General features: G+C 32.7%; 6 protein-coding genes and 1 non-coding gene across 16 annotated transcripts in view; 3 read left to right on the top strand and 4 right to left on the bottom strand.

The window, feature by feature from the left end:
• Positions 1-221: 221 nt before the first annotated feature.
• Positions 222-5670, bottom strand: LOC125874289 (uncharacterized). 5 transcript variants are annotated; one of them, XM_049555143.1, is made up of 6 exons: positions 5321-5670; positions 4195-4335; positions 3641-3711; positions 1733-3535; positions 1168-1330; positions 222-1064 (listed from the first exon to the last, which is right to left on the bottom strand). In XM_049555143.1, the coding sequence occupies exons 2-6, from the start codon at positions 4325-4327 to the stop codon at positions 337-339; spliced, it is 2898 nt and encodes a 965-aa protein (XP_049411100.1). In that variant the 5' UTR covers positions 4328-4335; positions 5321-5670; the 3' UTR covers positions 222-336. The 5 variants fall into 5 exon arrangements, with proteins under 5 accessions (XP_049411100.1, XP_049411102.1, XP_049411103.1 ...); XM_049555145.1 differs by having other exon boundaries at positions 222-1067; positions 1177-1330; XM_049555146.1 differs by having other exon boundaries at positions 1177-1330.
• A 5125-nt stretch (positions 5671-10795) lies between these two features.
• LOC125874293 (uncharacterized) lies at positions 10796-18340 on the bottom strand. Of its 3 annotated transcripts, XR_007447253.1 has the most exons (10): positions 18206-18340; positions 16039-16149; positions 15774-15905; positions 15517-15639; positions 15308-15415; positions 14457-14559; positions 14326-14383; positions 12998-14243; positions 12720-12798; positions 10796-11257 (listed from the first exon to the last, which is right to left on the bottom strand). XR_007447253.1 is itself a non-coding variant. In XM_049555154.1 (8 exons), the coding sequence occupies exons 1-8, from the start codon at positions 18309-18311 to the stop codon at positions 13071-13073; spliced, it is 1914 nt and encodes a 637-aa protein (XP_049411111.1). In that variant the 5' UTR covers positions 18312-18340; the 3' UTR covers positions 12841-13070. The 3 variants fall into 3 exon arrangements, 1 of the variants encoding a protein (XP_049411111.1); XR_007447252.1 differs by lacking the exon at positions 10796-11257 and having other exon boundaries at positions 12035-12798; XM_049555154.1 differs by lacking the exons at positions 10796-11257; positions 12720-12798 and having other exon boundaries at positions 12841-14243.
• Positions 18341-25968: 7628 nt separating this feature from the next.
• LOC125874328 (photosystem I reaction center subunit IV A, chloroplastic) lies at positions 25969-27072 on the top strand. Its single transcript, XM_049555201.1, has 3 exons — positions 25969-26332; positions 26689-26754; positions 26848-27072. The coding sequence occupies exons 1-3, from the start codon at positions 26081-26083 to the stop codon at positions 26947-26949; spliced, it is 420 nt and encodes a 139-aa protein (XP_049411158.1). The 5' UTR covers positions 25969-26080; the 3' UTR covers positions 26950-27072.
• A 2251-nt stretch (positions 27073-29323) lies between these two features.
• On the bottom strand, positions 29324-34081 carry LOC125874326 (monothiol glutaredoxin-S10). Of its 2 annotated transcripts, XM_049555198.1 has the most exons (6): positions 33702-34081; positions 33527-33600; positions 30652-30726; positions 30043-30069; positions 29481-29605; positions 29324-29383 (listed from the first exon to the last, which is right to left on the bottom strand). In XM_049555198.1, exons 1-5 carry the CDS (start codon positions 33998-34000, stop codon positions 29529-29531), a joined length of 552 nt encoding a protein of 183 aa, XP_049411155.1. In that variant the 5' UTR covers positions 34001-34081; the 3' UTR covers positions 29324-29383; positions 29481-29528. The 2 variants fall into 2 exon arrangements, with proteins under 2 accessions (XP_049411155.1, XP_049411154.1); XM_049555197.1 differs by having other exon boundaries at positions 29324-29605.
• A 1936-nt stretch (positions 34082-36017) lies between these two features.
• Positions 36018-36091, top strand: TRNAV-AAC (transfer RNA valine (anticodon AAC)). Its single transcript has one exon. It is a non-coding gene; the product is annotated as a tRNA-Val (tRNA).
• Positions 36092-37925: 1834 nt separating this feature from the next.
• On the bottom strand, positions 37926-40006 carry LOC125874305 (probable indole-3-pyruvate monooxygenase YUCCA5). The gene is made up of 3 exons (XM_049555166.1): positions 39305-40006; positions 38706-39077; positions 37926-38421 (listed from the first exon to the last, which is right to left on the bottom strand). Exons 1-3 carry the CDS (start codon positions 39956-39958, stop codon positions 38197-38199), a joined length of 1251 nt encoding a protein of 416 aa, XP_049411123.1. The 5' UTR covers positions 39959-40006; the 3' UTR covers positions 37926-38196.
• An 18394-nt stretch (positions 40007-58400) lies between these two features.
• The window catches only part of LOC125874290 (uncharacterized), a 15546-nt gene continuing 2729 nt past the window's right edge, over positions 58401-71217 (top strand). The window contains exons 1-16 of one of the 3 annotated variants that reach the window (XM_049555149.1): positions 58401-58595; positions 59164-59518; positions 60312-60512; positions 61601-61684; positions 62205-62264; positions 62389-62433; positions 63538-63737; positions 63839-64336; positions 64765-64861; positions 64961-65155; positions 65231-65320; positions 66741-66803; positions 66922-66996; positions 68976-69026; positions 70247-70324; positions 70715-70849. In XM_049555149.1, coding sequence (XP_049411106.1) covers positions 59168-59518; positions 60312-60512; positions 61601-61684; positions 62205-62264; positions 62389-62433; positions 63538-63737; positions 63839-64336; positions 64765-64861; positions 64961-65155; positions 65231-65320; positions 66741-66803; positions 66922-66996; positions 68976-69026; positions 70247-70324; positions 70715-70849 — 2223 coding nt within the window. In that variant the 5' untranslated portion in view covers positions 58401-58595; positions 59164-59167. Of the gene's footprint in view, positions 58596-58913; positions 59519-60311; positions 60513-61600; positions 61685-62204; positions 62265-62388; positions 62434-63537; positions 63738-63838; positions 64337-64764; positions 64862-64960; positions 65156-65230; positions 65321-66096; positions 66377-66740; positions 66804-66921; positions 66997-68975; positions 69027-70246; positions 70325-70714; positions 70850-71217 lie in introns of those variants that run through there. The other 2 variants (XM_049555148.1, XM_049555150.1) reach the window with 2 other exon arrangements.

Genomic DNA, 71217 nt, shown 5'->3' with positions numbered 1-71217 from the left:
CCATACTCTGGAATGCATCGTGACTTGTGGTTGTGGAGTTTATATAGTGGATGACTGAAAAAACAAAAAAGTGAGACCAATTCATAACACAAGCTAAGATGAATTGTCAAGTGTAAGAAACTGCATTTGTGTCGGCACTCAAGTTACATAGTTTAGTTAGACTGTACAAATGACAACTACCCCAGAGCCGAAGCATACAATGCAAAACAATTCCAGATGTAAAAAACATTACAGAATTGCAATATAAACAATGTTTGCAGCATTGTTGGCAAACATAATAATACAGGAGAGATAACATAATTTGGGGCAACAAAAATTAAGTGGAAAAAAGCCTTATCACGCTCTACCTGTCAATTCAATGACGGATTCATGCACAAGCTCTGCCAGCAACTCCCTTTCAATTTCCGTTCCTACATTGTCTATCTCTAACCTCAAATACTGAAGCCAACCCTTCCCCACAACCTCCTTCCTCACCATTCCATCCACCACCAGGCTGTTTCCGTCCTCATCATCATCACCAGAGAGACATTTCACCTCACTAGAAAACCATTCCTTCATTTGGGTCCACACCTGGTCCACCAATATCAATTTAGCTCCCTCTGGAAGATTGTTACTGACCCCATTATGGGGTATGGCTCTTTGGCAAGTGTCTGGCCCATATCCTGAGATTTCCATCAGTGCTATATTTACACAATCAAACACAAGTTTTCGGGTTGATCTCCTTTGTCTTCGCCTGGCCTCGTGTAGTGTATTCTTCTCATTCAGATCAACATACTTTTCTCTTAGAGATGGATCCAAAGGGCTTTCAGTTGAATGCCACATCAATAAGAAGGCATCTGATTGCACTTCATCAAGGCCAGCCACCGTTAATAAAGTTTGAACAAAAGAGAACCATTCTTTTTCTTCTTCCTCTGTCCGCCAAGTGGATAAGGATGGTCTTAAAGGAACTGAACTGGCCGTATCTACGCAGGAATCGTTCCATGACAGAGTACGAGCAATTGATCCTATTGGAGGAGATTTGTCAATCAGATTGCACCTTATAGGGTCAACAGACAACTCACCACCTGCTAGATTTGATCCAAACAAAAAAAAGGTCAAACTAGAAGTTGCACATATAGCACATTATCAAAAACAAAAGGGAATAGAGCTTTAGGTGTCACTAGTTACATGATTTACCATGATGATCTGGCTTCATCCTGCCAAAGGATATACATGCTGGATGTTCATCCTCTTCAAACGTTGTATCCAAAGCAGATATTGGACTAGGTTGGTCCTGGCTCTCACATTGATTTTCCAAGGGCAAAGATTTTGATACAAACAGGCCAACCTGCTAAAAGTACAACATCAATGAGCTTTGAATTTCTTTGTAAGCAGTCAATTTGTGAAATAGTCATATAAATCCTATTACAGTTGGTACGACAGATTGCCCCCATAGATTGATAAAACCTCTTTAACAGAAATCACAAAAGAGGAAGAAAAAAAAGGTATGCAAGAAATTACAAGGAGACGAATCAAAAGTTGAGAGAACTCCTATTGCCTACTTTTCAGGAGACAGATGATAACCATCAAAACAAACGAACCAAAAAGTGGAAATAAAACTGATTTTTGTTTCGGTAACCATCAAATTAAATGAACAGAAAATGGAACCAAACTGATTTCCCCTAATTAGTCCCATAAAACCACACTAAGGTATCACCCAGAAAGTGTTTCTTGAAAGAGGTAAGTACTTTACCTCAGGAGAAATTATGCCTTGCTCCCCAAACGAATTCTGGGAAACTAGTTTGCCTGGTGATTTGTGAAGATCGGCTGACGAGAACTCACGTCCCGGATCAACTTTTGCAGGACAATGTGAAGACTTAACGCCAGACTGCACTTCATTGTTGGATTGCAGATGGCGTCCGCTGTCTTTGCTTGGTTTTTTGTTCCTTGAGAACAACAGATTTTTCAGTGACAATTTTGTGCTTCTTGGTTTTGTTGTCTCTTCAGGAAGGTTGGGTTTTCCTGTCTCAGGACCTGGAACATCTGCATTCAACAGCGTACCGAATTCAGTCGAAGATACAGGAACAGATTTAGACCTCAAGAGGTTCCTTGGTGACTCATCATTGACTTCATCACAATTGGAATTATTCATCAAGTTGGAATTTGAAGTTCCGGGCTCTTCTTTGCTAATCTCCTGCTCCATTCCTCCAGCGTTCTTTGTGTCAGAAAGAGCAAGCATCTCACCTAATGTACTGGACCTTCTTCGCAGATGTCTATGTTCCGGAAAACTTCCATTAGAAGACACCATTGCCCATCTCTCTGAAAGTCGCTTCTTGGCTTCTCTAGAAACCGAAGATTCTGGGGAATAAGATGCACGGCTCAAGGAGGAGCAGGAATAAGGCTCGACAAATCTATTAATGTAATCCCAGGAGTGCCTAGAAACTGGTGATATGACTTCTGAATCACTGAGATTTCCTGCAACATACTCATTTTCAGACTTGTTAAATGAACTTTCATCACCAATGTAGCCATTAGAAGACATAGAAGAAAACAAGGTTTCATCCCTTCTGTGTCCACCAAGGTTTTCATGCATCTTCTGTGATATGGCCACTTCTCCTGAATCCTGTGCTTCATTATCCTCTATGTTTACATACTTCATTTCAGCTTCTGATACTCTTGGTGATGCTGAAGGTGGAGAACTTGCAGCCCTGCAGTTGCGTGTCTTGCTAAGACTTGGTTTCAACACCACTATCCTTGTCGGCTGAGCGGGATTTTCATCAATATTCCACCCTGGTGCAGGAGGGGAAATCGGACAATGGCTTTCGTCTACCCTGTTTCCCTGACCCACCTGGGTGGCTCTCTTCATCTCTTTTTCATTTTTGTTTCCTGATTCACCAAATCTACTATTATCCACCATTTTTGTTGGTCTAAGAACAGTAATTCGTTTTGTCTCAGGAGGAGGAGGTACGGATTTCAACTTTTGTAACTGCTGCGAAAACATTGGATTGGGTTCTTGCAGAAACTTGAGAAATAAATCTGTGTTGGAACTTAAAACGTCCAATGCTTCTTGGAATTCCTTAGACTGGCGAAGATTTCCATCTATAGATAAACATTTAGCTTCAATGAACTTCTGACGAACAAAAGCTACCTTCTTGTCAATACTGGTTTCGTCGTGTCTTGCCTTTTGGGGAGATTTGCTTCTCACACAGTTTATCTTCGTGGGTTGCTGCCAGACTTCATAGACATCTTTATATTCATTCTCTTCTGGGCATTGATGAAATTTCTGATGCATTTCTTCCATCAAAGATCCGTTTTCGTGCTGGCAATAACTGAAAGAGGAATCAGTATGACATCGAGAATGACCTCCAAAATGACTTTGTGTGGCTGAAACAGATCTCCGAGTTGGGAAAGCATCAAGGCCCATCAACTTGGCAACAAGACTAGGTGGGTTCTGACTAGAATCTATTTCCTTGGACATTTCTTGGGCTATAAGCATCTTCATTGGTGTTCCATTTGATTTCCTGTTTGAACTGTTTCTCTTCAAATCTGAAACAATCTGCATGCACCGTATCTGAGTATTAGTATTGAAGCCAAATTCTACAAAACCCAGCTCATCTTGCTTCCTTAATTAATATCATCTAGAGATAGTCTGAAAATATACCATTTTTTCCTCTATTTGATCCCCAGAAGGATACATCCTGACAACATCTGATTGGCTCCTCGAAAGAGAGCCTGCGGTAAGATGGACCAAGTCAACACAAAGATTCAATTTTACGGCTAGAAGATTCAAAAACAATAAAACCAAATACTCAAAATCATCCATATGAATTCAAACTAGATTCAACTGTTCTTGTAGGAGGTCTTTATTTTATGCAAATGAAAAAAGCTCCAGATGGAGGCAGTCATATTCATACACAGCCAACCCATACATCATATATCATTTTTAAACTTGGTAGGCGATTAGTCTTCAGCAAACAATACTATTTATGCACCGTTCCCAAGTTTGAAGAGTCAACTTCACTAAAATGTTCTAATAAAACTCTTCATCACAAAAAGAAAAAAAGAAGATGAAGGTCTAACCAGAACAATGGTGATGTTTTTTACCTACAACACTTTCATTAGTGTCTTGTTTATGTGGTTCTCAATAGAGAGTTCAAAAATAAAAAATGGAACAAATACTAAGGAAAAATATATAGCAAAGAAGTTCATTAATACCATGTGGTTTATCTGTAAGAAGCTTGTTTCCTGCCACCCCAGAATTTAAATCGAAAAGGTTCACCATTCGTCCCAAGCATCCTGGAAAAGGTTTATCAAGATTGCAATTTTTTCCATTCTGAAACCCATTCATCTCACCACCTGAGACACACACAAAATTAACAATGTAATTCCACAGTGCTGCATCAATCCTTCTCTCATGAAACATTAATATCCAAAGAGTAGAGAATCAAATCCGAAATACTTTTAATTTTCTATATGCCAAATAAATTGGGAGGTGTTCAAGCCAGCAAACATAATACAACCATACAACATTAAGCCATGAGTAGCAGGTACTCGGAACAAATTAGGAGAGAACAAGAACTTAAAGAACAAGCTTACAGGTATATGCAGAAAACCCAGAAGAGATAAGTAACATGATTTAATAAAAATGTTATCAACAAACTATAGTAGTCAAATCATAGAGAAAATCTAATATCAGACCATTCACCCTCTCATTCTGCTACGTCTAAAAGGAGACATAGATTTTCATACTTCAGTTATTCATGCCAAGGATCCCAATATGTGAAGCTACAAAAGATGCATTTTCTCCAACAACAGCTTCACAGCAAACTGAGGAGGGAGAATTATTAAAACCATTAAATAGAAATTTGGAAAACTAGCTCCCGGGTGGGAACTACTCCTTTATGATGCTGCAATGGCGTTATTGCTGTATTTCTATCAATTATTTTTGAAATATATAATTTTTCCTTTTAATAGATGGAATTCAATGAATTGACCAGGATAAACGAATGACAAAAAAATTAGCTTATTCAACCATTTGTTGCATACATTACACTGTTTAGACCTAGATTATACAGCTAGAAAATACACAAAAATCCATATGAAACTTCAGATCAACCAGTCAAGCAAAAATCATAACAAAAGCAGTAAAAAACGATATTTTTTTACGAAAATAACTAACAAACCAATCAGAGTAATTACTAGTGAACCCTGAAATAAAATAGACAGGAAATGACAGGCATAAACAACAAAACCTTAAAAAGCTAAAATCCGAAAAAAGAAGAAGAAAAGAGCACGAAATTACGAAAAAGAGAAAAAACAAAGAAAATATAATTCGAATTACCTTAGAAAAGATAGATCGGAAGAGAGTATAAAAATGGCAACTGAAAATGAAAACACTTCCAGTTATGCTAAAAAAACTTCAATCAACGAAATGCAGGACCACTTGGCAATGCCACCGCCGCAGGTTTCACACAGTAGGTGAAAAAATGCGTGAAAAATAACTTAGAAAAGCTCAAAATGTGGACACAGATCTACCGGTCATTTCACGGCAAAGAAGTCGCCGGAAACTGAAAATTAACATTCCGGTGGGAAACTCGCCGGAGAGCCTTCATCAGCTCACACCGATCACGTTAATAGAGAGAGTAGAGAGAGGAAGTGAAGTAAAAAGTTTGTGGATTAATAAGAACACAAAATGAAAAAAGGTATACTTCATTAGTAAATACAATAAAATTGACCTGACAAGAAAAGATCCTTATGGTTTGGGATAATTGTATTTCGACCCCACTTCTTAATTATTTCATCAAAATTGCCCCCACATAAAACGCGGCTTGTATAGAGCTGGTAAGTATTAACAGGTGCACCGTCGAAGGGTTGTTGAATTTGTAAATTACACTTGCGGATCCTCTGGCAGCTAGTTAAAGGTATGCGGGTACTAATACATAAATTATTATGTAAATTTAATTATTCATAAATTTCTTCATAATTTATAAATATATTAATATACATATTTCTAAATTACACATCAAACATCGTATTAAACCATGATCTTAACCAATAATATTTTTCCAAACCGATTAGCAAACTATCCCTTATTGCATTATCAATTTAATCATTTTTTGAATTTAATGTTATGACCAATTTGGTAGCAACAACATTTAGATTTCAGGTAAGTGAATCCATCAATTTAATGCATTGAAAACTAATACAATTAGGTGTATGCATGATTATGAGATAACTTCCACATTTATTTTCTCATCTTAGGAGCTTTAAATTAAATCTAATTTTATAATATGACAATCAAATGAATAATTTGGGATGTCCAACAATACTTGTTTAATTTATAAAATCAATGAATAATTTATCATTTTATTTATATTTTATTCTTGCTATTAAATATTATTTATTTTCCAATATTTAGATAACTCATATTTAATAAGGGTGATTTATTACAATAACCCCTATAATTTACTGCTTCTTAGTTTTTGTGTCAAGTTAATATTAGATAATTATTATTAGATAGAGGAAATAATTATTAATTGTTGTCAACACTTACTAAAAAATGTAATAAATAAAATTATTCAAGATTTGTATCCTCTCTTTTTTTCTCCTTAGTACTATTTTTTAGGACAATTAGTACAATTGGTTGTTCGACAATGAATATTTACATCTCCTGACTGATAATCTGATATATATATATATATATATCATTCCACTAGTTTTAATTTATATGATATAGTTTAACTCGATATGAAATTTTAAAAATATGGAAAAACTTCACAATGTACCAGAATTACCTTAAAAGGAGCACACTTTTGTGGACTTCTCCAAATAAGTGGAACCAATATGGATAAAATATTGATAATATCATTTAATATTTGTTAAATAATAAAATATGTTATTCTTTTATGAACTGATCAATTATTTTTTTTAAAAAAAAATCATATAAATTTAGACATATGAAATAATATGCACTAGTTATTCACAGTTGAACACATATATACATATGAAATACTATGCACTAGTTAGTCACAGTTGAACACAAATATACATATGTTATATACATTTGTTTCTTATATATATTTTTTGAATAAGCAACTACACTGTGTAAAAAAAATATTTTTTTACTACACATCTCCCTCTAAACGTTATCTTTAAAAAGGGAATAAGACGAAGATGTGTACATTTATTTCTTCACAATCAAGAGAATCTTTAACACAAAAGAACAAAAAGATCTCAATGCAAAGGTGAGGGATCAATAGTTGTAGTACAATTATAAAGTAGTAAAATATAAAGGCGTAGTATAAAATAATGGAATGCATATAATAAAGTAGTTTTTCTATGATTAGTTTCATAATGAAGCTTGTGGCTCATTTGTCCATTGACTTTGACAACTCGATTGCAAAATCTTACATTAACTATTCATGACAGCTTTTTCAAGCATTATTATTGGAGTACCAATTAAAGAGAAAAAGACACTTTTTTTCTATAAAAAAAATCAACCAAATAAAGTGGATTTTAGGCTAATTTCCAAATGATGGTAGCTTTACTTGTTGGTTCAGATAAATCAAGACCATATAATTGGGCTATAAATCTCAAAGAGAGACTTATGACCACAAACAACAAAAAGGGGCTCCTCTCCAACCATTCTGACACTTGCTTACCAAGTCACTCTCCATATTAACGTATCTTAATATTTTCAGTCAGTCGGTTATAAAAATTTCATTTATCTAATCATAATAATTTATAATTATTGTCGGTCTGTATTATATATTAATTATATAATACTAGTTATATACTAATTACAAGTTAGAATTTATATAATAACAATAATAACATATTCAGTAAAATCTCACACATATGAGCTTTGAAGAGAGTGGTATAGGCAAATTTTATCTTTACTTTGTAAAGACAAAAAATAGTTTCTGCAAGACCATTAATTTAATTATCACATATGATGAATAAAGGAAAAATGATATGCACAAATAAAAGAAGGCACACAAATAATAAAGAAAGAATCACACAGCAATCAGACTAGCTAAAATTTATAATAACATAAAATTTTATTTTTGGTTATAAGCTTCGATGGGCTAATGTGTAGACATAACGCACAAATTATACTTCATCAATAGGTAGATAAGTTAGTTTCTCATATATTACTTTATTACAAAATACAAATATTATGTCTAATAAAATAAAACTAGTTGGCACTATTTAGGCAATCAGTTATATGTTCAACCCGGTATGGATATAATCATACAATAATAATGAGGATTCATTTCTTAGCTCCACTTAGCTGACATTTGCCTTTCATGATTTATTTTTTTTTTAAAAAAAAAAAGAAAATTCGTACCACCATCGCGCATGTTTTGTCTATGATAAGGTGTGGATTGTTCCCAATGAGATGTAATAAAATATTATTTAATTTTTATTTTTTTATTTTTTGCGTTCAAGTTTTATAAACTGGCAATATAAAGAATTATTGTTCCAAATATAATATAACGCTTTATAAATTACTACATACTTATACTTTATCATTTAACTAAGTTACCAATCACTTCCAATTAGATATATCTATTACTCTAAGTGATTTGAATTATAAATATTTTTACGCCAAAAAAGTTAATTGCACTATCTTAATGCAAATTATAGTTTTTGTTGGTTCAATTAATTTAGCTAGCGTTTAGCCCCAAGTTCTCAAATATTCTTGATAAATTATATTAGGGTGAAGTTTCACCATGTGTTTGACCTTAAATTTTTCCAAAAAATATGATTTATACACAAGATCTAAAAGTTATTAAAAATACCCGTAAATCTATATTATTATTTTATAATGAATATGTTCCATTAAAAAAATAACCTTATAATATTGTTTATAACAATCAACAATAACAAAATACAACAAATAAGCAAGGCAATACATTAAACACATACTAAAACTTGTCATTAATTCAGTTATATTTATATTGGGTATTTTTTTATAAAATATAAAAGTTAGGGTAATTTTGGATTCTTCAAAATTTCCAAATATTGGAACTTGGCCCAAATACTAGTTTTGTCTAGTATTTGAGAACTTAGGATACTTGACAAATATATTTGCCAAGTTATATGACCAAACACCACTTCCCAAGTTTTCTCTAAGTATTCTTGAGGTCAAACGAGTTAATTAAGAGTTACTCTTGAGAGGCCCAATGATTTAAGCTTGAGACCGAAGTCTCAAGTTTAAAACCTCTAGCCACCAAATACAAGGGTTCCAAAAGATAGCAACAACAGGTTTTCATTTTCAACAAAACTTTGTCAAGGGGTGTATATATAGTCATTTTATATTATGACTTATTAACCACTGTATTAATTTTTACATTTAGGTAGTTGAGTGCCTACTGCCTAGTGCCTACTATTGAACACACGTGCAAGTGAAAACGATTGCATTAATGTCATTTCTAGCTAAGTTGAACAAGTTATTAAGTACTATTACTCTTCAACAATACTTATTCACTATTAATTTGGTACAATTTTTAAGAAACTATAAATAAAAGGATAATTTTATTAATATATCACCCTTTGAATATAATAAATATAATATCTTAAAAAATGTAATAGAAAAATGATTAATTAATAATAAGTATATATTAGGAATTAAATATAAAATTATTCATTGATTTCATAAAGTGAACAAGTATTGTTGGACATCCCAAAATAGCATGATGGACAGCTATTAATGGATGGAGCGAGTAATAATTTATCTATATTTTCCGCATTAGTCTTCTAGTTCTATTTAATATTTTCTCATCTTTTGTGGAAAATTAAGGCCAAGGGAGATCTAAGTCTATCTAATGAAGAAACTGTCCCTTTCTCACGGATTTGCCGTGACTTTTTCAAAATGAAAATTAACAACTAGTAGTATTTCCTATTAATCCGTATTGTTGCATGCAAATAATGACATTAAATATTCCTAAACTTTATGCTATTAGCTGATGCAGCAAATGTCACCTTCCTGATTGTCTATTAAAAAGGAATTAGAGCTTTTTGGTCCCATTTTTGGGCCTTTTGGTCAATAATGGTAAGAGTTGGTACACATGCTTATTGAAGAACTAATTAACACAGATAATCAAACAGCAAAAGGAGCCAACGGGCAAAAGGATCTTGATGCCTATATATACATCCAAGTGGGAAGGATGTTAGAGGTGAGTAAACTGACCAAATATAACACTCACGGGAGTACCATTAGACTATGAAAGTAATTGATCACCCAATAAATGGATTAACTAAATAAAATATAAAAAAAAAATCAAGAATTATGATTTCACATTAGTGACAAGAGAGTTGTTTAGATGATAAGCACCCCACTTTCAATATGAAGATTGTGAATTCGAGTCATCAAGAGATCAAAAAGGTGGGAGGAGAGGTAAAATAAATAAATTCGTGAGTGTCTTCCCACAATAGACTTGGGTGAATTCCCATTCCTTCGCCGACCCCAAATGCAGTGAAATTTTTTTTACTAAAAGAAGCAAAAAAAGGGCAATGGGCTGAATCTTATTCGAATTGAAAAGGTAATTGACCAAAGCCAGTTTGATTCCACCTTGTTCAAAAATTGCATCTATAGTTAAAACGCGATAGTATAATAGATAATTGATGAACTTAAACGAAGAAATGATCTCCCTAAAAAGATTTGTGTGTGTTTTTTTACAGATCTCATGATTTACTTTTTACTAATTACCTCTGCTGAAAGAAAGTCGTGTAATTAAAAACATATTTACATTGAAGTTCAGCATGGCTTTCTTTCTCGAAAAATGAAATACACGCAAAAGGACATACATGCCTAATTTTTTAAAAAAACATTATTTTAAGCTCAAAAACGGCAAAGCTAAAAACACCTTTTGATGCACTGCTAGAAACTGAGTAAAAATTCGAATAAAAGAGTTCATTGTTAAGAATAGTACGTAAAAAGGTCAGCTTGTTCGTATGCTTTAAACTTTAAACAAGCCAATAGAATTAGGATTAATACTGACTAAAGAAATGTTTAGGCACAGTGCTAGGAGACATTATGAGAAAGATTCTTTAGATGCCAAGAACCAAAACTAATAAGAGCTGATAAGTTCGACAAATGAGATTGACAGACATGGTAAAAGGGGACCACTGTAAGGTTCGACACATGTTCTCACACATCTTTTTTTTGTCTATACACATCTTTTTTTTCTATGCTTATTCTATATTCCTTGTTGTAATTGACATTTCACTGTTGACCTCCAGCTGTCGAGAAGGAAAACGAACAAAAAACACACTGCAAAATCATATTCAAATACTTGACTATTCTTTTGCTCTATAATTAATACCCCCATTAGGGGTTAGGAGCAAGAATTTCGAACAAAGACAAAAATGATTTTGAGAACTGAAAGGTTACACAAATTTATGGAAAGGTGTATAAGTCAAATTGGAAGGCTTCTAACCATTTTTTATAATTGTGATGTTTGAGTTAGTTAAATGCATATCAACTAATTCTATGAGATACCTCCCACCAGCATAGGTACCAAGTACTCTGTCCACCAAGGCTTCAATTGACAAAAGGCTTGGACAGATCACAAATGAAAACGAACTACTAGTGTTTTTGACTCCTTAGAATTTAAACTTAAGACCTCATAGTTTCCAACGCACTTTATTGACCGCTAAGTCTCACCAAATGCACACTACAAGATAATATAACACACTTGGCTATTATTTTGCTATATACAATCTAGTACCCCATAAGGAGTCGGCAACAAGAATTTCAAGCAAAGACAAAAGGGGTTTTGAAAACTGAAAGGTTACACTAATTTATGAACTGGTGTATAATCAACTTGGAAGGCTTACGAGAGGTCTCGAGTTCGAACTCGGGGCATCATGTCACGTTTGATAGGGAATACCCTAGACTCAAAAATGGAACATTATGGTGCAAATCCGGCTACAAAGCGGGTATCTGATGCCAGATGAGAAACCAAAAAAAAGTTTTTTGGAAGGCTTCTAATCAATTCCCTATAAAAACTTATCATTAGAAACCTCCAAATTAGATACCCCCTACTCATAACTTTCGCCACCCTTGCATGATAATTCAAAATTCAAGCAAAGACAAAAATGGTTTTGAGAACCGAGAAAGAGTACAACTAATTGTATGAAATGGTATAGAACAAAATTCGAAAGCTCCTAACAGTTTCCCTATACAAACAAGTTGTACTGTAATGAGAAATTACCAACCCTCTAGATTTGGATATAATTACTTGTAGCTTTCACTCTCCTTGCCTTTTCCCAGTTAAACAGGCTATGCAATGTCACATTCTATATATGGTAAAAGAAAACTAATGAGTAAATGTTGTTCAGAAAGTGCCATCAGTAAATGCTATATAATACTAAGTACCTATTTTCTAGTAATCGAGAAATCCCTGAGGTCCTAGTATTGCAGGATAAGAGACTTGGTAGTTGGTGGATAATGGACCTGCCCCTCTATCCTTCTCCACTAACATACTAGGCTTTTGTCTGTGGCAGGTTTCAAACCCATGATGTGCTTCTTGTCCACACACGTCATGCCTGGCATTTTTATCTCTAGACCGACATCCTGGGGTGGAAGCATAGATACCTATGAGACATTTGTTTACTTAGTGAATGAAACCTAGGAAAGCAAAATACCAGAACTACTAAGTTTTTTTATTTGCAACCTCCAAAACCAATTTCCTACTACATGCCCAGCTACAGACCTTAATTTGGGGAATTACCTGTTTCCAAGCCAGGCAAGCCATTTGTTACCATTAAGCACTGTGTATTTGGCATTGAATACTTCCAGAACATGGTGACCTGCACATAGTAGACTAATGTCATGCTAGTGCAAGAAACACCCCGAAATTAACAATGTTTTCCTTGGTGGAATTCCATTCTGTTGGAAAAAAGGAGAAAATATATTTGGTTTTGAACTATATGTATTTACATGTTCCTGCATCTCAAGCATAACATAAGTCTAACAAGGCCACATGAAGGATATGGAGAAAGAACATACCTTCAGTGGGTTAGGGGGCAATCCTGCCATTCCATCATATGATAATAGGACCCACAGAAATTTATGCGAATCTTCAGCTCCATGTCCATTCATCAGAATGATCAGGGGAAATTTCTTCAACAGATGTAATCCAACTTGAATTATCAAGTAATAGAGATCTGCCACTTGCTTTGTCAGAAAACACTTCAGAGTTGCACGAGAACCAAATGTCAGAGTTGAGTGCACGTTCAACTGATTGAGGAGCAATTTCTCTTGGGTTTGAATCATATAAGCTGTTTTTGATCTCCTCATGTGTTAGACCAATTGAATCTTCTATATGAGGCAGTCTTAAAGCATTATAGGTTGATAAACCCTTGTGCAATGGGGAACTGGCAGCTGACAAGAACTTCCAGCCAAAAGTATCCAAGGCCATTGGCATGAGGCCATCAGAATCACAATGATGCTTCTCATGATGACTTAGATATGGGATGATTGCATTGCTGCTTTCAAATGGATTCTCAGGATTACGATCTTCCAGAAGATCTTGCTCCTCTGAGCTACATAGCAAGGGTAGATCAAACCGGTCCATTCTTGCAACTGCATATTCTTCATGTTCAAGAGTCGTTCCAAATTCCTTGGAGAAGATGTCAGTTGGAAAGAGTTTCTTATGAAAGCTTGTTGAACAAGAATATGGCAGCACATCAGAATATCCAGAGTTCATAAATAAAGACGATGAACACAATGCCAGCGCATCAAGCTTCTTTTCTGTACTCTGCTGCTGGTAATCAACGTGCCATGAGGTGGCTATTGGTGAACACAATTTATTCCCTCTGATAGTAGTAATGGCTAATACAGGATCATTTTTCTTCTCATTGAAATCCCAATCTAAGAATAAGTCTTGTGCTCCTCTACTTACAGGTGTATCTGCACTATGAAGTCTATACGGTAGGAAATCAGCAAGCCCATGATGGTCAAAGGATAATGAAGGCAATGAATCACTCTGATCCCACAAACTTGTAGTTATTTTGTTGTTTGAAATTTGACTATTATCTGCATCTTCATAGTGCAACTCTGGGGGAACTCTCTCCTTTGGCCTACCAAAGAAATTACTGGGACAGCAATCACTCAGGCTCATCCTATATTCTGGTGCTACAACATGTTCTATGTGCCTTGAAGGAGGTCGTGTCTTTGCATGATCTGGCTTAGCATTTGCAAGTGAGCTCGTACTTGCTATTTCCCCTTTCCTGACCTGTGAATCCCAGAAATCCTGAAATTTCAAGTAAGAGAAGTCAAGAAAAATAAAAGAACTTAAAACTTATGTCGTTGCTGAAAAAGCTAAGAGATCATACTTCATCCTCCTTCCTTCCAGGAAACAGCCGCCTAAGAAGTGCAGAAACCAAATCAAACCTGGAAACCTAAGTCAAGTTAAGATGGAACTTATCAATATACAAAAACAACTGAAAACGTTAATCTGGACGACCTTTCAGAATTGAGTTTTTGGACGTCAAGAAACAGTTTATTTGCCCGCTGACAAAGTTTCTGCCTCTTTGCTGCAAAAATCCCATTACCAGAGTACTGGCTCCCTAAGAATGATAAGAAAGACGTAAATGTCTCTGAACAAATGTTTATGTTTACATCTAAGTCTAATCATATGCCCTGTTAACTGCTAAAAAGCAAGCACCATAACCAGCTGACTGAGTTTAGTAAAACCAGTCAGCTAATGTAACAGCAGAACACAGACAAAACAAGATACAGATATGATTCCCCACCTTATACAATGAGCACATATTCAAACAGACAAGGTTCTCATTCTTGTTTCACCATGGCTAAAAAAGCCTCCTCTTGAGGTATTGCTAGTGTGCCAAAAACTATGGCCATAAGAGTGCTAATACAAGGGAACACGTGGGAGATTGACCTTAATCTAGCTCAAACAACTAAAAGATTATGTTGAGAAAAAAAGAATAACAGCAAGTTTTGGTCTTAGAGTGAAGAATCCGGTAATATCATTCCCTAGTTATCTTGCTCGAACTCTTAAAAAATGTCATAAGGTGTGTGTCGGATCCTCCAAAAGTAGTTTTTTTTGGAGGATCCGACACAAGTGCGGCATCATTTTTGGAGAGTCTGAGAAAATAGTTCCTTAGTGTTTCGTTTTCCATCTTTTCTTGGATAAATATAAATGCTCACAAATGAAGCAGCCATTCTAGTTTTCCCATATCCATCTCACAAGGCAATAATTATCCATAGAAAGGAAGAGGTGAGGGATTGATAGCGTAATTATGCATTCAGTATCTTAAGTGAAGAATCATAGCTCCCAAGAGAATTGAATATAACCTGAATTATGTGATGGACCTGCAAGGGGTGACAGCAGCAAATTTGAATATACAGGAGTCACTACAGTTGGGGATGAAAAGTACTTAAGTTTTGCCTCCTTGGATATGCCTGCATTTTGGTGTACCATGAAGATCGTCAAAATTAATGAGGTTGACCAAACAGAGTCAAGATGCTTATATTGCTTGTACGCGGTATAATCTGCTTCCTACCTATGACACCATCAACAGGTGAAAAGGACTGGCATTCATTAGTCTGATGTTCCTTTTCAACTTGAATTGGGATGTTAACATCCTTATTTAGGCACTTCAGCACGTTGTATGTGCTCCGTGTGTCTGCACATTAAGCATAATTAGCTAAATCCTTCAAATAAAAGGTGGTTTTGGAAAAAAATAAAGCAAGTTGAAATTTGCTTAAAGCTTTTGGGGAACCAGAAAGTTAACTAATTAGAAATCATAATGCAACCCACCTGAGATACAATTACTAGGTTGAGTGATCTTGGGTAGTCTACTCCCTCTATGGAGAAGATCTGAATTGCTATGGCCAATGTTCTTTTTCAACTTCTTGAAGAAAGCATACTCTGAAGTTTTGGGAGTATCAGCTGCACTAACAATACTATTATTCTTGTAGAATTTAGAGGGATATAGATGAAGTAGTTAACATCTTCTGAAATAATAAACTGATTAGGACATAGGTAATAAAAAAGGGAGTACTCAAGGAAAGAACAATCTTACAATTGGGGTTACGAGCTGTACGATATTTTTTGGACAATGCAACTCTTCCAGCATTTGAAAGAGGATCTACTTCGTTTTCTGGGGATGCAACCTTTTTGTCCTTGATCACATCTAACAGAGAGAAATACTACAAATGTCATGTATAGCTGGGGGATAAAGGGTGGGTACAGGTCAAATATCAAGCACAAAATTGTTAACACGATAATAATTAATAAATGAGATATAGGAAAAAATGGCCATACAAATCAAATCAAAATGCAAGAAATGAACGAAACCATACAAAATCATATATAAAGATAATGAATTAATGAAATATCCATGGTAAGTCCAGCTACCTCCATTTAGTCCGAAAGCACAACTGATATGTGGTTGCTGAGTACAGGTAAAGGATCTTAAATGACTCAGGTTCATAGCGTCTTTACTACTGGTAAAATGCCATCGACGTGAAACACACAACATAAAAAATGGCAAACAAGAGACTTCATTAATAAGGAAGAGGATGTATAACACCACCTTGATTACATCAGGACTCTAATAATTTGAGGTTAATCATAGAAACTTTATTGTACTCACGTACAAATCAATTATATTCACTATTCTTAGCAAGCTTATGAATGAAATGAGCTTCAAGACATATTTGTACTGCTATAAAGAGTAAGATACTAAGGCTTAAATGGAGACACATGGACCCCAACTTGAATTAGGCACAGTAGCTATTGCAGTTGCAATTAATAAGATACCATGCCCAAGAAAATGACAGAAAAAAAATGAAAAAATAAAATCCAACAAATAGGTGAAGCTATACGTGCAATCTGACATATAATATCAACACACCATTGTTGAATAACAACTACGACCAAATAATCCAAAATAAAAACACACAATCCTGAAAATGCACGAAGGATCTCAAATCATTCACATTCTAAGCATCTCGACAGGTTCCGCTTAACATATTGCAGATGATAAGAAGCCTATCAATTATGAAAATGCAAGCAAAATACATCACAAATAAGGAAAAAGTTAAGAGTGTACGACCTTCTTCATATGTGGTTGGACTACGATCGTTTGAAGTAGCCTCGAGTCAAACAGGTGAAATTGAAAATTTTCAATGTGACTCATCCAAAGCCATCTATTCAATATGTATAAGCTATTTTATTGATTGGCAATATCCAAGAAGTAACTAAATCCAAAACAACTTGCCTCTTGTAAGTCATTATTCTAAAACTCCAGTGCAAACTGCGAACCCAGAAGACTTGTCACTTTTTGTGTGACAAAAAGTTCCAACTTAGTATAAACATATAGTTTGGAGAAGTTCTAAATTATATTTATATTGTTCGATTCTAAGGCAACGGGCTCATCCACCCACATTTCTGCAGTAGCAGACCATTCGCATACCATTCACAATCAATCACGCCAATATTTATAAAGTCGATCTATGAACCAGTAGCTGGAAAACATATCTTAGGAGAACCAAAACAAAAAAAAATAGTCTATGAGATTCAAAAAAACTGGTAGATCGATCAGCCAGAAATGAAAAATTAAGTTCGGAAATAATTTCAAGTAGATGAACGCAGAACACCAGAAAAACTTGTCTATATGCTTGCGGCAATAACTTCCAACTTTAGTATAAAATATATAGTTTGGAGAAGTTCTAATTATACTTATGGTGTTTGATGCAAGGTTCATCCACAGATATTTCTGCAGTAGCAGATCATAAGCATACCATTTCATAATCAATCACGCCAATATTTAATAGATGGATCAATATTTTAAACCGGTAGCTGTAACTAAAATTGTATAAGAACCTAAACGAGAAACATAATCTATGAGATTCAAAAAAACTGGCAGATCGATTGGCCGCAAATGAAAATTAAGTTCCGACTTAGTATTATATAGTTTCGAGAAGTTCTAAATTATATTTCTAGTGTTCGATTCAGGGCAACAGGTTTCATACACCGACATTTCTGCAGAAGGCCGCCAGTAAGATCATACGCACACACCATTTCGCAATCAATCACGCCAATATTTATAACGTGGATTAATGATAAACCGGTAGAAACTAAAATTGTTGAAGAACCAAAACGAGAACATAATCTATGATATTCAAAACAACTGTTAAATCGTTCAGCCGGAAATGAAATTAAGTTACAAAGTAAATTGTCAGTACCAAATCGGCTTTCATCATTGAGGCGATGATGTTGAGTGATGTTTCCAGCTGAAGAATTCAAGGTTTTTGGTTGATGATTAACAGCGGAATTGACTCTTCGCATCATTAAGTTGTGGTGATTGTCCTTCTGAAAAGTCGATCAAGCTTTTCAAATTTGAACCTCTTTATTTATGAAGAAGACGAGCGCCAAAACGGTTCAATTTGCGCGGTTGGGCTTGTGGGATTGGACTTGGAGCATATTTATTCAGGCCCATTTATATTGCTTCATCACGAAAATTTTAAGTATAAATTATTATAGGAAACCACATACTATAAGAGTACTAAATAACATCTTATCCCTTCTAGTTTTCTATTTACCAAAAAATTCCTTAAAAATGATGTTTGCGGGATACATAGCGTTGTGCACGGGATACATTAGGTTTGATACATTCCACATAGCGGGATACATAGCGTTGTGCACGGAATACATGCGGGACGTTGTGCACTGGGTACATAGCGTTTGATACATTCCACATAGTGGAATACACAGCGTTGTGCACGAGATACTAGCGTTTGATATATTCCACATAGTGGGATACATAGCGTTGCGCACGGAATACATACGGGACGTTGTGCACGGGATACTAGCGTTTGATATATTCCATATAGCGGAATACACAGCGTTGTGCACAAGATACTAGCGTTTGATATATTCCACATAGCGGGATACACAGCGTTGTGCACGAGATACATAGGTAAAATAAGGGATTTTTGAAATTTTTGAAATAAGTAGGAATAAATGGGTAAAGAGACTTTGTCCAAATTTAATTAGTTGTTCCTAATTTCCATTTTTAGGTGCAATTGTTGTTCCTAGACACTACCGTTATATATCGAATATATTATTATTTTGAAGTTTTTTTTGTCTTTTTAATTATTAGTGCTTTAGAGAAAAAGAAAAGTAATTTCGAAATTCAATTTAACTTGTTTTAAAGAAAAATTAATTTTCAAAAGCATGACTTTGATTGACGGTAAAAGAACCTAGAAAATTGGATAGCAACTTTGCATATGACAGCTTAGAACCATTATCTTTGAATAACACAAAATAAGCATCTAGAGGTCCATTTTCTTTTTATTTCTTTCTATATATGATCTCTGCCCTCTAATTTTAATTTGCAGGTTTTTCGTGGTAAAGGCAATTGCTATTTGTGGATGGCAAACAATAATATTTGACTAATATTATTCTCGAGAGTTATTATGTAAATAACGCCAATATAAAGAATAACACAAAATAAGCATCTACTTCAAGTCCATTTTCTTTTTATTTCTTTCCATCTGTGCCCTCTAATTTTAATTTGCAGTTTTTCGTGGTAAAAGCAAGCTATTTGTGGATGGCAAACAATAACTATTTGACTAATTAATTCTCGATTTTTATCACCTTCTGCAATTATCTTTTCCAAAAAGGTATACCCTTAACAGTATTGATATATTAACTCACGCGCAGAGGATAACAGCTTTATGCTTCTACAGTTACTGTCATCTTTTGACAAAAACTGCGAAGAACTTATGAACATTATGCACTGCAAATACTTGCTGATATTTATTTTCAACTTTTTTCTTAATTTCATTTTCTTAACTGATTGGCGTTTAGTTTCTTGCACCACCACAAACTTACACTCAACTTGAACAGTTCGACTGCTGAGCCAGAAAAACCAGTTACTTGAACAAACAATTCTTTAATTCGCAATTTGATGAAAGAGAGATTTTTCAGAGTTCCAGTGAGTGTGTCATTGGTAAAATTTGATAAAAGAGAGATTTTTAAATGCCTGCGCCTTCAGTTTATTAATTGTTGTAGTCTTTTCTTATTCCGAACATTTTGAGCAATATCCAATTCAGGTTCGCAAGATGATTCCAAACTGTGAGATCCGGAGATTTAATAACAGAAGAAGGCATGCCCTTCTCCTGGTAGGCTGTCTTCTTTTCCAAACCCTTTCGGACACAATTCCTCTTTCTTTCCACATATTACCATATTCATAACTGCTTATTATGCAAATGGTAATAATAAGAACGTGCAGATAGATTCAGTCCCGTTGAGGTTTATTCAATGACAAAAAAAAAAAAAAAAAAAAAAAACAAGAAAAAGAAGTGCCTTCTAGTAAAATGGAGAAAAAAAAAAACACGCCTCCTTAGTGACTGAATAGGCTTGGAAGTGAAGTAGAAGATGGGACCCTCACGGATCTGTTATGGGCACAGTGATATGTTGATGGTTACGACTACTTCACACATAAATGAAAGTGATATGTTCCACTTTCATTTAAATCCAATTCCATCCACAAACTTAAATGGAATTTATAGTATCTCTACTTGTTTTGGTGTAAACAACTTTGTATAGATGATATAGATCAAATTATAGATTTTGATAGAAATTCTGTAATTATCCCTTTTTGAATGCTGAAGAATTCAACCTTATCAGTTTCAAAAAAAAAAAAAATGCTTCACCCATGTTGAAGTCTAAACTTTCATTTCTGTGGAATAAATAGCTCTGAACTAATCTGTAAATGGCTGAGAACAACCTTTGAGATATATGAGAGAAACATAATTTGAAAGGCTCGTCTTACTTTTTTTTTCACATCATGCAGGTTATATATAGTAAAATATGTTGTTGAAATGTATAATTAATTTAGCACTATTCATAACACAAAGTTAATGAGATGGGAACACAAAGTTTAACTTCACACCTTTAATGGTCCTCAATTGTATTTTCTTTAGAAAAATTAAATGTAGGGAAAGATCAATAGTGAAGCAACAATTTCAATTTTCACTCATGCAATTGAAAATTTTGTTTATTTGTGTGTTATTATTGTGTGTGATTTTATTTGTGTGTAATATAAAATTGACTTTCATTTTCCTTCCTTTCCGATTTTATATTCATTCCTAATTAGTTTTTCCATTTCCATTTCTTCGTTGCTTATACTGAGATATTTTTATCTCTTTGTTTGACTACTATAACTTTCTTTATTTTTCTCTTTCTGATGGAATTTTAGGTCACTTTTGAAAGTTGATCAGGTTGATGATGAATATCTCTTATTATTTGAATTGTTTGATTTTTTATTTGTTCTATCAGTGAATCATCTTTTGAGGTTTGATGTAATAAAATTGTGTGTAATAAAATTGACTTTCATTTTCCTTTCTTTCCGATTAGTTTTTCCATTTCCATTTCTTCGTTGCTTCTACTGAGATATTTTTATCTCTTTGTTTGACTATCCTTTCTTTATTTTTCTCTTTCTGATGGAATTTTAGGTCACTTTTGAAAGTTGATCAGGTTGATGATGAATATCTCTTTTTATTTGAATTGTTTGATTTTTTATTTGTTCTATCAGTGAGACATCTTATGAGGTTTGATGTATATACTTGGCCTTTTCTTTTACAGGATTTTTACATGCATGTTATTCTTGTTGACTCGTAGCGCACTTGAAGACCCAGAAGAAATATTTGGAAGAATCCAAAATAGTAGAAGGGTATAAAGGTTTTAAGAAGTGACTGTGACTATTAAGTGCAGATACAATCTATATAGAAGGTCACGTAATGTCTTCTAGAATTTTCGACAGGTAGGTGAAATTCTTTATTTTTTCTCTTTTCATATTTCCATTTTCCACATAGCTAACTCTGTTTTAGTTGTTTTAAGAAGTGACTGTGACTATTAAAGTGCAGATACAATCTATATAGAAGGTCACGTAATGTCTTCAAGAATTTTCGACAGGTAGGTGAAATTCTTTATTTTTTCTCTTTTCATATTTCCATTTTCCACATAGCTAACTCTGTTTTAGTTGTTTTTAAATACGTTTTTATTCAATTTTGTTAAAATCGGAGTTTGTGGTGTAATTTGTCCCATCTATCTTTATTCTTGCTGCTTTATTTTTCTTTCCTTATAATAGCTTCTTCTTGTCTCTTTTCTATAGATCCATTGGACCTCTGAGATGGATATTTATGTTCTCAGGAAACAGAAAAATGGTCAACGATGGAGCTTCAGAGATCTTGGATGGATCATGTGTTCTATGAGATAGTAATTTTTTTTTGTTATTTTGTATTGATATTCAGAATGGCTAAAAGGGGTTCTTTAGTGTAAACCTATGTTGTTTGGATTCTTTAAAAATGTCTTAACACACATACATTTCAGATTTGTCAAAAGTAGTGTATTTTTGAAGAATCCAACACGGATGAAAAGTGATTTGCGGAACTAAGGTGTAAACTGAAAACACATCAAGCAATTTACTTATATATATAGAATTTGCTAGCTTCAATATATTAAGATATACGAGCTATGCAATTTTAACTATTATGTTTCTCCATGTGTTACATTTTCGTTCTTCTAATATTTACAAGTTATCCTTCGTCACTGTATAACCATGCAAAACATCTTAAAATTGATAACAGATCTAAGAATCATGTTACTAATGCAAATTGATATTATCTAAATTAAAACTACCCATGGAAAGTATCAAAAACAACTAGAAAGAAAAAGACAAATCTGCATATATATTGTTACTAGAATACTATCCAAAGAAATGCATAAAGCAAGCAAGAGTTAAAAATACGGAAAGAAATGCATGGCTATGAAATATTGTATAAGAGTACGCAAGTATGGATCGGAGGAATTAAGGCCATTATTCATACTAAGGTATCAATGGAGAACTATGGAAGCATCAATAAAGAAGCAAAAGCCGCTAGCTCTCCATAACAATCAATGCAATATTTGCTAGAAACAATGAGTATGACAGTAACTAAGGAGACTAGAAGACTGACCAAGAGTGGGATTTTTAACACTTTTCACAACTTCAAATAAAGAAATAGGGCAGACACAGTCAACAGAACATAACAATCAATCGATTTAAAGCTTAAACAAAATATGTATATGACTATATTCACTTGCCACTCTATTTAGAACTGAAGTAATATGTCTACTGATGAGAGAGGAACATTGTATTTTTTGGCATCCTAGCAGATGTCTGACTATTGAAACTCAACATTAACCAAACTATTTGGATCATAAACATGACAAGATATGGCCATATTAGGGTTATGAACCTAATGGAGAACAAGGTAAAAACTCGCTTTAACAAAAAGAAAACTACTTATGCAACTTAACTTGAACTGACAAAATATAATAAAATATGCATTTCCATAATTATCAAGCAACAGAGAAGTGACATAGACAGTCTAACAATGCAACTTTCAGAAGAGCCTAAACAGCGAGCAACAAACCGATTAAGATCTGGCAACAAATACCTATCTCACCAAATCAAACATGGATCTAGAGATAATGAGTTAAAGAAAATAGGATGCATAAGAGTTAAGAGTTTTCACTCATCCGAGCCTGACTCTTTGAGAGATGCTAAAGAACAGTCCCAAAGATGAACTATTTCTCATTAAAACAGGTCCTCGGCTGGAAGAAATAAAGAACACGAAAGCATACACAGAAACTGTATATCATGTATTAAGATGAAATTAAAGTAAGTGAGTGCAAGAGAGAAAAGGAAGTTGCAAGAACGAAAGATATAGGCAAATAAGAGTAATTTTCTACTAAACTTTGAATCAGAGAAAACGATGGAGAAATACCAAAACCAATGACTATAAACAACTAGATAATCCTTTTAGACTCAGCTCAGCTAAGATCGGAATAAGAAAATGAACCACGAAGAGTTTATGGTCGAGCAAGAGTGAGATCTAATATGCTAACAACTGACACTAAACTACTCCAAAACATAATGTATACACAGATAACACATATAAAAAGAAAAGATATTACTAGCTAATACTCATTAACCAAATCCTAACATATGGAGACCAAAACAAGGATAACACATAAACAGAACACAAACACAGCCAAGAACACATCATAAACAGAACAACATAGAAGAACCGGGAATTAAACAAAACCAAGAAAGGATTTACCTCTTTACGGGCAGCTAACGGAGAACAATGAGCAGAGAAGCAGCTTTCCAGGACCACAACGAGATTCCGAGAACTCCAGCGAGCTCCGACGATGCGTAAGAAGAAACAGAACTAAAATAAAACTCAAGTCCTTTTGGATGCTATTTGACAATGTTTTTTGTTCAAATGTTAACTCTCTATCTGCAACCTTATAAAATCTTTGTTTTCTATAAACTATGGTTCTCTCTATCCTTGTATCAGTGCAGAATGACCCCCCGCCCTCTTCAATGAATGGAAAAGAGGGTATTTATAGAAGAAATTAGGGCTCGTTTATTGGAGGGGGGGGGGGNGGGGAAGCTAAGAAAAAAAAAGGATAGGAACAACGGTCGATTTTTGAAATCCCCACTCGGAAATCTCTGCTGCTTGTCCTCAGATTCCAACGGCTAAACAACAAGAGCCGTTCGATCTTGACGCTAGGACGAGTGAATCGTTGATATTGCTCCATCTAGCACTGACACTCGTACGAATTGTCGAGGGGGTGAGGAAGATGACGGAAAGAAAATGCAGCGTACTGTCGCTGCTGCTTTCCGTATATTTTGACGGAATTATTGACGCCGTTTGGAGACGTTGCTGCTCTTGTGAAGACGCTGCTTCATTGCTGTGTATTGGAATTGTTTTGTCGGTTCTGGGCTTTACCGTTAGAATGAGCTGCTGGAGTTAACGTCGTTGGCTTTCGCTGCCTCTGTTTGTTGTTAACGTTAAAAGAAACGTTGCTGGGTTCTTTGTTGAAGAAGAGAATTGGGCCCGGGTCGGCTGAAGTTAGAATTGGGCTGGAAGGTTGGTGGTTGCTTGGATTTTGGTGTTGAAGAAGTGGCCTACTGGAAAATTGAAAGAAGAGGGCCCAACACTTGATCTCCAAATGGGTTAGATTTGTAATTAATAAAAGGGCCGAAGGGTTACAAACTTAACTAACTTAAGTTGAGAAGTTAGCCAAATTGAGTTTAATTAGCAAATTCAACTAAAACTTAAATAAGACGAATTAATATAATTAATTATTGAGCTTATTAATCTTAACGAAACAAAATAATCGACTTAATTATAAACTAATTAATTCAAAAATATTAATTATTATATAACTAAACTAATTAGTAAAATATTTAAACAAAACAAATATTTTTGAGACAATTTTTGAATATCCATAAAATGTACTAATTATATACATAATTATATAACATATATATTTTATTGAGAAATTATAAAATTGACAAAATTACACAAAATAATTTGAAAAAATATTTTGAATTTTTATAAACTAATTATTCCAAATCAACAACTAGTTAATTTTGATTTTGATCCTTTTGATATACTCATAATACACGAGCAATTAGGTATTCAAATGGTTATAGTTCTTTTACATTGGTTTTCTTACTATTTTTGGTGCTAGTATCGCTTGATTTTTTTGACATTTTCATATTAGCTTCTTTACTCTAGTTTTGTTTCTTAAAACGTGTTTTCTAAATTATTATTATTTTTGAGTTGAGCTTCATTATAAAATAATCTCTCTATATAAGAAGGATATAAATAAGATTTACGTACATTCTAACCTCACCAAAAACTGGTATAACTACATCTAATATGTTATTGTAGTCGATCACCCAAAGGCCAACATTATTAGGACATTGGCTGGTTATATATTCCCAAAAAAGAGTGAAAAAATATATGAAGAACAAAAAGTAAAGACAAAAGAGAAGTGATGACATTATCCAAAAGAAGGGGATATGGTAACGACGTGGCATCTTCCTAGTGGTTAGAGCAATAGCTCCACGCCATAACTTCACTCGTCGTCCAGGAAAAAGATATCTCCCAATTAACTCTGTTTTCTACTCTGTTTTGTTTTTGCCTTTTTCTTCATCAAATCATCAAACAATCCCCAAAATTCTCAGAAACAAAGTAAGAAAATTAAAGCATATGGCAAGTTGTAACATGGCTTCTGCTGCATCAAGTTTTTTGGTGGCAACTCCTAATGTTGCCTCCAACACCACTTCCCGCACTAATATGTTGTTTTTTCCCTCCAACAAGATCACCACCACCCCGAGACTCGTCGTAAGGGCGGCCGCGGAAGAGGCTGCCGCACCAGCCACGGCTGCCGCTACTGCTGAACCAGCTGTTGAAACCAAAGCTGCTAAGCCACCCCCAATTGGACCCAAGAGGGGATCCAAGGTTAGTGTCTTAGTCCTGTTAATAGTAATAGTCAAAGTTCGATAATATATTTGAGTCTTAGAATGACTTGATTGATAAAGCCTATGCCACCTTATTGGGAATTGAGGCGTATGTTATTATTGTAGTAAAAATGGAAAGAAATCATGAATATGTTATGAAGTAGTCATATAACTGTCCAGACAAATTGTTATCCTATAGATGTTGTATCTACACATGTTCAAAATATTATCACGAAAGAGTAGTGAATATCATGATATTTTGCATCGATTGATTCATCTGAATCATGTTTGAGAATGTGTTTGATACGGAGAAAAATATTTTTCACGGAGAACATCTAAATGAATACTATTTGACAGGTGAGAGTTCTTAGGAAGGAATCTTACTGGTATAAGGGCACCGGTTCAGTTGTAGCTGTTGATCAGGTAAAAAAATAAGTACACACAATGTATGTCCAATTGTAATTTATTAATGATGTTGAACTTTTAATGATTCCCAATTTGTTGTTAATGTTGCAGGATCCAAAAACTCGTTACCCAGTTGTTGTACGATTTAACAAAGTGAATTATGCTAATGTTTCAACCAACAACTATGCATTGGATGAAATTGAAGAAGTGTGAAATGAGAATGTGTGCCCTCAATTGGAATTAGTATATTATTTGTAGAATGCAAGGCCCTTTGTTTTTTCATGCTTATTCTCTAGTTATATACTGGCTTTGAATGTGAATGAGTGTCTTATTATAGTTTTTGTGGCATTACTCAAACTCTATTCTTTCTACTAACATGCGGAGACGAATCCAAAATTTGAAGTCAATCATCCACATTGCTAAGATGATCGAACGTTTCATGATAAAAAGAGCTACAAATGATCGAAACAAAAATTAACAAGTTGAAGAACTCGAGACATTATGGCTTCAAACTAACTTAATATTTGAACCATAACGTATCTTGCTCTTCCATCAGCATATAAAAGAGGGCAGTTCGGTGCATGAAGCAGCATTCTGCGTTCAGGCAGTCGAGCATGGTCCAAGAAATGCTACACCCCAAGAGAGTATATAACGTAGACAACATACCCTGAATCGTCCACAGATGACTAGCTAGTCAATTTTTTTTTTTTTTTTTTTTTTGATAATCGAGAAATCCGTCTGTGACCCGTCCTTTGGACCAATCACAGCCTTCTAAACTCGGTGGATAATGGGCCCGCCCCTCTACCCTTCTCCACTTAAATACCGGGCTTCGCTTTGCATGGTGTGGGGCTTGAACCTGCGACCTAAGCCACAAATCCTCCACCTTTGCCACTTGAGCTAGGCCTTGGGGGCACTAGCTAGTCAATTTTAAGCTATTGCTGACCAAATTCTTGCCCTTTTTCATACTTGGAAGTAGGAAATCCCAGAAACTATGCAATACCTCTCCGATAAAACCTTGCTTAGCAGATTTATTTGTAATTGAACATCAGTAGAACAAGGGGTCAAGGCTCGAGAACGAGCTATCATGATCAGACTGCTTAACTCTAGAAGAGAAAGCTGTAGCTGATTTCAAAAGAGTCAGATTGTCGACGTTGACTATCAATTGATTACAGACAGGAGAAATGAATGCTCGCAGATAACTACCATCTGAAGACCCACGAAGACCACTAAGGCTGACTAATTAAAAACAGACACACCATATCTACTTACAACATATCTAAGGGGTCACGCATGAGAAAGGAGGGAGATTAAGGGACACAGCAACAAATCAGGCATAGAGACACAAGGTTAGATGAACACGACAAGGAATGGCATTCACAACAGATGCACTTATCAACAAAGCAATACAATCTGAGGTAGAGGAATGACCATACTCATAGTTGAAGCTCATGAACTAGACAACTACCTCGTTTACAGTCCATACCCAAATATAGGTGCTTAGACTCTTCCAATTTTGTTTTACGAACACTACAAACTTGAAGATAGAAGGTCTTTGATTCCTTCAAATCCCTTTGCAAAAAGAATCTTCTTTTTTGGTACTCTTCATGAGAGGGATGTGGTCTGTAATTCACATTCAAAGCACTGTTTTCTGAGCGAGCTTTAATCACAGAAGAACATTCAACCTCTGTACAGGTATGTGGTAATCTACACCAAATCTTTTCAGGTGAACCAAGACAAGTTCAGCTTGAACCTGTTCCGGTAGCAGCTTGAATCCATCTGGGAGACTGGAACACAACTAAAGCTAACGTTGTTCATTTGGAATGAAACAAAAAACCATCCACTCCTCTCGGGATATGCTTCAGCTTCCATATCCTCATTCTGATTGCGGCAAGGAACATCAGAAAAATAGCACAAGTAGTACAGTGATTTCACCGGCAGCAAACAGAGAAGTCAGTCCTCCCAATCCCAAGATCAAGTAGTCAAAAAAGAAGGCTGGCATCTTCAGGGTGTTCCGATGAATGTCTTATGCACCATAGAAGTACAACCATGCAGCTTCAGATTGAGTCTTCTTAATAAATTTAGTAGATTTTGCAATCTTCTCTTTTATTCAAACTGTAATTATTGAACTGATATGATACCCCTTACTGGAAAAGGCCAATGACAGAATTTATATGCATCTTGGGTCTGGTCCAATGTTTAATAAGTAATTTCACCGCAAACAAATTCAATCAATCAACTTCAGCATGCATGGTATATTTATACACATCTCTGCTCAGGCCCAATGTCTAATAAGTAATTTTACTGTGAACAAAATTCAATCAATCAACCTCAGTACGCATGATGCATCTTTACAAGATTTGTTTCATGGACGACACTGGGTTTGGAGTAAGGTGGGGGTGGGTGGGTTGGTTAACTACCCATAGGAAAATGAAAGCCGGCAATATTAAGCAAGCTGAATATTTGAAGTTTCAAACAAGTTTATTTGACAGACAAACACCAAATTCTTATTTTCTTTTCAATTGATATAGTTTCTCATAAATAAGAGAAGTGCAAGTGCTGGTCAATATTGCAAAGTACAAAACCAGTCTTTGAGGAAGGAAGAAATTCAGTTATAAACTCATGAATGAAGTTATATCAACATAGATTCCTGCTTCAACAATGAGTTTTCCAATCAGAAGCAAGATATACCAGTAAGGGAACTACATAATAAATATGTCAAAGAGATCTGGAAGAATAATGCGTACAAGGAGAGCATGAGATAGGATCACTTGGCATGGATAGCTCAAGAGGGCCTAGCTCTCTGTTTTCCCAGCTTTAGCTTCCGATAGCAAAGATTCAAGTTCTCCTTTCCGATACAGCTTAATCGTATCTGCACCCAAAAAAAAAAAGAGTAGTGCAACTCATTCAACAAGTTTTTTTATATTCCAACAATTATGATATGTTATTCAATCTTTCAACAGTAGTAATGCACAGATTGCAAGGAATGCCTACAACCTTACCTTGAAAAAGTACACTAGTGTTCAATCAACTATAACGCCTTATTTTCACTAATTCAGCACAATTTTTGTGAAAGGACATAAAATGCCAACCACTCAATTTTAAAGTAATCCACAAAATCCTGTTGCTAAAACAGCCTGCAGAAGGTGCCTAATAACTATAGTGCTTAAACAAGGACCAGAATGTCATACAAATAGGTTATAAAGTTGGGAATCAAGTCAAATAATTATTTTTAAGGAATAAACGCAGAATAGCAATACTGTCTCTGCAAATATATGGTGAAAGCAAAAAAACAATCAGAGAATGTACCTGTACAACCACCAATGTGTTTGGCCCCTGGTCATAATAAAAAAGAGTCATTTATTAGAAGTCCTTCACAAAAACCACAAAATAAAAATCAGCAGCAAATGCCAACAAAATTTGTAAACAGGCAACTCTCTTCATTCAGTGGCAGATGCTTACTTTCAAACTATGCAAATAGTTCTTTTTTCTTGTTCGATAGGTCAAGCAGTTGTTTTCGATTCATTTTTTATGCTGTGTGTGGGGGGGGAGGGGGGGTCATACATATTGTCTCTAAAAGATGAAATATCTTCAAATACTTATGGTGCTCTTCAAGAAGACATCTATTACTTCTGAAAGTTTCACATATAAATATTTTTTTTGTTCATTATTATGTAGAGGGGTGAGAGCATCCCCGAGTTTCAAGGATTGCAGTTGATCCAAAGGGTTGGCTCTAGATGGATTTTTTTAATGAAGGAAAGATGAATTTCTCAATCATCAAAGAAAATTATCTGCTTATTACATATAGAATTATATAAATTCAGGAAGCTCCCATAAAAAATAGATAAGCTCCAACAATTTGTTGTCATATCCAAACACTTGTAGAGATCAACAACTCCACAATACCACATTTCTTACCAATGAATACATTGGGAACCGTATGCTGTCCAGTAAGCCTTTCCAGTACCTTCTGCAGTTGTGGTCCTTGGGGACCTGAAACAATTTAGAGATAGCATCAACTTATTTCGTAAAAAGTATACATTCGAATATGACTAGGGCACGAAATGCCACAGTTACAACTTAGATAACCTTTGTTAATGGGAAATAAATTCATAGTGCAGATAATCAAAATGAACTAATAAGACTTCTAGTGAACTGTGCACACACTTTACCCAAGTCTATTAGATCTCCTTTTAACATCTGTTTCCCTTCTTCTTTAGGGAAGTCTGTGACTGTGGTAGTAGAAGAATATTCAAAGGCCAACATGCACTCATGGTTAACTAACATTACGAGAAACAGCACAATTTCAGACCTTTTCCTCTTTGTTTGATGATAGTTCTACTTGCAACACAAGGTTGCATGTTGCTACCCTCATCTGTGGATTGCAATTTTGTACCATCAATAACATTAGAATTTTGGGGTCACAATCTCACTGATATTTTAAGACATGGTGAAAGGAGCCATGCATTAAAAGACAGATAATTCATGTAAATTACGTACAGCCACTTCCAACTGAACTTTGCCAAATTCCCCAAACAGAGTTGCAGCCTACTGATGTGGATGAAACTACTCTATGCAAGATGGGAAGGTGTTTGCTCACATTTGGTTTTCTAAAGAAGTTGCACGCATCACAACCAAAACTGAAGGAAAGCTAATGAACTTCAAGTTTTCACAATTGACCATCATCCAGCAAACTAGACGGACTCCACAAAATAATATGATTAATATACTCCTAAGGTTCTAAGCACAAGAACTTTTTGCCTTTATACTGTGACTAGAATTCAACTTCCAAGGTAAAGGCCCTTTTACTCCTCTCAATAAAGGCCCCAACAGCTAGACACTATAAAATGTAAATTCTTACGGGAAGGCACCAACCTTAACAACAAGATCCACTTCGTGAAATGGTCTAAATTCATGTTTCCCAAAGAGCTTGGTGGACTTGGAATCAAGGACCTATCACTATATAACAAGAGCATGCTGATGAAATGGCACTGGAGGTACAGTCAAGAGGATGCTGGCTTACAGAAAGAAATCATCGCAGCAAAATATAGGAGGCTCAACCACTATATGATGATTATTCCAGCAATACATATTTGCAGGTGGTAGATGGGGTTCACACAAAATTCTGGAGAGATAAATCGATATGGGACTCAACACTAAAGGAAGCTTTTCCAAACATCTTCATTATAGCAGCAGTCCAGAATCCTTCGTTGCTCGAAATAAAGAGAACAACTAATGGAACCTGAATCTTAGGAGGAATCTGCAGGACTTCTAAGTTGATGAACTCACACACCTAGAAATGCCGGAGAAATACACCATCAACACTCAGTTGAGAGAGAAATTAAAATGGGGCAGCTCTATGGATAGAACATACACAGTCAAGGAAGGTTATGGAGCTATGTGCTCCAACAATATGATGATTGACCTATGGCCTTAGAAGCTAGTTAGCAAACAGGTGTTACATGTGCCAAGCTGATTCAAAATCCATCAACAACCTAATCTTTCACTTTCCAAAGGCTACAGATTTCTGGAACATGTTCCCCAGTATTTTTGGTTTGAAGTGGACTATGCCTTTCACTGCCAGAGACGCCTATGTGAGCTGGAACTCAAAGAAGGTTGACAAAACCATCAGGAAAATCTGGAAAGTGGTACCTGCAAGCATTTTCTGGTGCATTTGGAATTTTGGACTGAAAGAATCCACAGATGTTTTGATGGGTTATCAACTTCAAGCTGCTCCCTAAAGTCTAGAATGTTTGGTTAATCTTTCTGGTTGGGCTAAATTTTCGCCTGATAATAACTCTGGCTTGTTTTTGGACTAGATCAGCTCTCTAGTTTGTTAGACTTCAAATATAAATGAGCTGATAAACTCTTCCGTTTGTAATTTCATTGCTACTGCTTGATATCTTTATGATATCGTACTCTTCTTCTTCTTTTTTTGAATCTGGTAATGTTACCTTTACGATATCCTACTTTACTTGATCAAAAAAGTCCCTTTTACTTCTCTCTCCACAGTAGGCACCAGTCTTGGCAGATATCCTAAGGTTCAGGCATAGTTAAACAAAAAATATAGTCTAGACAATGCAAATGCAAGCTCACCCAGCTACTTAAGGACCATTATCCCCCAACATTTCTCGTTCAACAACAACAGACCCAGTGTAACCCCACAGATGGGGTCTGGAGAGGATAGAGTGTACCCAGACCTTACCCATACCTTTGAGAAGGTAGAGAGGTTGTTTCTGAAAGGATCTCGTCTGAACAAACAGTGTAAAAAGGCAATAGCAACAAGCATTTTGGCCATGCATAATGGAAATTCTTGTCTTACATTTGAGGAATTAGGTGGAAACAACCAGAACTAATAATTTTGCATCACAAACATTCTGCTTTTTTAACAACATTGGTTTTGCAGAAGGATAGCAATCTGCCTACCTAATATCAATTGGCTTACTTATTCATCAGGAACTTGAACTCAAGTACTCAACTGGTTTTCATGTAACCAAAATAAACAATGCTAGTAAACTATCTATAGGGATTTCCATCTGTGAGTATTCAACTCATTAATTATCTTAGCTTCAAAGTCATATATGCATATAAGCCTTAACTTCAGATTCACAACAATCATCCTAAAAAAATTCTACATAAAACATTATAAATATCACATTCTCAATTCACATTAAGCAAAAAATATGATTCCAACACAAAGTAAACATTTTTTTCCCCAAACTATGAAAGCATAAGGCTCGAACAGAAGATGTACTAAAGTAAAGTAAAAGTACTTGACTTTGGAGAAACTTACCCATTTCGTCCAATTCAATAACAAGAGGATCTACACCAAGTCTCTTGAACAAAACTTTCACCTCAGTTGAGTACCTTTTGTAACAAATTAAAAGAACACTTCAAAATTCACTCAGAAATTAGACAATTAGTCATAGAATTCCAATTTCATACGAGATATTAATTTTACAACTTACGAACACCAACTCTTGGAGTAGACAACTACTGGGTTTTCCGTAATAGTCTTTTTCACGCTCTCCTCCAATCGGGATCCGAATGAACCCGACATCGCTCGAATCTGCACCTGACCGATTTTCCTGGGACCATTGTTTTCGATTCTGGACCCAAATCTGTGTAATCTGACACTTGAAACACTGCAATTGGAATTGGGAATGCCCTGTAAGTGCCGGACAATTTGAGTTCCATTTTGAGGGTGAAAGGATTGAGGAATAGAAAAAGTACTGAAGTTTTTAGTCAAACTCGAAGTGGCAGCCATTTTTTTTTTTGGAGAAACGTTGTTCAGTTCAGTTCAGTTGTTGAGATTTTCTTCTTCTTTGTGGTGTTGGTAAATTCACGTGATTCGGTTTTTGATCATGGCTAAATTCAGCCAAAAGATAATAATTAAAAAAAAAAAATCTCTATAAATTATGGAAATTTGAAAGTAAATTGAACATTTTTATTCAAAATTTGGAGAGAAAAATGTTGTTCTCTAGTTCTTTTTTTTCCTTTTTGGCGTCATACGACGTTACAGCCGACTAAATTCGAATTTGCACCGAAAAGTCTTATATTGAGGAGGGTAAATATTTCTTAACAAAAGCAACTTCATATTCAAAGAAACTCAAATCTGAGAAAGAAGGAGTATTTACCTCTCCACTACAACCATGACTCATTCCTCAAGTATTTGTTATATAAATAAGATAACTACAAAAAATATGTAGATCTTGTTTAATTATATACATCGTTCCTAATTGGGACAGACCTAAGGTTTTACAATTATTATGTTTAGCTCATATGGTTAAAAAATGACATATTTTAAATAATTATCTTATCTCTATTTTGGTAATTTAAAAACACATAAAATAAATTTTTAATTTTTAATTTAAAAATATCTAATAAAAATACTTTATCTTGAATTCTGGTAAGGATCGATAGGAGTTGTCAAGCATAATTTCAAATGAATATGTTTGTAGTTACATATAACTAAAGTTTAAACATATATATTCAGATTCCGGATAAAATGACTGAACTTTAATTATATATATATGTTTGTGATCCACTACAAGAAAATGGTGAATTACATGGGGATTTTCCTGGGAATTGGTATGAAAATTTGCAGGAAAATAAGTTTCATGCGAATTTTCATACCAATTCCTAAGAAAATCCCCATATAATTCACACATTTCTTGTTGTAGTGTGAAGTTAAAAATTTAAAAAATAAAATAACTTCAGTCATATATGTCTTTAAACTTCAGCCATATTTTCTCTTGTACACTTCGACCTCTCTTATCTTTAAGGCCCAAAAATGAGAAGTCAGTGGGCTGCACTGACAGATGAACTTAGTGGCCACAAGTATATAGGCCTCAGGTTGAATAAGATTTCTCTAAAATTATATAATAAGAGAGTATTCCAAGATTGTCAAAATTTTATGAGACTGCCTTTTCAGACATAGCCATCCTACGAGTGAAGTTCATGCATTTATATCATAAGTTAAAGCAAAATAGTTGGACTTCAGTTGTTATTGTCTAAACTTCAGCCATAGATTGAAGTTCATTATTTTTTACTTAAACTTCACTCATATATACTTGAGCTTTGAATAAAAATAACTGAACTTCAATCATATATAGGTCAAGTTTAATGACTTAATTGCAGACATATATTACATATGAATTTTTAACTAAAAGTACTAAAATATTGTAGAAACTTCTATGCTCTAGTCTACGTGTAAAAAAATGGACCACTGAGAAGGGAATCTAACCACACTTAAATTTATTGATAAATGATAACAACATTTCTGGCGTTGTTTAGTTGTTGACATTCTTACATATGCTAGTTTCTGTGGATGAGTAACATTTTTCAAAGGGTCCTTCCAGAGATCAATCTTTTGAAAGGACAAGCTAAAGTGATCGATCAAAGAATAGAAAAAAAAAAACAAAAGTGATCATCCATCTCTAGTAACTCCAGCGCTAGTACAATTTGAATACTAGATATGATCTTATCAACTAGTGAAACGGCAATGTCAAATGTACAAGCCTTGTTGACAAAAAACAAGAAAAGTTGAATCAGCACCAAAAAGACAAAAATATCTTCACACTCGATAATTTTATTCTAAAACAAATAAACCAATATAAGTACATATTAAAGCAATAATATTATTTAACCTTGGTTAGTTGATAAAAATTGATGTGTCAAATACATATTTTGCATTCATTGACTCGGTAAAAAATACCAAGTCTAAGCAAGTTTTTTTCTGTAGTAGTGTTTATTATATTTAAACATAGAATTTTTAACAACTTGGTGTCGTGGTGTAGTTGGTTATCACGTCAGTCTAACACACTGAAGGTCTCCGGTTCGAGTCCGGGCGACGCCAGTTTAGTTTTTTTTTTAATCTGTTTTTCTCCTCACAAGTGGGTTTCGATAAATCCTCCATTCAAGTGCTCGGGTGTAATTAGTTGTTTCGATAAATCCTCTATTCAAGTAAGCAGTGTTTCTATAATATGATTCTACAAAACTATAACACTTGTGATTTTACAAACAATATTCAACTGTAGGAATTTTCGTAAGGGTCCATGTGCTAGCTAGACAACAATTAATTGATGTCATTTTTTATGCATATTATGATTAGAGCTGGGGTCAAACTCTAATATAATCAGATCATAATCATGAGTAATAAAGCAATTTGTATAATCTTTCTATTCCAGGATCAAATGGAGAGGAATAACAATAATGAGTGAGGTAGTATGAAAAATCTCTACCTATCATACATACAACTATTATTGAAGATAGTAAATATTTATTGTAAGTCCGCAAGACCACTATTAAACATTAAACATATATGACAGAGAAAAATACATATGTAGATTTTCTCGCAAATGAAGGTCATTGGCAGCGGCACATCTAATTCCAATTAACACCAGATCATGTAGACCCACCCCACAGGGTGAGTAAAATATTCTATACTCAAAGATTTGTGATTTTCAAGTCTTGAACCCGAGTCTAGTAAGTAATTTCAACTATTATCATAGTGTATCTTAGTGTTTTTAATACACACGTTATTATGTTGGAAACAAGAATTAAGGTAGGGACCCATTTACACAATTATTTTGAATTCATGATCAGATCAAGTGTCATGATCTTCTTCTTCTTCTTTTTTTTTTCTTTTTTTAACCAATAATGTGTATGCTAGGGTGTTGAAATGATGAGTGATTGCTATCAGAACTCTCATATGACTGTATTGAATATGACTTGAAAAGAACTTAGAGATATACTACAATATTCTTTCTGCAGTTGTACGTGTTCTATCAGTGTCTTTTTAACGTACACAAATAATGGAAATTGAAGTGTCATTTTCTCACTCTAAATTTTCATTTTCTTCAACTAAGGAAACCAGGATTTTCTACAAAAGGAGTTTTTTCCTCGGAAAATTATAATGTGCAAATGTCAGAGTAGACAAAAGAGGCCGCATAAATGATAAGAACCCTTCACGTCCAACTTTGTTCTTAAGATTGTCAGTTCAAGTCAATTAAAGGAGTAAAAAGTGGAGCTCGAGTAAAAAAAAGTTCAAAATATAATGATGTTTTATGCTTTTTTTAAAAAAAAAAGATCTTGTTAGAATTTCCGATTTTTGTAGTATCGACTAAGAGTTATTTGGATGGACTTAAAAATTGCTTTTAGTTTTTTTTTTTTTTTGGGGGGAGTGTTTGGCATAATTCAGAGTAACTTTCAAATTAAGTGATTTTAACTCCTTCTTTTCTTTTTGTTTTTTTGGTTTCTTACTCGGTGTCTGGTATTCATATTGAAGTCCGATTATATTTGGATTTGCGACAGAAAGTCCCACATTGAGGGTAAAACGCTCCCTAACAAAGGCGACTCCGTACCTTAGGAGACTCAAACTTGAGAACTCTAATTAAAAATGAAGGAGTACTTATCAACTCCACCACAACACTTGTTGGTAAGTCGACTCATTATAGCTTAACAACTATTTTGCTTAAAAGCTACTAAAATTCGGATCCAAACGGCTCTTCTATATTCCATCTTTTTTTGTGGTCAACATCAGTACTTAATTTGTCATGAAAGATCAACAGGAAACCTAGAACAATATTATGAAAGAGTACTAATAACTTTAAAGGAACAATCTTTGTCATTGTAATAAATACAATAAATAATAATTGTACAATTTTGTATAATGGAAAAGTCAATACAAACAAAAACAAATTTGTGGAAGAGAAAAGAGAAACGCCTCTTCATCCTCTAGTAAAATGCCCAAACTATAGCAAAACTTGAGCTTTTTTTATTTTTTTTATTTTTTGGAGAGGGCTGATCTCTCTGTATATACTATATTCTGCTGTTTTCCTTTTGTATATTTTTTTTTACACAAGTATTTTATACATCCCTTTTCTTTAATCCCCTGTTATAAAAAATGAAGGGAATTTTTTGTTAATTTTTTTTTTTCATTTTTTATATTTTTCAGTTGGATTAAAAAGTTGAGATGCATCTTCTATGTGTAGGAACTTTTTGCTTTTTTTGTTTGAGATCTTCTTTGTAAACTTTGCCAATATCTTGTGCAATATTTATAGCATCAGCAGAAGCACCAGCTAGCCCTTTCCTTGTAAATCCAATTGCATATAGCCCAGAGTTTCCTTTCCAATTATTTGGGAATTGTGCTTTTGGAAATCCATTATTGGAGAAAAATTCACTTTCCTGCATCACATAACAAAAAATAACATTAGCACACTGTTCAAGAACATTTAAATAGTCCGAGCTATGTTAGTCTGACTCTTAAAAAATGTTGATAGCTTGAATTTTTCAAAAATGTCATTCACAGGCTTGCAATCACATTTTTGGATAGTTCAAGCAAGTGACAAAGTAAAACTTCTTATATTTTGTTGGTGTATATAACTTAAACTCGTTTAAAAATCATTAGAAACTCCCAAAACTGTCAATGTTATTAAAAAAGTTCCGGAAGGATTGTGACATTGTCTCACCTGTAGCCAGTAAGGAACATTGCTGCAGTAACCAGTAGCAAGAACAACAGAGTCAATTTCTAGTTTTTCGCCGGTGACAAGTTCAACGGTGCCACATGAAAACTTTTTGATTCCTGGGACAACTTTAACTTTTCCAGATCTAATTTTTTCCAAGGCACCAATATCTAAAACTGGTGTTTTCCCATGTTTGTTCTTGAGTTCCAATGGTCCAATTGATGGCCTTTTTAGTCCATAATTCTCAATATTTCCCAAAATAAACCATGCAAGAATAAGTAGAATTTTGTCAACTAGCCAAAGAGGCACCCATTTCATCATAAACATAGCTAGCTCAAATGTTGATTTTCCAAAAATTTCTCTTGGCAAAACATGAACCTGAAGAAGAAAAAACAGAAACTACATCAGTAAACAAAGTAAATTCAAGATTTAGAGTCGGTGTGTTCTATTTTTTAAAATGTTTAATCTTTTTAAGCTAGACGCAGTAAGTCGTGGTGGACCCCAGTGCGTCTTAACTAAAATTATCGGGAACATTGAAAAATCATTAGAATTTCAAAAGGATCCGTAATCATCAAATTTAAATTCTGAATTCGTCTACTGCTTACCGAGCTACGACAGACAATTGATGGTTGAGCACCATGATTTGAAAGATCAAGAGAGACTTCCATTCCAGAATTACCACATCCAACAACAACAACTTTTTTTCCCTGATATTTTTCCCCTGATTTATAATCACAAGCATGAATCACTTCACCTCCAAATTCTTTCAATCCTTCAATATCAGGCACAACTCTCTCAGCATTTTCGCCCGTGGCTACAACAAGCCACTGGGAAATGTACTCAACTTCAAAGCCGTTGGGTGAACTAGTTTTCACCCTCCACACTCTACAAGTTTCGTCGTACTTAGCTGATTGAACACACTCGTTGAATTGAGGGTTAATGTCAAAGTGTTTAGCATATAGTTCGAGGTATTCGATAAATTGTCTCTTAGTTGGATACTCAGGGAAGTGATTTGGGAATGGGAATTTCGGTAATTGGCAGAATTTCTTGGGGAGGTGGAGCTTTAAACGATCGTACGTTCGTTTCTGCCATAGAGATGCGATACAGTCAGATCTTTCTATAACGACAAATGGAACTCCTTGTTCTCTCAAGCAAGCTCCTACAGCTAGTCCTGATGGACCTGCACCAACAATTACAGGGCCATTTACCCAAACACATCTACGAGAAACAGAATCTTGTTCTGATGAGAAGGTAAACATTTTTGTATTTTCTAGTGAAAATGGTGTGTGTTTTGTTTGTTTAAAACGAATCGGAGCGACAACAGAAAACTTTGTTGTGTAGAGAGAATAGAAGACTTGATGGAATTTGTTTGTTGAAGAGAGATGGGGTGTAAAGGGCATTTATATAGAAGATTTTAATTTTTTTTATTTTGTTATGTGGCATGTGACAGTTAATGCATTTTGACGGGTCATTCTCAAATCATAAGCTATCATACTAATTATTTTATTTCATATTACTTAATTAATGTTACTAAAATATTAATTCCATTTTTTATACTGAGGTTTAGCTTCTGGTTATTATTCCTTTTGTTTGAGACCTTTTTTTCTCTCTCTGTTGTAACTTGTATGGCTTTGAGAGTTAGTGTGGTTTCACCCAAAAAATGCATTATATATTTAAGGGATAAGAGTTTGAAAAATACCTTAACTTTGGTCGAATTTACTGTTGCGATACTAAACTTTCATGAGGACCTATTACCTCCCTAGACTATTTAATACCGTATTTTAAATATATATATTTGCCTACGTGAACATAAAAAATAATGCAAAATTATAAATAGTAATTTGTCAACATGGACACATATATACCTTTAAAATACACTATTAAGTAGTTCAGGGGGTAAAACATACGGTATTAAATAGCCTCATGAAAGTTTAGTATCGTAACAGCAAATTCGACCAAAATTGGAGTATTTTTCAGACCCTTATCCCTATATTTAACATAAAAGTTATTTTTATGTTTGTATTGTGGTTGAGTTCCTGAAAAATCTGACTTCGTTATTTACAGCAACCATCCAGATGTAACAGAATAGAATAGAATGCATTCAAAATATTCAAGTAGGTGATCTTATTTTTTTTCACATTCTTAATTTAATTACACCTTGTAACTAGTTACATTAATGTTTCACATGATGGTAACTAGGTGACAGAAAGTTAATGACAGAAATAGTAATTAAGTGAGTGTACAAAACTAATGATGGTTAGTGTAGTACAGACAGTAAGAAGCAGGTCCCTTGCTTCCTATCAAAGGGGAAATGCATAACTTTTGTCCTACTAAAAATTACACTAAATATATAAAATCAAAGTCATTTTTTTTTGGGGATTAGGGTCTGAAAAATACCTTAACTTTGGTCAGATTTGTTGTTGCGATACTAAACTTTCATAAGGACCTATTACCTTCCTAGACTATTTAATACCGTATTTTTTACCCCCTGAACTATTTAATAGTGTATTTTAAAGGTATATATGTGCCCACGTGGATACATTATTATTTATAATTTTGCATTATTTTTTATGTCCACGTGGGCAAAAATATATGTTTAAAATACGGTATTAAATAGTCTAGGGAGGTAATAGGTCCTCATGAAAGTTTAGTATTGCAACAACAAATCCAACCAAAGTTAAGATATTTTTCAGACCCTTATCCCTTATTTTTACTATGGATAGTAAATATAGAATTTTCTTAATAAAATTTTTAACTCTGTTGTTGGCGACAACCATCTAAATAAAATAGAATGCATGCAAACTATTCATATAGGTGAGCTTAATTTTCTCCACATTCTTTTTAATTACATACACTTATTTTCCCGTTTCATTTTACTTGATTCTTATATAAAAAATAAATAGTTTATTTTATTTATCTATTCTAACAAATTAAAAGAGTTTTATACTTTTTTTTTCATATTGTATTAAATAATTGCATGAAGTAATAATAGTCAAATTTAGAGTTTCACGCATCATTAATAAAGTTAGATACAACATGTCGCAATAATAACTTAATTCGAGGCATTAATAAAATATTGTCATTTGCTCCAAACAAAAAAAAACTAGCGCATTTAGTAAATCATACTGTTAAATAAATTTTTTTTAAGGAATGTGTCATATCAACATAGATGAAGTAATATGAAATGACGAGAGCATAGATTGTTTCATATGATGGTAATTAGGTGACAAAAAGTTAATAATAATAGTAATTAATTATGTATGTGTACAAATTTTAATGATGGTTAGTGTATAGTACAAATTTAAACAGCTAGCTTTCTTGCTTCCTATTAAGGAGAATTGCATTATTTTTGTCGTACTGAAAATAACTAAACATGCTTCTTCCACTTACAAATTTAAAGAGAATAAATAATAAATGATTAAACTGACCCTACTAAAGATCACATAAAAATCTTTAAATGCTTACGTGGCAATTATAATGCTGACTAGGTTAAACCAACAGAATGCCCACGTGGATAGGGTGTTGAATTGTTAAGATTTTATCTTAATTCTAACCCAATCTCTATCTCTAATGGACCCTCTGGTCCCAACAGAAGTAGACTCCATAGGCCCATCTGATATTGTAACTATTTGGACCCGGAAAAAAAAAGCCCATACCTTGCCAGCTGAAAAACACTTGGTAGTTCCATGCCACGCGGGTGCCATATATTGACTCCCTCTCTTTTATGTCGGAATCCCCCTAATTTTTAGAGACAGAGTCAGAATATGAAGTTGATGAGTCTGTTTTTAATTGGCCAAGGACGAGTCAATTTTCAATGAGATGCATTCGTGGAAATTCGCCATTGAATTGTTATTATGTTCACAATCAACTTGATATGTATATTTAATTGGTTTAATATTTTTATACAAATATATGATCTAAAATAAAAATCTAGATTCGTTCAAATTGTACCTGAAATTATAGCTCAGTCCATGAATAATTCACAAATAGATTATAATGTTGAAATTTGTATACGGTTTTAATAATTACTGATATAACTCTATTGCGAAGTATATATAATTTGTGTTAAAATAATAATAAGATATACGAGGTATATTATAAAAGTTGATAAAATTATAACTTTAATATTGGATTCAAGGTGAAGAATCGAACTTTCACTAATAAGAAAAAAATTCATATAGTCAACTAACCAACTCAATTACTAAGATTTTCCGTGAAATGAATGTTAGTTAGATGTCTTATTTCTATGAATGTCCATATAAATTATATAGTATATAACGTATACTATATTATTGGAGTCGATATAAAATAATATCAATATTATTGTATAGATTGCATAAATATTTATTGTACCTGATAAATAATATCTAGATTCGTTCAAATTGTACCTGAAATTATAGCTCAGTCCATGAATAATTCACAATATACTATTTCTTAATGCAAGTGCAAAATAAAAAGGTGACATATAAAATGGGACGGAGGGAGTATTTAAGAATCATGATAAAAGATTTTTGATTCCCAAAAATATCAAACAAGTTGTGATGTAGTAGGTATTATCATCAAATATAATAAATCATCGACATGAGTTGTGATGATATGATTGAGATTGATTTATTCTTAATTTGGAGTTTTGGGTACGTTTTGAACTTGGGAAAATAATTATATAAAAAAAAAACTTATTGGGAGCAAACTCCCCCCTCCGCCCCAAAAAAAAAAAAATATGCATACATTGATGTGTGAATATGATCAATTTAATCGGTCTGAATATTATATACGAATAGAAAACTAAAATCTACTTCGTCACCCCTAGATCTAGACCAAACATGAAAAGACGTTGCCCATTCTTTGTAATTAATTAAGTTTATCCCAAAAATTAGTCTAGAGAGAATCAGAATTATATGGCTCGATATTCCAGATTTTGTTTAATCAAAGAAATCACACTCCAAATACTTCTTTTTTTTGGATTTATCTCAGGAATTTAGCTTTATTATCAATCATGCTCAGCATATGCAATGTATTTGAATGAAATAATTACTGTCAAAACCCTACAAAATAATGCTATTAGCTCAGAATCATGATTACTGGTAGGGGTGTTCATGATTTGGATAAAAACCGATCCAAACCGCAAAATTAAACCAAATCGATTAAATGAACCGATTTAATTTGAGTTTTGGTTTAGTTTGGTTTGGTTTTAGTTTGTTAAGAACCGATAGTATTTGGTTTGGTTATGGTTTTGTTCGAAAAAAATCGAAGAAATAACCGAACTGAACCAACAAGTTATATACATAAATTTTATTATTATACATACATAACATATTATATTCATAAACAATTTTAAAGATTTTATATATGTTTCATCAAAATTTATTTATAATTTACTTATGAAAGAAAAAATGTCCAAGGTGAGAACAATTTTCTTATTGGTTTCATGTATATGAGTGTCTATGGAAATTCATTGTGGGACTGAAAATGTCATTGTCTCTTCCTTCTATGCCAAAATAGTGAATTTTGAAGTTTTATCCAGTAAATTCAATGATCCAAAGTTCTGTAATGCCAGTCATTCTAACTATTTTTTCGTTTGAATGGATTGTTGTCACTTTTTTCACGTTTTGAATGAATTGTTTCTTTTATTTTTATGTATGGTTAATAACCGAATAACCGAACCAAATCAAATCAAAACCGAAAACAACCAAACCGATAAATATATATTATATTTGGTTTGGTTTGGTTTTGATAATTTTAAAACCGATTAAGTTGGTTTGATTTTAATTTTTATCAATAATCGACCCAAACCAACCCATGAACACCTCTAATTACTGGTATTAATTAGAACTAGTACCTAGCTAGCTATTTAATGGAATTTTATTAAACCATAGTACGCTGAGGATCCTGCTTGCATGCTTTTAATTTGTTGGTTACTTAATAGTTTTGGATAAGAATAGTAAAATTAGTCCATAAAATATAATCCGTTTAATCTGCTCAAGTTTGAACTAGTTATAACTAACTTATTCATTTACTAACTCATCCTATTTCAAATTGTAGGCTGCAACTTGCTTGTATGCATGAAGCTGGAATTGCTAACAATCTCTTATCAATCATAAAACAGTTATTTTGATCCACACAAATTCAATCTAACTCGCTCATTTGACGTTTTAATTTTACATTGTTTTAAACAAGAACAAAGACTCATTATTTGAAACGATGGATACGGAATAACTAATTTCAAAATTAATTTTAAAATAAATTAATTTTATATTTAATTAGGATCAATAAAGTCACATAATAACTTATCTTATAACTTATTTTCAAAAATCAAAGTACGTAGTATATAATAGTCCATGTTGCAGAAAGGAAAAATAAAATGACTTTGGAATGAGCAGTAGCATCATTCTTCCAACTCAGCTATGGCCAGTGGCCAAATCCCAAAAAATAGTTGTTAGTAAGTGATAAAAAAACAAATGCCTATATATTATTATTTAGGAATTATAAAAAGATTGAAAAGAATCTATATAGAGATAAAATTATATAGATAGGACATATGTTAATAATATAATATTCAGATTTCCCCCACCAGCTTGTGAGCTGATGATCTGGAGACCAGGTTACTGCTTTTTGGAATATTATTTTTTATATTGCTACGAAATGAAAAATAAGAACTGTTTGGTTATTATTTTTTTTTCATGTTTCTCATTTGTTTCCGTGTTGAAATCTGTTATTAAAAATAATTTAAATTTTTAAACGAAAATATCCCATAACTCAATTTGGTATGAAAAGTAGATAAAGGTCTTGAATTTAAATATTATTACCCAATAAATAAATAATTTTCATATATTTGATTCATGCAAAAATAAGTTCGTGAGTATACATAAAAAGTGTTAAAACATGATTTTAGTCTAGTAAATGCAACTGCGAACTTTTATAAAACTTTTCGATAGTTGTCCGCGTGGGACATTACGTAGCAAGCTCCACGAAGATAGTGAAGAAAATCTTTAGTGGTATTTGGTAAGTACATCTAATTAAAAAAAAATTAACAATGAAAAAAGGACTAGATATTATACAGTGAAAAAGTTTGCTTTTGATTAAATCTATAATTAGTGACTTTTAATCATGCTTAAAGTTGGAGAAAGATAGTAAAACTCATGATTAGCAGCCATATGGCATGATGTAATGCATGAGTATACTTCATGCAACTTTAGTGTGTATTTTTCTATTCGGTAGCGAGTATTTGTATTGGGCTCAACAAAATTTGAATTTATATCGGAAAGTCTTAAATAAAGATGACTTGGACTCAAACACAAAATCTCTAATTAAGAATGAAAATATTTACCACTTCATCACAATCTTTGTTGGTTCTGAAAGTTTAGTTATCACGATTCTCGGATTTTCATATAGGTGTTTGACATAGATTCCAAATAGTTTTTTCACTTTATTTGAAATTTACATTGTTGAAATTGAAGATGGAGTTATGTTTCATTATATTTTTTGTAAGGAAAATATTTGGAATAATATTTATGTTGCAACCCTACTTAAATACAATCTCTAAAGTGAGAAGTGAATTGAAAAAAACAATTGTGTAAGTTGTGTTCCAAATTTAAAATATAACTTCAAACTGAATTTGAATTTTTCATGAAGTAATACTGATATTCAATAAAAAATTATTCCAGAAAATACGAAAATATTTTTTGCCAAACGGGTCATTTTCGGCAGAAAGTTGAAAGAATTAAGTACTAATTTATTCTTCTTAGCAATATGCCACTTGATTAAAGTATTGTACTTTTATAATTTAAAATAAAAAAGACAGTTATTTGGAATTTTGCACCTTCCCTAACTATATATATATTAATTAAGTTATTAACCCATTAATCATATAATATTTTCTTGTATTTGAAGGTTCCACGTAAAAGCTACACCTCGGTATGTAGATAAGAATGCAGCTAAAGTACTTATTTAGATTAATAAATTAATTAATTAATGGTACTTTAATTTGTACACACCTGGATTCTTTGTGTTTACAATTATACTTTCAGAAAGATATAATTAACAACTGATGTAATTTTGTTGTCACAATTGATACATTCCAAGGAGAAGTTTATAAAAATATCAAGTTGACACAGATCACTATAAAATTTAATTTCTCTGGTCGTTATTACACTATTTTGCTCCCTCGATTTTAGAAGAAAGCGAAAAACACTATTGATCGAATTTTATCTTATCTTTTCTACTGATCTTGATCCTATACACACCTATATATACAAAAATAAAAAATTATATGTGATGGCAAGTTATGAATGGTCATTTATTCATTAATTAATGCCTGTCAATTATATATCGTAAATATTTGTAATTACTTCATAAATTAATACTCCCCTGTCCACTTTTATTTGTCATGTTGCGTTTTTCGAAAGTCAATTTGACTAATTTTTAAAGTTAAATTAGATTACGTTAATTCGATATTTTTTTAAAAAAAATTAGATATTCAAAAACTATACGAAAAGTACTATAAGTTGCAATTTTTTGCATATCAATATGATGAAAATATACATCGTAAAATGTTGGTCAAAGTTCTTATTGTTTGACTCTAAAATAGGAAACCATGACAATTAATTGTGAACGGAGGGAGTAATTTGATTATCTAATATCTTTTACACCAATGATGCATTGAGTAGTTAAACCCGATGATTATATTGATTTAGGCATCATCATTATTTAAGTAATCCTACAAATCAAGGCCTTCTTAATAAGGAATGATTATATTATTAATTAATCTATCTCTTTCTCCTTTATCTACCCTAAATAATTTCATTATTTTGCAAATTATACGTCTCATCATTGCAAAAACAAAATATTTCCAGAATAATTCAGCGCCGAAAACTCATTATATTTACTAATGTCAATTATATTAGGTATTTCAATCAGTTCTGAGCACTAATATAGTATTTTATATATATATATATATATATATATATATATATATATATATATATATTTCAATCATTTGAGGAATAAAATGATATTAATACTACTTTTATTTTATGTGTATAAAGTGAAGCAATAGACCTCCACGTAATCAGTCTCTGTGGCGACTAAAGTCTCTAATGAGTTGCAATTTATTTATTTAAAAAAAAAAAACATATTTCTTGTAATAATCATTATAAGCTGCATTTGATTTACAAGTTACATTTAAAATATACTTTTTCCCCTCAAATTATGTGACTCATTCATTTTAATTCCGTCTCAAAATGAATGTCATTTTTTTATAATTGAAAATAATTTTAAAAAGCGAGAATAGGGTTGCTAGATGGTGGAGCAATTTTGCGGCGACGAAATGAGTTGCCACAAAAAATCCAAATTTTATTGTATATACATGTGCAATAACTCAATTTAATACCAAAATAAATAACAAAAAATATTCTGTATATATGATAATATGAAATACTGTTTATTGAAGGATTCAAATTAAAGAAATATCGAATAAGTAAATATAATAGACATATTTATACCTTGTGTTATTTGGTTATTAAAATTGGGTGGTGGAAATTGAATAGCCAGCAGAGAGTGATGAAGGAATATTAAGATTCACTTCAATAAGGGAAATGGATCACATGGTACCATGATAATTGAGAAGCTTTTGAAGACTAAGGGAAAATTGAATAAAAATCCAATTGATAATAAACAATTTTTTAAAATAAAGTGTAGTGGACGCGATAAGTATATTTTCATCGCTCAAAAATACAAATATTTTTATTAAAAAGTATCTTATCCTTAAAATTTTACAGATGAAGATCAAATTTAATCAAAGTTCAATACATATAGTAGATATCAAATGAAAAACTTTAATTTTTTTATAAGAAGAAAATCTAGATTGACACATTATAAGTTTGAAAGATTCAGAGAATCCACATTTATTGAAACGTTTATTTTGGCATGATCTAGTGTCTCACTAAATCCTTCATCAATGATTTTATTAATATTATATGATGGAATATTTGCTTGCATGTGTTTAGATTTTTGAGAATATGACTTGTGAATTCGATAACCATTTATCTCAATATTAATCAAAATATTTAGGCAGCTTTTCTATTAAAAAAAAATCATACTAGTAAATTATTTTCAGGAAAATCTTTACTAAAAAAACTAATTATAAATTCAGATAATTTCTGTAGTTATCGTGTCAACAATAAGTTGGTGGATATTTAATATCACAAAAAAAAAAGAAAAAAAAGAATAAGCGATGGAGGACTACTTCTGCCTCTAAAAAGAAAAAAATCATCGCTAATTATAATTAATGATGAATTATTTAATAATTCTGTTAACTATGGACTATTTAGCAATAAATTTTATAGTTAATTTCTTGTTTTTTTGTGATATATGAATGTATTTTCGTGTGCTGAGATAAGATAATAATGACATTTTTGAAGAATATAGTTGTTTGATGAATCACATGGTAGAAAACGTGAATTAATCCATAAATTAATGATTACTATGATATAAGAGGTGGGTAAATTAATTAATTAGTGGCAGTACTACTTATACAAATTAAGTTGGTCAACAATAAAATTAATGGAGGGGAGTAGCATTAATTCATAGAAGTTGAATGTGGGAAGGCCTCATTTAATCTCATTCCTTCATTTACTATAGATTAAGAATTTAACTTATGTAACAAATAATTATTATGGATTAGTCATATAATTAAATAGGTATCATTTTTCTAAGCAATATTGCACCATGGCAGAATCCTAGCCATACATGTAGCACTAATGTTTATTAAACTACTCATTAATCAATGTAAGTATTATTTAATGTATAATTAGGTGATCGATTAAACCAACTAACTCATTAATTAACTAATTAACCAGGCATTCTCTTTAACCTAGGTGCCACCCCCTTTATCGACTAATTAAAAGAAGCAAAAGAGTTGAAACCAACAAAATCCAACATTGATTATTTTGACTGGTCTACCTCCACATATTTCTTCTTTAAAGTCTCGTAATGCTAAATGGCCAGAAAATTTGGCCAGAATTTTAAAAAAATTATAATATCTTTTTTATTTTAAAATAAATTGATTTTTTTTTCCATTTTTTAATTAAAAGATATTATAGTTAAAAGAATACAAATGTTTAAAAAGATAAAATAACATAGATAAAATATCATTCTGACCAAATTCTGGCTAAATTTTCTGGCCAAAAGGATTTCTAATAGAATATCTTGCACCCACTTTGAAATAATATCTGCTAATTAGAAAGAATGAGTCATACACAAACTTTATGATGTTATTGTTATAGAATGGGATTATACACTTACGTTTTCCCTTTCCTTTGAATTATATTTACTTAAGTTATGTTAAAATTTATTTTATGTTATCTTAAATTTTTATATAATAATATTATGTTTAAAGAAAATTGAATTTTAAACTTAGGTTAGATTTTCAATTTCAATTTATTTGTTTAGTATTATGGACTTGTTATCACATTGTATATTATATGTTTTTTTTACTTACAATAATTGGTAGATTATTTTCTTACAATTGGTTCATTCAAACATTTTTTTATTGAAAATTACATTATTTTGAGGTTGTCAATAGTTTAGAGACAAAACTAATAATCTACGTTAAATTCACAAGTATTTTCAATACTTCTCTTTTATTTTAAAAAATGAATAATTCCTAGAACATTTTAAATAAACTATACATTATTCTTTATAGTCCCATTATGAGGGGCATAGCTAGCCTTAGCCTAGAGTGTTCGATCAGACACCTTCGTCAGAAAACTACATCATATTTATAAGTAAAATGATACTTTAAATGGTTAAAATAGATTTGTGTGTTTTCTTTTGTTTAAATTATATTTTGCATAAAAAAATTAGAATTTTAAATTAGGTTATATTTTCAATTTCAGTTTACTTATTTTAGTACTATTGACTTATTATTTCCACATTGCAATTTGCATGTTGTTTATTTTTCACTTATAATTGACACATTATTTTCTTTAAAATGTTTAAATTGTGTTATGGTATTCTATTTATGAATACTAATCTTTTTGTCAAATATCCAGTTCATAATGTTCTTACAAAATACTTTTTTAAAAATATTAAAATATATTATATCAAAATATTATTAATTTTAAAACATATATCAATTTTTAAAATAATAATAGGTTAAAATTTATATTTATGAATTCATATACTCTCACGAGACAAAAATATTTATTTTTTCCACAAACACAAAATCCCAAAATGTTAGGTTCATGCTAGTGATTTACCAAGCAAATATAAATTCTCAAAGGGAGAATTAATATGTTTAATTTAGATCAAGTCAGTTTACTTGCTAACCACATGGCATGCAGTGGCCGGTCACGACGTTACGTTGCTCATACAATTAATTAATTACTTTTAATTATAATACAATCACTCATGTTCGTTATTTGATTAGGAAGTATGATTAATCAATATTTTCACCGTCCATAGCTTTTTTAATTTAATATTATTTTTCTAATTTGTAACTCGACATAGTCCTATCCACCAAGTAAATAAGTCAAATCCGTAGTAAAAAAATAGGGGTTTATTATACAACAAATTAAAAATTAAAAATCTCGGTACTCCATGTCCACTTCCTAATATGCATGTAAATCAAACATATGCATATATTTAGCTAAATGTCAATAAGCTCGATCAATAATCATTAGAGGTATTCAAATTATCTGTCTTAATTAAGTTGAAGTGTATGGATGTAAATTTCTTAAAATTTAAAAAAATAAAAAATGATAACAAGTCATATATAAGTACAAGTGTCAAACTGACTATCGATTACTAAAATTATAAATCTAAATTAAATTGCATGATCTTACTTAAAGGAGAAACTTGTTCCCTTCTCTAGGAATTTGTACTAAACTTAAGAGAAACAATAAATTAAGCATAAATAGGATAACTAATTAGATAATTAAACCGACTACAAAGATCTTCTTAGGTTCCAAAATCTCTATTTGATTTGACCAAATTTTTTTAAACAATGAGATTCCAAAAAGTAGTTTTTAATTTTGGGTTGATCCATTATAGAGGATAAGAAGCAAGTTTTTTATTTATATAATAGCATACTAAGTAGTAACTACCTCATAATCACAATAATATATATATATATATATATATATATATATAAAACTACCTCATGCATTATTCCACAATAAGTGGATTCAAAGTAGTTAAAACAGTCGAACCTTCATCAATTAGCAACCCCAATTTTTTAAATTTCTTTTTGTGTTTTTTTTTAATTACTTTTTTGTTTATTACTAAATATAAGGTTTTGGCGGAAGGATATTGAATTCTATCAATTGTAATTTAAAATTTTAACTTTGTCTCTATAATTAATATACTAAGCACTTTAAGTGTAATTAATATTTAATTGTACTTTATTTTTCAGATAGTTAGTTCAACTTAAAATTACAAGAAAATCTAAATATATGTAATTATTATTTTAACATAATCAATACAAAAAAAAAACATTTGGAACATGAAGGTAAGTGTATGACCAAAGATTACATTGAGAAAGAATAATTAATAAATTAATAAAAATAGAAAGAAATATAAAATACCACATGAGACCACATGGAGATGAATTTTAGAAACAGCAGAGAATATTTAGACTTCACTAAGACCAATTTTTGCGTGAAATTAGTCAAAGTAATAATATGGTTTTTGATAAACCAGGTAACATGTTATAGGAAAGATATAATGATCTTATATGAATTAATTAGATAAATATTAATTAATTCATAACTAGTTGCTACTCTATTCAAACTTGTAAATCATGTTCTCTAGACCAACCTCTCCATTTTTATTTTTATTTTTTATTTTATATAAAAGAAATCAATCATCATGGAATAATAGGGAACTTGTACAATTATCTACTTATATTCTCCTCCTATAGTTAATTAAGTTGTTAATCACAAGATTATTATATTAATTTGTTCATCCTGATTTTGACCAAAAAGTGTTGTTTGGACTGTTGCACCGAATAGGATGCTTATAAATATAATTCTAATTAGTAATAATAATTATGTGTTACTGTGACTAATTAATTTATAATTCAATTTTTTGGAGTTATTGGTACTTAGCAACCACACATACTCATAATTAAGCACATATATTAAACAGAAGAATTCTATAACTTTTTTTTTTGTGGATCTCATCATAATTAATTTTTGATTAGTTGTGTATTTTGAAATCAATTTCTGAACAACTAACCTAACTAACAAATAATTACTATACACCTATATTAAACAAAGTTTTCAGAAAGATCGGCTATTCATTATGATTTATGATCGATTTTTTCACGATCACCATAACTTGTCATTAAGACAAGTCTTTCTTAATATCAAATAAGAAATCATAGTGACTCACCACAATTTACTCCCGATTCTGAAAAAAAAAAAAAACTTTTACATAATTATTTTTAACAAGATCAAACTTTAAATCGTAATACTAAAAAATCATATTTGTACAAATCACCCTATCTACAATGTGCAATGGTCCATCTCGAAGATTTAAGAGAGAAAAAACACGGTATGGTTCCACACGAGTGTAATAATTTTATATTTATGTGATGATCATGATAGGTCGATTTTGTTCATTTTCTTCAACAATTTAGATTTATTAAGCAATGAAATAAAATTGACTGACCTTGGCTTTTTGTACAAACTTGTGTCATTTTCATCCCTCATCCATCAACCAATAATCTCATAGTCATACAATATTGTTGTATATAAGTTGTGACAAAAATATTGTATAATTATCATATATATTAGCTAGCGACTGTAATTATTTTTTTACAATAGGCCAAAATCTAATTTATCCACAAACCCATTTTAATTCCTAGACTATAAATTCTCAAGAAGCCCATTTTAACATTAAACACCCCAAGCCCATATAGTAGGAAAAAAGGTCCAAAAATACCTTCCAAGCCCATTTAAGTTTGTTCTTCATCTCTAGCTTATTCACTCGTTTAAGTTTTGTGCATCAACAATCTTTACATTGTGAATGTTATGTTTTTAATCTGAAAAATGAAGTAGATAGTTATTTATGCTTGTAGTATTAAAACGTGTTATATTGTCTACACTATTTTATCATCAATTCCGAAAGGGATGGTAATATTAACTTTGAAAAAGATCCAATGTGTGAACATTGACTCAATATTATACATGTGAATAATTTACTGTCACATATCATAAGGAAGAAATTTAGGGTGTGAATAAGAGTGGGGGGGACCTTTTTTGCAAATGAAAAGGCAGGACCAGTTAACAGGTGAAATTCACAAGCCTAGCCTATTTTTTGCTCATGAACAAATTCAAATATGGTCCCTCAATTTATCCATTGGGTAAAATATATATATATATACAAAATTATAATCGGATCCATTTATGGATTGTGACTAATTTGTTCTAGTAATTGCAATTTTATTTTTTTTGACTTGGAATTTGTCAGCATGAACTTATTGTCGATTTGAAAAGTTCAAACATGTAAGTAGAAACGTTTCGTAACATAGTTGTAGAACTTTAGTGTGCAAAATTATAATCCGATCCATTTATGGATTGAGACTAATTTGTTATAGTAATTGCAATTTTCTTTCTTTGACTAGAGTGTGTCAACATAAGCTTGTTGCCGACTTGAAAAGTTCAAACTTGTAGATACAAAATGTTTCGTAACATAAATGTAGAATTTAAGTATAGATTGTTGAAATTCCACCTTTAAGTGTTTTGAACTTAGCATGTGTGTTGAATTTTTATTAATTTGTACTGAATTTTCGAACTTTAAAATAATGTACTGAAATTTTACTTGTAAAAAAAATTGAAGTTCGATAGTCATTCCTGAAGTTCTTCCAATTTTTAGATATGAATATTTTCTTTTAAAAAAATAAATTGTATCAGGAAAATTGTTAAGTGTTACTCTCTCGTGCATTTAGACATATAACATCCAAGCTTTTTGAAAACAAAATAACATGTTGAAATGAAATAGAGTTTGTTTGACTGTCGAAATTCAAACACATTCACATAAATTACTCTCTTAGTTCACATTTACTTGGTCCACCATATTGAAAATATATTTTCACTCTGAGAGAAAATGCCCCCTTCCCCTACCCCCTGTATTTTTACCATCAATATGTTGGGATATATACTATTAACCATGTGTTAAGAAATAATATTTATTATAAAATAAATATTTGCTCAATTTTAATAGATCATATATTCGTTTATGGTGTCTATTTACTTATATANAAAAATAAATTGTATCAGGAAAATTGTTAAGTGTTACTCTCTCGTGCATTTAGAAATATAACATCCAAGCTTTTTGAAAACAAAATAACATGTTGAAATGAAATAGGATTTGTTTGACTGTCGAAATTCAAACACATTCACATAAATTACTCTCTTAGTTCACATTTACTTGGTCCACCATATTGAAAATATATTTTCACTCTGAGAGAAAATGACCCCTTCCCCCACCCCCTGTATTTTTACCATCAATAATTACTTATTCTTCAAATCATTTTGCAAGTACTAAAGCTAAATATTCATTACGTATATTATGATAAAATACTCTAATCATTAATTTCAAAGAGACGCGCAAAGTTCAAACCAGTAATAACATTCAAAATTATTGCTAATATTTGATTAGCGGGTGTGAAATCTGTATGGGCTGGTCCAAATCACTGAGTCTGCAAGTTATAGTATTCATTGACATTGTCATGTAAGGAGTTGGGCTTGTTCTTCTCTATCTTCGCCCATTTTCATTTTCATTGCCAATTCCATCTAGAGTCGTAAGCATAAATTACAGTATCTTTTGGACATGATGTTGAGTTTTAAAGGTCTGAATAGAAAGTGAAGGGTTATGACCTTTCTGAAAGGTTGTCTCTTTTTCAAGGAGTTATGATCTTTCTGATAAGACACTGTTAACACATTTTCATACTACCCCTTGTTAGCTATAAATAGAGGGTTTTCTCTCATTTTTCTGCATCGAATTCTTCCCTTCTCCTGCATACATTTCTTATAAACACAAATCGATCGATCATGTTTGTGTGTGTGATCTCGTTATTGTCTTTCTGACCGCTACTTCTTTAATGGTTAATCCGTTTTATCTTGGGAGGAATTAATCTATAACCTCGGGAACTTGAGGGGATTAAATTTCTTAAGGGCACACAGTGAATTCTGTGGACTCGAATAGTTTTTTTTTTTTCTTTTATTATTTCTGATTTTCTAATCTGAATACAGGAGATAACACATGGAATATATAGTGCAATGAATTAGTTATTAATTAATTTGCAGAAAATGTGAAATGCATTTTCGAAGTTTGTTTTTTAAGTTTGCAAAAAGTTAATCACTTTTAATCTTTAACAAAATATTTATCGAACACTATCTATTAAATTTACTGAAAACTATTAAAAAAAGATTAAATCATAACACTAAGAAAGTTATATCTAATTTTAAACTATGCAACTCGACGCCCAAAAAATATTTTAAAAATCAACAGAAATTACATCTCAAAAAATTGCACCAAACTTTATAAATAAATTAGAAATAATAGAAACTATTAAAAAAAATCATTACTAAATACAACGAAAATATAACGGACAAAATCTCGAGTCATTATTGGAAAGTTAATGATTTTTTTTAAGTTTTATTTTTTCGAAAATCACTGGAATGATCTATTAGTTATTTTCGCTCAAAAATATCAATTACTATGTTTTTTTAAGAGAAAAATAGTGGGAGTGTCGAATTTTCTATGAAAATTGATGGATGTGCATTGATTTTAAAGCACAAAAACTAATTGAAAAGTATAAAATTGAGATTGATATATTTTACTTAATTGAGTGACTCCCTTGTTTTTTTTATCCGTATTTTGAGACATTGTTTTTCTTTAGGAATAAAATTCTTTATCTTTTTTCTTGATTTTTCCCCATTATCAACAAAGTTTCATCGATTGTATCCCTTATTATGTGACCCTTTTTGATTGCTCTAAACGTGAGGTCTCATTTTTTTCATAGTCAGTCAAATTTAACATATAGAATTCGATAAATATTTTATTATTGACTAAAATATTGTTTTGATTATATTTGAACTCACCCTCAAGCAGAAAGAATCATTTTCATCATCTTCTCACCAGATATACGACATAAGTCAATACCCCATTTGTCTCAATTTATGGAATATATATATTTTTAATTTGTCTTAATTAAAATACCATTTTTCTATAATTAAAAATAACTTTAATAATTTTATTTAATCTCACATAATACAAAAAACTATTTAAATCTTTTGCAAAAATAATTCATGAAGCAAACATTATCCAAATAAGATATCAAAATAGCAAATTCCTATTCAAAGTGCAAACACAAGCGAGCACCCCAAAAAACGATTGACTTGTTTAATGGAGGAAACAAAGCATTAATAAGTGGCCTTATTTGACGGAAATCTTAATACGTTGCACATTATTATATTTTGGCATACCATTAATTTAATGAATATTTTTTGATAACTGTTTCACTTTTTAATTCTTTTTCTTTTTTGAGTAATATAATATTGGATAAAAATATGAAGAATGGGAGTACAAAACAATTAGTAGGCATTTTCTTCAAAATTTCAACTGTTTAATATACACTTATAAACGTGTCAACACGACTGCACTAGGTGGTAATCGTAATATAACAAAATTAAAAAGTGTTTTAAACTCTTATTTTAAAATTAAAATATTAAACAAAGAGTTAAAAATTATAATTTAAAACTTCTAACTTTTTTTAATTTTTTTTTATAAGTCATAAAACTATGGATCTGTTGAAACATGCTCTAATAAGTTTTGTGAAGTACTTGTGCCCTTTCTATAAATTAAATGATAATATAATAATAATACAACATACAAGTATATCCTATGATTTAATTTGCTCTCAATTGTTTTACTCCCTCATAAATATTTCATTTTGGATTGTTTTTGTTTGTTTGTTTTTATTGAAAGAGTAAGTATGTGAACAACTACTTAAAAGAGTTCATATCGATACGTATGGTTAGAATTTTTGAATTTAAATTTAATTTTAAGTATAAAATTATTTTTAATCGAGTGTGTTTCATTTTATGGTGCAAGATTTTTCTGTATAGTTTTGAATTTAGTTGAATTTCAATATAAATATGTCTTAAATATCGGATAAATTGTAAAGATATAATAATCAAAAATACATTTCAAATATAATTTTTACGAATTTTATATTTAAACTATTAAATGTTTGCATATTTTTTTATTTGAACTATCATCAATAATTTATCAAAACACGCTTTGAAGCTGACTAGACTAGATGCTTCAGTTATTAATAGTTCAAGTTAAAAAATAAACTTGATAAAAAAAATGAAAAAACACAAACAATTTGTATTCGCATATTAACCATAAATTTCATCCACATTCTAGATAAATTTTAATAAATAGTTATTAATAGTTAAAGTAAAAAATAACTTGATAAAAAAATGGAAAAACACAAACAATTTGTAGTTAAATAGATACTCACAAAAAATAATATTTCATAGGAGTATGTGTTTTTGATCAATATCTTGAAAAATAAAATAAAAAAATACCGTACTTGGCACAAAATTTTACCATGGTAAAAATTAGTGGTCAGGAATTAGCAAAATACTTCCCCTGAATAATAACGGTGATCTTCAAAATGAGAAAAACAATGCTCATTCTGCATGCTCCCCCTCCACCGCTATTCTCGGCAACTTTCCTCTCATCTCTCCTCCCTACTCCGGCGCCGGCGACAACCGTTCTCCTTCCCACACCGGCACGACGCAGATAAATCCGGTGACCTCGAGAAACCACATCGTACAAATGCAAAAACCAACCACGATCAAATTAATTTCTTCTTTACGGGTAATTAATAATCACATTTTTTTCTCTTTCCTTTCCGACATGTTTTCCGGAACCCGAGATTATTGCACTAATTTATTATGATTCAGCCCTTTCAGCGTACTTTGCATTCTCTAATCTTTTTCATTTTCGCCGTTTCGTTTTTTTTTTCCCACATTGTATCTGATTTGGGTGTTTTTCAGATTTTCTATTCGATTGAGTGGCTGTTGTTTTATGAGAAAACAAAAAGGAATGATTTTTGCTGCAGCAATTTGGAGTATAAATTACATGTATATGCGATTCTGAATTTTTCTACTTATTTCCCCCTATTGTGTATCACAGGGTGCTTCATAGTTTGCTTAAAGTGGGAAGAGCAAGTTTTTTAGTCATATTGTAGTGTTCATCAGTGAGTAAAGATTCAAAATTTCTTCAACTTGAGGAAATATATTTGATTGGGTGTTTTTTCAAGTATGCATTGGAAATGTTGTGACAGAAGAAGGGTATCATCATGCTCTTGAATAACGAACAGAAGTAATGAGTTTGAAGAAAAAAAAGGAGATGTAAATTGAAAAATTGTTGTATTGTTATTAAGGAATATGAAAGAAGGCAACGGGCAAGAGGAATTGCCATCATCACCATACAGGGTATTACAGCAAATATCTGAGGAAGCAGTAAGAGTGGCTGGTGAGGCACTGCAAAATGTTTACTCTAGTAGTAGTTCAAAATTTTCCACAACTGGGGTTGGGCATAGAAGAAGTCGTAGTGAAATAGTGACTTCTTCTGTTCAAAGAAGTGGCAGTAACTTCACAAAATGGAAGTCTCAAATGCAAAAGACTTTGCGAAATTGGGGTTCTACTTCACAGGAAGACAGCTCGTTTTTATCCTTCAATCCTGAGGTTTTGGCTAACCAAAAGAGACAGTGGTATCAGCTTCATTCCAAAACCTCGGTATGCTGCCTTCATTTTGGAATCTGAACTTCTTGTAGTTTTGTGTATGGCATTTTTTGAAAAGATTATTCTGAAATAAAGTATATTTCCTGCTTTTTTCTTGCCTGTGATTTAGCTTTCCAGACATCCTGTTTTTTTACCCTCAACTTCTTTTAAAAGTAAGTTGCTTTTTAAAACTCTTTGAGGCAACATGGAGAATAATGTGTTGCATTTTGGCATATACAGTTCTATGTTCCTTTTTCCCTGTAGTTCCTTTTTTTTGGTCATCAAATTCATAATTTTCAAAATTACAACAGGATTTGAGTAGATTTAAACTCACATATTTGAGACTTTGTTTCTTAGTTTAGGGTGGAAAATCATGAGAGGGTAATATATAAATTACTCTTGCTTTGACCTGTAGTATTTAACATAGGAAGAGACTCCTGCGACCACCTCTATGTCCTATCATACAAATTAGAATGATTAAGAAAGAAGGGGTAAAGACTAAAATCATGTTGAGTTTATTAAACACGATAATGAAAATTTTAGACAAGAGATAGTGAGATAAAGAAGAGATGCACCATTTTGATATATCAACTCAAATCACGAGGATAACTTTACTAAATTTCCATATATTTTGATACACAAGTATGAAGTACCTATGACCAGCTTATATGCTCTGCACATATCACTTATGGGCATTCCCCTCTTGGGAGTAATAGTTGGATTGAAACTAGCCTTCAGCTCTGACATATTAGATTGCTATTGAAATTCGGAGAATCATATTTTACAAAAACACAAAAATTCTGTGCAGGATTATAAGAAATATAAGGAGCTCGATTCGATTTTTGAGCACTTTGTTATCGTCGGTCTTCATCCAGATGCTAATCTTGAGGATGTCGAGGATGCATTTGCCAGGAGAAAGAAATGGGAAGTACAGTTAGAAACATCTGACATGGTGGATTTCAGAATGCTTTCAAATTGTGGTCCTTCAGTTCCATCTCTAGAACCTCAGGTTTGTGTACTTGCATAATTTTGCATATTTATGGTTTAGAAGTCAAATTCTGCTTATTAAACATGGGGCAGTTATGTGACAAGGGATAGCATAGTGGTAAGGACCGTCAAGCTTCAACCTTAGGCTGTGGATTCAAGTCATCATGGGAATAAAGTAGTCACTTTTGGGCTCCTGGTTTTGGTTTGAGTTTTCTTGGGGCGGGCGGGCGGGCGGTGCGGCGCTATTAGTATCCCGAAAGATGCTTTAATGATTAGTATGTTCGGAAAATAGATAGCTTACTCATAATTAATAAAATAATTTAAATCCAACTTTATTTCACATCCCAAATTAATTCAGTACTAGAGACATCGGTGCGGTCCTTCAGCTTGTTAGTCATAGAGAAAAAAATTGAATAAATGCTTTTTTCTCTCAAAACATGGTCAAACCTATTTTGTGGTACAAGTTTATTTTAGATATGATTTCAGATTGTTACCAAGCAAAAAGGTTCACGCTTATTGATTCCCCTTTTTCGAGCTTCTATTTGTGAGTTGCAATTCATATGTTATATTACTATAAGTTGGTATTTTGCTTAATAGTTTTAAGCCATGGGCTTGGGCATTGACATTCCAGGTATACTTTTTATTTCCTCAAATATTATATTGAAGATCAGATTCTTTTTTTTTCTCTTTAAGTTGGCAAGATGCATTTTTTCCTTTCATTGCTATTAGGTTAACAGTTGATGCTGTTATTCTGGTAAAAGTGGCACACTTTTCTTATGTGATTGACTACTACTTTTTGTTTCCAAGTGCATTGTCTTCTTATATCTAATCAGTGTCCATTGTATTTTCTTCTTATTATACTTTTCTTCCTCTTAGCTGTGGAATGTAACTCTAAGTAATCCTCAAGATGTTGTGTGTTATTGTTCAAGACTGCTTGAGTTCCATCATGATGTATGATGGATGAAATTTATTGGTTGTACATCGTCACTGTGTGTATATATGTAAAATATCCATTTTTGGCTCCAATAATTTACTTATATCTAAGTTATATGATATGATACATTTTCTTGCCTTAGTATTATCCTCCTTTTACTTTCCTCTGTCTCCCAGGTACTCTTTAAATATCCTCCTGGAAAGAAGCTCGCTATGCGTTTGAAGGATTTGGCAGCATTTTGCTTTCCTGGAGGTGTCAAGGTGTAACTTAAGGCATTCTACTTCCCAACATTATTCCTTATAGTCGAATTAATTTTCTATCTTGCATGCATGTTCTCTTGTTTACTTGTATCAAATATATCAGTCAGTAATATTGTGACGGACAGTTGCAAATAGAAAATGCCTTGAGGTAGGGTGACAAATAACTATAAGCATGCAGGGAACTTAGCATTACATCAATGAAATTGTTATCCCAAAAAGGGTCATAACCAATTAAAGATAATCACTAATATGGGAAGGAATGGTATATGTACAAGGAAGGAGATTCCTATATCTGGAGATTAGAAGATAAAATGAAGTCTGAGGGTACCTATCTGCTGACGCTGTGTTACAAATTCTAGTGGAGAAGTATATTGAGTGCAGGGCTAAGTTGTTATTTCAGAGTAATGATCTGTATGGTGACAATTCAGCATTTACTTCACCTATATTTGTATGAGATCTACATTGTTTAGGTTCCAAAAAAAAGAGTTCTCTCTCATCATGTGTTTTCTTTGTAATACAGGCACATGTGATGGAAAGGACACCGTCATTTAGTGAATTAAATGAACTGGTCTACGGGCAGGTCCAGTACAACAATTTTTTAGGATCCTTCCTGAAATTATAATGCTTTTTGCACCATTTTATTTAATTAACCAGTAAACATGGAGTTCTCTTTGTAGAAATAACTTATTTTTCCTTTATCTCAGGAGCATTTAGGCAGAGATGATTCATCGTTCGTATTTTCTCTCAAGGTAAGCTCAAATAATTTTCTAAATACATGACCTTTGGTTTGGGATTAACACTTAGTTGATTGATTGAGAACTCTGGTGTTGTGCTCTTCGGTGCTTTATAAGTACATTAATTCTTCATTTTCTTTCCTAATGACAATTTTATACTTTTGGTAGTGACTTTATTGAGTACTTGACATATGTTTTCTTCTGTGCTATACAATTTTCCCTTAGATCATTGTGGAACTTCTACTTTTGGGGTTTTCAATCAATGACACATAATTTTTTTCCCCCTTTCACATGTGATTAAACTCACCCTCCTGACAGAGCTCTTCAATTCACTTGCTCCCTATGCAAACGTTCATAGAAATCCACTATTGCCATTTTTATCTCCTCCTCCCCCTCAATGACTACCAACCCATTTCCAATGACTCTATGAAAGTTTCTCCGCCTATTAGCCACTGTTATCAGATGAAAGAATGAAGATTTCAACAAGAAGAAAAGACTTCTTTGTATTTCTTGATGATTTTACATCCCATGAGAATGAGTACTTATACAATAAGTCCTACGACTAAATAAGGAAAGAAAATACTACATAATCAATTACCATCAATATATATTAATCTACTCCTACAATTAAGCTAGGGAATCAATCTGTTAACTCTCCCCCTCAAGTTGGTTCAAAGATGTCCCAACATGCCAAACTTTCAAACTAGTGCATGGAAAGTTCATTTGTTGAGACCTTTGCTAAACACATCAGCTAATTGCTTTTCTGATGATACATGGAACAAACTTAAGATACCACTCATAACTTTTTCTTTGATGAAGTGTCGATCAATTTCAATAAGCTTTGTTTGGTCATGCTGGACTGGATTATGAGTTATACCGATTGACTACTCTAAGTGAAGGGCACGTAACCTGTTTCCTCTACTGTTTGTATTTATTGCTCGTCTTGTTTTCTTGGAGATGATTTTCTCTATTTGCTATATGTGGTGTACCTTAGGTTTTTTGCTAGCTTTTGATTTTTGCCTTCTTTTCCCTTGTGTTTTATGTTTGGTTGTCTATCTGCCTGTGAGTTCATATTAGTTCCTGTAAAATGTTGAAATTACAGTATGTGCTTTTCATCAGGTGGCAGACAATGCTACCCTTTATGGTGTATGTTTACATGTACCAGAAATTGTTCAGAGACCACCAGCTATCTATGTTTCTTCATCACCCCCTTCCCAGTCATCAATTGGTCGCAGTCGGTTTTTGGTTTCTGCACCTCGCTGTTATTGTCTTTTGACTAGATTTCCTTTATTTGAATTGCACTACGAGATGTTGAACAGGTTAGCGCTGAATTTCTTTTCATCAGCTGTTCACTGGTATGGATAAAGATGAATATTGAATATTCTATGCCATTGACTATATTATATTCATTTGAATGCAGTGTAATTGCACAAGAGCGCCTAAATAGGATAACACATTTTGTTAGTGAAATAAATCTCACTGATTTTATCCCCTCTGCATCGAAAATGATTGATGCATCAAATGCAAGCGTTGATTCCTCTTATAGGGATGATGAAGCAGATTGGACATCTTCTGCAATACCAGTTGACAGTGCAATTGCTCTTACTGCTGCTGCAGCTGGGATAATCTCAGACGATGAGGTTCCGTCATCATCATCAAAGTGGGAAGTTTCTTCACCTGTAAGTGTCACTGCCAGTGAGGCATCAGATCATAGTCAAACAAGAGGATTTGGTAAGGATGGGGGAAGGAACATCCTTTATGTTGATGATTGTGGCTCTGAAGCTTCAGAAATTCGATCTGATACTACTGAAAGGGTTTATGGAATTCAAGACAATTACCGAACCCCTGAGAGTGGGCCTTTTGTCTTCTCAAAAGTCCATTCATTGGAGCGCCTTGGAAGCTTTGAATCCTTATTTAGGTGGTCAAACTTTTAAATTCGTTTTCTTTCTTCTATTACAAGGATAGTTGAGTTGACTTAAGAGCTTGTTTGGATTGGCTTATTTTAGATGTTTTTAAGCACTTTTGTAGTGTTTGGGTAAAATAAAGAAGTGCTTTTAAGTCAAAATAACAAAAATAAGCCCAAACTTATGGCTTATTGCTTATAAACCATAAGCTATAAGCCCATACAAACCAGACCTAAAATTCTGGTATTAGGTGCCCCTTATTTCTTTCCTGAATAGCCATATCTTTTAATTTTTTTCCCCTTTCTTGTTGAATGGAGCATTATTGTATTCTTCTTGTTTCATCTTTGTCTGTTATCCAGCATATGTAGACCATAAATACACATTTCTCCTCATATTGTACCACTCAATTTAAATTAGTCAATAAGCTGTTTTCTTTTGGCAGTTCAGCAAGAAGTATGGCATCCGAGGAGGAAGATGATGACTTATTTTTCAGCAATGACAAGGATGCCGGGTGTGAGATGATACTGGAGTGGGCTAGGGTCTGTAGTCTTCTTTTCCACCCACAGAAATTCATGTTAGTGTTTTACTCACCTATGAGTTCCCACCTCCTCTAATTACTTAATTGGTCTCTTTTGTAGGAGAATAAGAATGATTTGCTGCAAATAGTTTGTAGTTATCATTCTTTGTCTCTTCCACCACGAGGAAGTAAGATCACTTTTCAGCCACTCGAACATCTGCAGGCTATTCAATACGAGAGAATTTCAGTTTGTGAACTTGGAATTTGTGAGAAACATCTGGGTACAAGTATGAATAATCCAGATGATATTGCAAAGGTTAGATCATTTCTAATTCGTTTCTTGGAATTGAAATTCTTCCTTTCTAAATGATGGCAGTTATTATTTTCTTAGGTAAATTTCCATTTAGCCGCTGCTGAGGAAGCTGTTGGACTATCTATATGGACAGCTGCAACAATATGTCGTTCACTTTCAATTGAGACTGTAAGATTTTCCTGGCTCAATAGTTCTTAACTGTCGACTACTTGGCTTGCCAATTCCCAACATACTCCCATAACCATCTTCAAGCAAAGTGTTTCTATTTCTTTGAACTTATTTAACCTGGGTGGTTAAACAGGAAGTGGTGCAACCTTATTTTAAGCTGACCTGACACATCATTTACTAGGCCAACCAAATTTTGTTTCCATTAATTAACTTTAATCAGTTATCAAGCATCACAGTCAGGTTTAGTTATGATTTTATTGAACTATTATTTTTCTTAGGAGTGGATGGTTGAAAGTAAGTTTTTAGTGTTAACTCATGTATCATTTAGTTTTTAGCTAGTAGTATATTTTTCGTTCTACAGTTTAGTTACATTAGATGTTATAAGTATCATGTCATGTTTCAGTTGCAGTTGACTCAGATGTATGACCTTTGAGGCACGACTTCATCTTCTTTTCGGTTTATTACCAGTCTCTTTTTTGCATTAGTAACCACTACAAACAAGTTTTTGTTGAACCATGGAGAGTTGTTAATTATTATTCGACGAATATAATCCCCAATAAAGATTAAATGAAGTAATTGGTCCTGTTTTAGTTTCTAAGCTTTATCAATGAAAACACGAACATTCTCTGGGTCAAAATATGAGGTAGACACTTCTCTAAAAAATTGCCTACATAAATATACTTACTTGAGCAAACTATGCCTGTATACACAAAACTGCATGTTTACATACAACCGCACTATGTATTTATCTATTCATACAGGTATTATGTATGTAGATAGGTGTTTGTGTATTATGTCATATGCACATGGATTCCCATCTTCAATGTACCCAAAAGTGTACACAAGAACGCTTCATTTCCTTGAGGGAGGAAGTTGGAACCTTTGGAAATTGTTTGCTTGGATCTTCAACTGTTATTACGGGAAAAAAAGCACAAACAAGAAAAGAGAAAAAGGGAGTTGCCTCTTTTAACATCTCCATCTTTACAACAACAACATACCCAGTGAAATCCCACTAAGTGGGGAACATCTCCATCTTTAAATAAAGAATTCCATATCGTATAGATAGTTACGCTGATGAGACGGAGAACTTTGGCTGAGGCAGTTTGATATATTCGACATGTTTTTGATACCATTACAGTGTAATATCAATAAAAAACTTTATAATGTATCAAAACAGAAGTTCCATCTTTTGACAAGTTTGAGACACGATTAGGACATGTGCATGTCTATCATTGCCATGTAGTTAAATAACTAAAACAATCTGGTCACATCTAATCATCTGACCTGTGTGTGTCCTCTATGTGATCAGCATGGATGCTTGGCCTCCTAGAAGTGTATGCACTTCATAAATTTCATTGCATTTGATTGTGAACTTCACATGACATTCATTATTCTGTTTGACAAGTAATTCCTCTTTCAGATATTGGCCTTAATCACTGGGGTGCTTCTCGAAAAACAAGTGGTTATTGTGTGCCCCAATTTGGTAATTTGTGATTTATCTTGGAATCCATATGCGTTTGGTATTTCTTGAGTTTCCTGAACATGCAAAATCTGTCCTACGTCAGGGCCTCATTCATTTTCTTATTTTGCAACAAGTACAGGGTGTTCTATCTGCTGTGGTGCTGTCTCTGATTCCCATTATTCGCCCATTTCAATGGCAGAGTTTATTCTTACCTGTACGTTCTGTATCATAGCTATTACTTCACAGTCTCGTATTTAATGTCAGTAATCTTCGTTGATATTTACTGTGATGTACCACCATTGAATCTTATTTTAAATGTTCAATAGATTAATGGGTGTTTGAATGAGTACCTGTACTTGTCATTTAATTTTCACTCTGTACAGGAATGTTGCTTGTTCACAACTATTTGTCTTCCCCTTGGTGATATTGAATGCTTGATTGCATGTTTTTCCTTACGTTATGGGATTCTAGTTGAATAAACTCTTTAGTTTATATGTATAAAAACCTGCCAGGACTTGTTGACAAGATTATGAGTTGCATTTCTTATTTTGGGATTCTCCGAAGTATAAATGAATTAAGTAGTTGTGCAGGGAAATGCAAACTTTAGGATATGAAATATGGATTTTGATAGACTAGCTTTTAGAGAGGGAGCACTGTAGTCCTACTTGTGAAATGTTAAGCTAATCATTCATGAACTTATAGTAACCCATGCAATACAATGAGAAATTCATCCTCGTAGTACATCAATTTTAATTTCTTCTTAACATTATCTGAAACAGAATTAAGTTATGAATTCAAAAGGTAACGTGAAGAACCTGAAAATGAATTGAGAACTTAGGTATGAATCTGAATTTTCTTTAATAGGAAAGTGAATTTTATTGATAAGGAATACAAAGATAAGAGGATGAGTAATTGCCAAAATAAAAGTGGGAACTCTGTAATTAACAAAGCATTCCAACTGTGTTTCTTATTTGTTAATGAGATATGATGTCCTAAAGTTCAACAGCACATTGAAGATAGTAAGACGACTATATTCCTTAACCTTCAATCATAGAGTTTCCAGTTCCTCTGGTTTCTTATTTGTTAGAGCCTTGTACGAAGCTAAAATTTACTCTTAAATCATTAATGATCACGTAAGGAAAAGAGTTGTCTACCACTGTTTAGTCATGAGGTTGGATATTTTCACATGCCTCTTTTTCTTTCATGGATGATGTCTTTTGTGTATGTTTGCTCCAGCTCTATACTTTCACAAAAATTTTCTACTGTCTTAAATATGAAGAGAAATATATTGTCATAAAAAAATAAAATATGAAGAGAAATATATCAAATTCAAAATCTCTCTTGTATGAAACAAGGGACAAGTTTCCAAATTCTATTATGGTAGTAGGTTTCAGCCAGTCCATATGCTTGATTGTACAGAGTAAATCTACTAAAATTTTGTTCAAATATTGGTATTCAAAGAAAACCTCGTAAAAGATGTCGTTATCAGGTATGATAATTAGTTAATTACTAATATTGGAATTGTTTAGACTTTACTTCCATTTCTGATCATTGGAGAACATTGTATGTACATATCTGTGTGCGTGCATGTGTGTCTTTACAAATCTGTACTCACATTCAATATGAAAGAAATGCATCTTGGACCTAACTCAACCCAAACGCTAGCTCATGAGGGGAGGATTGTCCAAGACCATATAAGGAGACCAAATTTTCCTATGCCCACCAATGTGGGACTCAACACATTACTTGGAAGTTGGAACTCAAATGTGCAATATTCATATTTGTAGATGTATTAGGATAAATTAAATCTAATAGATCAAGTACACAATATCGCCAACAGCTTATGGGTGAGGAGAATTTACCCCTTGAATTTCACACGGCCCTTCAATGATGTGAGCATAATAACTTTGATGCAAAACATGCATTGAACCGTAAACCCTTTTTTTAAAATTGGTAACGTTGTATTCCTCAGCATTAAGGATATGCTGGAGATTGAACCGTAAACCATTTGTGATATAGAAAGCTGCTCATGGTACATTGATACTGAATTACACGAGAACTTTACTATGCAGCAATTTATGTGTTTAACTATCTTATTTCATGATTTTAATGGTCATAATACTGAATGTTGTACTCCCCATATTTCTTCTTCTCCTCAAGTTACAATCATCAATTGACTTTGTTTTTTATCAGATTTTGCCTGGGAAGATGCTGGATTTTCTTGATGCTCCCGTACCTTTCATTGTGAGTTTCTTACATGTTTTCTCACGCTTCTACTTTGTGAAGTTCTGCTACAGTTCTATTGCAATCTTAAGATTGTCTAACTATAACTTATGCTATATATTCGGTTTATTGTACTAGACGAGTCAATTAAGTGCCTGAATCAGTCAAATGAATATGCCTGCTCTTTCTCTTCTGATTTTAGTATCTGTTTGACGTCCGCATTAATGTTCTTTCACATTTACGTGTAAGCTAAGCACTGGACGTGAGGTGGGGTGTTAAAAGAATGACAAAAAGTCCACATTGGTAGTTAATGAGATGGAAGCTAGATTTTGGGGTGTGAGTAGGCCTAAGACCTAATTTCACATGGCATCAAAGCAGGGCCCATCTCACCCAATGTTGGGACCCCCAAAAATCAAAATTGTCCATGCACCAGATGCTAAGCACTGGGCGTGAGGTGGGGTGTTAAAGAATGACAAAAAGTCCCACATTGGTAATTAATNCTTAAAGTGGGAAGTTTGAGAATAGTTTTGTGTTGCCTGCCTATTGTCCATGTAAGATAATGTAAAATCTTTTAAGTTATACTAGCTGATATCTCCTTCCAAATCATATGTGGTTGAAAAAAGGAAAAAATGTTCAGGCATCCCTTTATTATTTTTCAGTTGGATTAGGAACTATTCTTTCTTTAGAACTGAAGGGCTTGAAGACAGGAACATTGAAATTTACTATGTTATGTCTTTGTTCCCTTTGCCAATAAGTGTTAAAAAGAATCTTTGATAGGCTATTTTTATAAGTAAGCTAAGCACTGGACGTGAGGTGGGGTGTTAAAAAGAATGACAAAAAGTCCACATTGGTAGTTAATGAGATGGGAGCTAGATTTTGGGGTGTGAGTTAGGCCTAAGACCTAATTTCACATGGCATCAAAGCAGGGCCCATCTCACCCAATGTTGGGACCCCCAAAAATCAAAATTGTCCACGCACCAGATGCTAAGCACTGGGCGTGAAGTGGGGTGTTAAAGAATGACAAAAAGTCCCACATTGGTAGTTAATGAGATGGGTGGACTCCTTATAAGGCTTGGGAATCCTCCTCCATTTGAGCTAGCTTTTGGGGTGTGAGTTAGGCTTAAGACCTAATTTAACAGTGTCAATAAATTCAGCCTTTGAATTTCTGTTTTGTACTCGGAGGAGAAACTGCAAATCATATTCTCAATTCCACTGTCTTCTTTGTGACCAATGATTGACAGGTTGGGCTGCAGCACAAACCAACTGATTTGAAGATGAGAAGTGTTAATCTTGTCCGTGTTAATGTAACCAAAGATCAGGTTAGTTCATAATAGTTATAGTTCATGGAAGTATTTAGTTTATCTGGTAAGTAGATTCTGCAAATTTTCTCTCGAGAACTTTGCCCCTCCACGAAATGTTTCTTCTTTCTCCTTTTTATTAGTCTAGACCCTTACTATTATGGTTTCGTCTTTTGTTTAACAATTTCTAAATGATTATATTAAGTGAAGTTCATCAGTTGATCATTTCCATACTATTGGTGTCAGATACGAAGATACTTTGTATTTTTCTTACTTGTGCTTTCCAAGAGCGTATAAGTTATTCTCTATATTTCTGATGCTGTTTAATGTAATTCTTCTCAATATTGCTAAAACTTGGTTGTCTTAGCTTTCAAATTTTCATCTTGTTATTTTTTTTTGTTGGGGCTGCAGATAAAATCTTGTTACTTGCCTCTACTTCCTAGACGTAAGCAGCTTCTATCAGAACTGCGGCCAATCCATGCCAGATTGTCATGTGAAGAATCTGTTGCTCAACGGCGCCCTATATACAGATGCAATGAAGTACAGGTATCTGTCATTCAACTTTTTGTAATGTAGTGCTTTGCCTGAGATTTGAATACCCTGGAATTTTTTTCCTGTTATGTCACTGTGAAGTCATTAACTTTTTTTCCAATGGTCCAAATTTGAGTATACATTATAGTGTATCACTTTTTCCCGTGATTCTGCCTCATTTACATACTCCTTATTACATTAAAAGTGAAATAACATAATACACTCTAACCTGTTCACTCCTTCTTCAACTAGGTGTTAAGCTGCTAATAATCTACTGAAAGGATTCAAATGGCTTGGGAATGAGTTGTCTGTCTTCTGCCTGAATTATTAAAAAATGTAGTCAATGAAACACATGCTCTAAGTCTAGGACCAGTAGTAGATAT

Source organism: Solanum stenotomum, chromosome 8, assembly GCF_019186545.1.
Source record: "Solanum stenotomum isolate F172 chromosome 8, ASM1918654v1, whole genome shotgun sequence".
Taxonomy (NCBI): domain Eukaryota; kingdom Viridiplantae; phylum Streptophyta; class Magnoliopsida; order Solanales; family Solanaceae; genus Solanum; species Solanum stenotomum.
The sequence above is the reverse complement of the archived record's forward strand: the minus strand, read 5'-3'. Positions and strand labels throughout refer to the sequence as shown.

Coding starts and splice junctions, on each gene's coding strand:
- LOC125874328 (XM_049555201.1), top strand. CDS start 26,081: ATGGCAAGTTGTAACATGGCTTCTGCTGCATCAAGTTTTTTGGTGGCA. Junction 26,333..26,688: donor GACCCAAGAGGGGATCCAAG/GTTAGTGTCTTA, acceptor ACTATTTGACAG/GTGAGAGTTCTTAGGAAGGA. Junction 26,755..26,847: donor CAGTTGTAGCTGTTGATCAG/GTAAAAAAATAA, acceptor TTAATGTTGCAG/GATCCAAAAACTCGTTACCC.
- LOC125874326 (XM_049555197.1), bottom strand. CDS start 34,000: ATGGCTGCCACTTCGAGTTTGACTAAAAACTTCAGTACTTTTTCTATT. Junction 30,727..33,526: donor TATTGAATTGGACGAAATGG/GTAAGTTTCTCC, acceptor AAATTGTTTCAG/GTCCCCAAGGACCACAACTG. Junction 30,070..30,651: donor GGTTCCCAATGTATTCATTG/GTAAGAAATGTG, acceptor TATTATGACCAG/GGGCCAAACACATTGGTGGT.
- LOC125874305 (XM_049555166.1), bottom strand. CDS start 39,958: ATGTTTACCTTCTCATCAGAACAAGATTCTGTTTCTCGTAGATGTGTT. Junction 39,078..39,304: donor CAATTGTCTGTCGTAGCTCG/GTAAGCAGTAGA, acceptor TTTCTTCTTCAG/GTTCATGTTTTGCCAAGAGA. Junction 38,422..38,705: donor ATGTTCCTTACTGGCTACAG/GTGAGACAATGT, acceptor TATGTGATGCAG/GAAAGTGAATTTTTCTCCAA.
- LOC125874289 (XM_049555143.1), bottom strand. CDS start 4,327: ATGAATGGGTTTCAGAATGGAAAAAATTGCAATCTTGATAAACCTTTT. Junction 3,712..4,194: donor TCTTACAGATAAACCACATG/GTATTAATGAAC, acceptor ATCTTACCGCAG/GCTCTCTTTCGAGGAGCCAA. Junction 3,536..3,640: donor ATCAAATAGAGGAAAAAATG/GTATATTTTCAG, acceptor CGGTGCATGCAG/ATTGTTTCAGATTTGAAGAG.
- LOC125874293 (XM_049555154.1), bottom strand. CDS start 18,311: ATGATGCGAAGAGTCAATTCCGCTGTTAATCATCAACCAAAAACCTTG. Junction 15,906..16,038: donor TACAGCTCGTAACCCCAATT/GTAAGATTGTTC, acceptor TTGTTAGTGCAG/CTGATACTCCCAAAACTTCA. Junction 14,244..14,325: donor CTGGAAGGAAGGAGGATGAA/GTATGATCTCTT, acceptor TTGAAATTTCAG/GATTTCTGGGATTCACAGGT.